The 60,948-nt window shown below is 39.1% G+C and overlaps 2 protein-coding genes across 2 annotated transcripts; both read left to right on the forward strand.

The window, feature by feature from the left end:
• Nucleotides 1–918: 918 nt before the first annotated feature.
• LOC122745478 (cystatin-A-like) lies at nt 919–15,982 on the forward strand (the record flags this gene model as incomplete). The annotated part of the gene is made up of 4 exons (XM_043990797.1): nt 919–965; nt 1,106–1,208; nt 11,666–11,767; nt 15,845–15,982. Coding segments are annotated over 4 exons (375 nt in total), but the record flags the coding sequence as incomplete, so codon positions are not given.
• Nucleotides 15,983–35,826: 19,844 nt separating this feature from the next.
• On the forward strand, nt 35,827–55,533 carry LOC122751255 (leukocyte cysteine proteinase inhibitor 1-like). The gene is made up of 3 exons (XM_043998240.1): nt 35,827–35,929; nt 52,167–52,268; nt 55,333–55,533. Exons 1-3 carry the CDS (start codon nt 35,864–35,866, stop codon nt 55,459–55,461), a joined length of 297 nt encoding a protein of 98 aa, XP_043854175.1. The 5' UTR covers nt 35,827–35,863; the 3' UTR covers nt 55,462–55,533.
• Nucleotides 55,534–60,948: the final 5,415 nt, after the last annotated feature.

Genomic DNA, 60,948 nt, shown 5'->3' on the forward strand with positions numbered 1-60,948 from the left:
GAAGATATTTTTTCATACACTTGACATTCCAATCCATCTGGCCATCACTGTTTTCTTTATATGCCATCCCCTTCCTCATCTCTGTGCCTATGCGTTGGCTGTCCCCTATTGCCATTCCCTACTCCTTCACGTCCCCTTATATTTCTTCAAGACTACCTTCCACAATGAAGTCTTTCTAGATCCCCTCAACTTTAGGTGCCCTCCAAACAAGCTACCTCATATTTAACTACTTTGGTTTAATATGAATCTATTCTCTTTATTGTAATTCTATTGTCTCCCCTATTAGAATGTAAATTTTTAAAAGAAGGAACTAATTCACCTTTTTCTGTGTATCTCCAGTCCTTAGCACAATGTCTGACACATAGTAGGTGCTTAATAAATGTATGTTGATTGATTCAAATTATTAAATGATAGATTCAAAATCTATCAAGCTACTGCTATATGCTAGGCACTGTGTTGGGTACTAGAGGAGAGTCTTAGCCATGGTCTCTGCCCTTTAGGGATTTCCACATAGCTTCACATATGTTGAAAGAAAAACGCTACTTGATTTCAAGCAAATTTAAATACTAGTAAAAAAAAAAACCCACACATCAAAAAAGGCTACAGAAGAAATGCCTTTCCTCTATAAACTCATAGAATACCAGTGTTTTAGAGGAACATTCAAGGCCAAAGTCTCACCTATTCCTTGGGGAAGTGAGTGAGAGAGAAGAGTACCTATCATTATTAAAATTGAACAAGTATAATTGAAGAGAAAATTTGGAAATTTGGGGCTATTACCTTACAACATAAAGTAAATAGTCCCCTTTTGTTTAATTAGAAGCCTTCCCTGGACTTCACCATTCACTCAGAGAACAGAGGGTTGCTTCTTCTTGCCCACTTTAAAAAGGGGTTTGGAGGAACATCTAATTGCCTTATTATATGACAATACTTTACATTCATGTTCACAAATTAATACATGCTAGCAGGTGAGCAATAAGTCATTTCTACAGCCAAGAAGGCGGTGCTTTATTATGATCCACCCTTGCACTCCTTGGATGTGAGGAGTGCCTGCCTCCCTTTAAAAACTGGAGTCAGGATAACTGATCTTATCATTTCATTACTTCAGTTCCAGCATGTCTTCCTGCAAAGCAACCATCTCCGAAATGGTAAAGGGAGGCTTAAGTGAGACTAAAGCTGCAACTCCAGAAATCCAGGAGATTGTTGACAAGGTAAGGAAGTGCATTCTATGAAAGGAAGGATTTAATTGAAAATAATGGGTTCTGCTAACTTGATATCCCCCCCTCAAAGTTTGTCAGTTGTGTTAGTCTTTTCAAAGAATTAGTTTCTAGGCTTATCTATCATCTCTATGATATTTTCATTTGCTACTTTATCTATTGCAGCATTTTCTGTGGTAGCAAAGAACTGGAAACAAAATCAAATGGTCATTGATTTGAAGGATAGCTAAAAAAAAATGTGGTACATGAATGAAATAGAACATTCATAAACCATAAGAAATGATGAGTATGAAGAATTTAGAGAAGCATGAGAAGACTTACATGAAATGATGCAAAGTGAGCAGAAACTGACAAAAATATATATACAATGGGCAACAAGAATGTGGGTCTGGTACAGTGACAATAGCACTAAATTAGAAGTCAGAGCAAGTGGGTTCAAATCCTACCCTCTGACACTATCAGTATGACTTTCATAACTCGTTTAAATTCCCTTGGACCCCAGTTTCCTCACATGCAAAATGAGGGGATTGAAGTAGGTGGTCCCTGATATATTTTCCAGCTCTAGATTTATGACTCTATGAGGCAAAATAGAAAGGAAAAAAAAAAATAAAACTGAATAACATTTAATTATAATGACCAGCTAGGTGGCGCAGTGGATAGAGCACCGGCCCTGGATTCAGGAGGACCTGAGTTCAAATCCGACCTCAGACCCTTAACACTTACTAGCTGTGTGACCCTGGACAAGTCACTTAACCCCAGTTGCCTCACCAAAAAAAAATAGAATAAAATCATTATAATGACCAAGCCTGGCCCCAGAGAAAAGATATGAGAAGGTGCTTTCCTCTCTTCTTTGCAGAGGTGAGGGGCTGTAGGTGTTCCTAGACTGTCAGACATGGTTAAGTTGTTTTTTGTTCAACTGCTTTTCCCCCCCCTTTTTTTTTTAAATCTTTATTACACAAAATGGCTCATTGGGGAGGAGGGAGAGGAAGGCTAGATCCGGAAATAAAGGTTATGTAAAAGCAAAAGGCATCACTTTAAAAAATAAAAATATATGCTTCTCTGGATTCTGAAGGTAACATTCAGAATGGCTGCATTTGGCAAGCAGAAATTTTAGAAAACATGGGAAATTCCACCTATCAGTAGAGGATGAATTTACCCAGTGTTTGCTGTACCTTATGAAATCAACCAAAACAGATAGTTTGGCTTAATTCATGGACAAGAAGCTGATTGAAAAAATGAGAACTTTTTCTTTTCTACCTGATTATCAATCCTTTTTGTTGCCAATTGTAATTTAAACCAATTACAAGATCTAGGAGTAGTTATGGTGCCACTAAGAAATCATTAATTTATCAGACTTAAAATACACAATCAAAGAAAAAAAAGAAAATAATGGTTTTATGATGAGATAAGACATAAATACTATGGAATGAACCAAAGTATTTCTTCTATTAAGATCTTCTTTTAATCATGTAATGTTTAAAATTTTAGAACCAGCATCTAATCCAAGATCTCTTGCTTAATCTGTAAAATGGAGAGATTAGAATCAGGATCCCTTCAGGACCCTTTCAGTGCTAACATTTTTCTGAGGACACTTTTCTGATTTTACTGTGTGGAATTGATCTGTAACGAAAGTGTAGGAACATTAACGGGTTGATGAACATAATTTCAAAACCACTTGAATAATATTGTTTGGATTTTTTTTAAGTCAAAAAAGATATAGAACAAAGCCATGTTGCAAAAGAGACCCTAATGGCCTCTGACCAATATGTCAAGCTACAGGCACTTTCCAAGCAATAAAAAGGATTCTGATGGTGATAATTCTAATCTTTCTGACCAAAATGATAAACTGTGTTTCTGTCCTAGTTGTCACCAGCAGAAAGAAGTTTAGCATCAATGCAGGCAAGGGGCAGCTAGGTGGTAGAGTGGATAGAGCACTGGCCCTGGAGTTAAGAAGACCTGAGTTCAAATCTCACCTCAGACACTCACTAGCTGTGAGATCCTGGGCAAGGCACTTAGCCTTCATTGCCCCCGTTTCCTATATTATTGCAACAGCCTCCTAATTGGTCTCCCTGCCTCAAGTCTCTCACCACTTTAATCTATCTTTCCTACTGCTGCCAAAGTAATATCCCTTAAGTGCGGGTTTGACAATACCTCTCCTAAATTCACTTCAGCGGCTCCTTATTACCTCTAGGATAAAATTTGAAGTCTTCTGTTTAATTTTTAAAAGACCTTTATAAGCTGGCCCCAACCTATCTTTCCAGCTTCATTCATTATTTCTCACCACTCTGCAATCCTCTCCATTCCTCATACAACACTCCATCTCTGGGTTTTGCCCTAGCTGTACCCAATGCCTGGAATGCTCTCCCTCCTCATTTCTATTTCATAGAATCCCTCTCTTCCTTCAACTCAAGCATCACCTTTTACAGTGATCCCTTCCACATCCAAGACAGTTATTGGCACAGTGCTCCTGAAATTTGGAAAATTCATGTAAAATTGTTTTGACCCTCCCTTCATACCAGTGAAGAAGTCTATATTTTTTCTTTTTATTTTATGGGGTTTTTATAGTCTCTTATTGTAAAATTTGGGTTGAGTATTTGGTCATAGGCTCTGTGTTATCTGCTGACTTTCACATGTTGTCTGCATTTCCTACAAAACTCCCCAAAAATTCCCATTTAATTTCTTATACCAATCTACTATATGTCAGAATCACAATGGGGAAGTCATAATGTGGATGAGAGAACTGTACAGGAAGCCTTTCCTGATTACTCAACTGCTAATACCCTCCCCTTCCCAAACTACCTTGTATTTAATCTGTCTAAACTTGCAACCTATCTAATGTGGTAATGTTATCCATGACTACTCATGTATAACTTATTTTGAATTGCTTGAGTTCTTCTGGGTGATGGGTGGGAAGGGAGGGAGGAACAGAAGTTGGAACACAAAATTGTTAAAAAATGATGTCAAATTTTGTTTTTACGTATATGTTGGAAAACAATAAAAGGAAAATGCAAGAATGAAAAAACTTAGATCTGTATTACTTCCATCTTCCATTAGAATATAAGTTCCTAGTGCATAAGGATTGTTTCATCCACTCTATTTGGATGCCTAACACCTCATACAGTGTCTATCATTATGGATATATTTACTCTGTAACTAGGTGTATACACAAAAACCCAAGTATATTCATGTGAGAATGAGGTTAACTGATGTAACTTTGTGGTAGATACTTCTTTCTCATGCAAACTCAGGGCATGGATACATTTCAGATATTTCTTTGGTTTCTTGGCCTGTTGGCCCCACCCACATGACCTGGGAATTTCAGGATGTACCATTCGTTAGAGAAAGCCAGAAATTCCCTTTATGCGCACTCCAAACCCAAAATATGAACTGATTTATTTACAAATTATTAGAAATAGAATTTTCAACATGCTAGAAGAAAGTCATGATACATGCCACCACCCATCCTATGAAACTAATTCTGTCTCCCTCTGCCTCCTCCACCCTACACCCCAATATCTGCCTAGTTTTTCTGACTTATAATAGTGGGAAAACACACACACACACACACACACACACACACACACACACGCCCTTCCCTCTTTGTATCCTCTTCTGTGAACCATTTTTCTGGCTTCCTCCCTGACCTTCCTTTCCAAAGCCACCTAAAATACTCACATATGCCACCACCACCATCAATATTGATAAATGGTCAAAAGATATAAACAGGCAGCTTTCTGAGGGAGAAATCTAAACTATTATTAGACAGATGGGGAAAAAAAAGCTCAGAATCACTAAAAATTAGAATGAGTAAAGCATTTCTGAGTTATCATCTCACAACCTATCAGGCAAGGAAGTCCCAAATAAAGGGATGTGGAAAATTCTGGAAAGGCTCTGGAAAACAGGAACATTAATGTGTCATACTTGGAGTGAGAAGCAAGCTGTTGGGGTTAGGGTTAGGGGGCAGATTCTCAGCTACATTTGCAATCCTTTTTCCCCCTTCTGCTTCATAAATAGAAATGCTCATATTAATCAGTGCTTGTTAAATGCATAATAAAAAGAGAAAGGAAAAAATCAGGAAGGAGGGGAAAGGAAAGAATAGCATTTCCCTGAATGGTTGGTTGTCTAGTTAGCACACTTTGTTCCTTTTGCCCTGAGCCCTTCATTATGCCTGCTCCTTTGCCTTGCCCCAGGTTTGTCTGCTACCCCCTCCCTAGAAACTCCCACAAGAGAGCCCCCAGCACTCATTCTGAAGCTATTTCAAAGCTAGTGGAATGGATGCTCAGAGACTGTTCCAGAATCATCCAGACAGCAATATCTCCTCCCATCACTATGGAGTCTAAGATATTGTCTCCTGTGCCTGCTGTCATCTGTTCCTCACAATTCTATGAGGCAGAGTGGGGCAGGGAGTATTGCCCCTCCCTCCAAGTCTCTACCTGCTGAAATCTTTCTCCTTCTTCAAGGCCCTACTCAGGTTGGCCCCTGTCCCCAAAAAGCCTTCCATGATCTCTCAAACAATATGATCTCTCCTTCCTTAAAGTTCCTAATAGCATTTAGTCTAGCCCTCTTCTCTGCTCCCTTGAGCCCTATTAATCTGGGTATAGGAGGTATTCCTCACATATTTGCTTATAAGTTCCTTCACCTAATAAACTTTAAGCATCTACTATGTGTAAAGCAGAGGAATTGTACTATTCCTTAGTGTTCAGCACAACGTCTTATATGTACATTATAGAGGTTTCACATGTTTTTTTAATTGATTTACTTTGACAAATTAAGTCCTCAAATTCAGAGAAGTTAAGTGACTGGCCCCAAAGCTAAAAGCTAGTAAGTATTAGGGATCATCTGAACCTTAGTCTCCTGACTCCAAGTCCATGGCTCTTTACCTCTGATCATGCTGCATCTTACTAAATGTGGAGGATTATGTTTGTTTCTGGCATCCATGGTTTATGAAGGATACTGATGGTTGAAAGTGTCCAAAAGAGGGTAACAAACAAAGTGAAGGACTTGGAGTCCATGCCACATGAGAATCGACTGAAGGGCATGGGAGTGTTTAGCCTGGAGAAGAAAAGAGTCAGGGAGGACAAAATATCTACCTTCAAGTGTCTGAAAGCCTAGGGCAATCAGGGTGCTCAGTGGAGAGAGTGCTGGGCCTGGAGTCAGGAAGACTCCTCTTCCCTGAGTTCAAATCCGGCCTCAGACACTCACTAGCTGTGTGACTCTGGGCAAGTCACTTAGCCCTGTTTGCCTCAGTTTCCTCATCTCTGAAATGAGCTGAAGAAGGGAATAGCAAACTACTCCAGTATCTCTGCCAAGAAAATCCCAAATAGGGTCACAAAGAGTCAGACATAACTGAGACAGCTCAACAACAACAAATTTGGGAGCTTATCATTTGGAAGAAATATTAGATTTGTTCTGCTTGGACCCAAAGGGCTAAGTCAGGAACAATGTGTATAAGTTGCAAATTGGGTCAATTAACTGTCCAGAGGTAAAATGGACTGCCATGTGGAGGAGTGATGCTCTTGCTTTGCCCTTCAAGTAGAGGTGGTATGACCATTTGCCAGATATATCAGAGATTCCTTACAGGTATGGGGTGGCCTTCTTCTCTGGCTTACAACTTTGTAAGGTCATCATAGGATGGCAGGATCATAGGTCTAGGCTGGTGTCCTTTGCCTCTGTGTGTGTGTGTCATGGATCCATTTGGCATTTTGGTGAAGCTTAAAGACCCCTTCTCTGAGCAATGCTTTTAAATGCATAACAAAAAAGTAAGATGACTTTACATAAAAGGAAGCCAAAGTTCAGTGATAAAAAGATGTGATTTTTTTCCACATCTAAGTTCATGGACCTCTGAATCCATGGATTCCTTGGGGGTCTGTGGACCCCAGGTTTAGAACCTGTAGAACTAGAAGGCCCATCAGAAGTCATCTTGTCCAATCCCCCATTTAATAGATGATGCAACTGAGGTCAAGAGAGATGACTTGCTCCATTATACACAGGTAGTAAATGTTCAAGGTGGAAATTGAAACAAAGTCCCCTGACAGCAGAGGCAGAGCTCAGAGCTCCTTCCACTATACCTGTCAGTGTAGGCACTGTCAAGACCATTTGCAGATGAGTGCAAAGCATTTACACTTGTTACAGTAAGTTCCATTCATATTGCTGTGAAGGCCAGGGATGCCTATGACTTCCATACACTTTTTTTTTTCAGGGCAATGTGGGTTAAGTGACTTGCCCAGGGTCACACAGCTAGTTAAGTGTCAAGTGTCTGAGGATGTATTTGAACTCAGGTCCTCCTGAATCCAAGGCCAATGCTTCATCCACTGTGCCACCTAGCTGCCGCAGGCATCCACACACTTTTAAGGCTTCTCATAACACTTAGCTATAAACCGTGGAAGTCCTGTTCCAATGCATTATCACAGTGTGGAGGTGATTCTGGGTTCTCCAAAACTACACCAGTGGATTGTAAGCTCTACAGGTCCTACCTAGTCAGAAAGGACTGCTGACAAATTGTATGCCTGTTGACCAAGGACTAGTCTAGATGAGTTATAAAAGGTCCATTCAAAGAAAATAAGGAACCAGGTCATGTGTGCATATTAGCCACAGACATTTGTGTAGATCATCTATGGAGTGTTTGTAATCTATGTAGGCAGAAGATAAGCCCACACTGACAGAACTGTGTGTGCATGAAACATAGCCTTATAACTCTCTCCCCTGTCTTTCTTCAGGGGATTACCAACTAACTACTAGTGGAAAACCCAAGAGTGTGTGCTTGTGTAAAATACCACAGATTAGAGGAGAAGTTAGAAGTCAACAATTTTAACACTGCCTGGGGGATTAGGATGTGAGGCAACCCCAGGAAGACCAGGGCTCAGGTCCAAAGATGTAAGGTCTGATAATACATAGAATGGTAAGAGGGAAGTTGGGAGGGGGTACCCTTGTTTTCCTGACTCTTTCTTGCTAAGAAATTTTTTAAACTTATTTTAATTATTTTCAATGAACTAAAATCTATTTTCTCTCCTTCCCCTACCCAACTCCATTGGAAAAACAACACAAAACCCTTGTAACCAACATGCATAGTATTGAATGAACAATCTTCATTAGGGTTTCACCCTAAAGAAATAAGGTAGGCTTAGGAAAAATGTAACAAAAGGAATTTATTATTCTATCAAAAGAATAGACATTGTGTGGGCCTGCCCTGTGAGAGCTTGGGCTGTGCTTAACCTTTTAAGGACAAACTTTTCTAACAAGAGAAGTTGATTCTGATAGTTTTCAAAGGGGGCATGGGCTAAATGCTGAGTTTACAATCCAGATAGGATACTGATTTCTAAGAGAGATCAAAGCATGTGTTGTTATTAAAATCCATCTGCTCAGTTGAGGCAACTTCCCTACCAGAGGATTGTCACGCTTACCAGTGAGGCCCACTGTCACATATATCTCTAAAGAAAATGGAAATCATGGGAACTCTCAGATTTATATAGTCATAGTGGATAAATTCTTCTGTAATAGTTGAGCAAAATCAATTTCCACATAGAATATATTTTTTTAAAAAATTAGATATCCATCTGCATACTGAGGGCATGACCTCTTGGGCAGGAGGTGAGTTGGCTGAAAAATGTGATCTCTGGTTAACTGGTCCTAGAGAAGACTGGCCTGAGAGAGGATTCCTGTGAAGAAGAGGTCAAAAGACTCTTGGAAAAGGATGGTGACAAAGGCATAACTACTGCCAAAAGGAGATGAAGGGAAGTTAGAGTCCAGAGAAAGTGGGACTCACTGCAAAATGCAATATACTCATTTTAAAGTTTCATAAGTGCCAAGGTCCCCTGCATTGTGGTAGGGGTCTGTGGTACAGATTGTATAGCTTCAGGTGCAGCTGCTTCTAGGGGCAACTATCCTTGTGAGTGTAGCCAAATATTGTAGCCAATTCCTAATTGGGGGATGTAAGGGAGGTGGCTTCCTTTCCCACCTCACTTGATATAATCACCAATGTCATTCCCTTCCAAAAATGTAATCACAAAATCTAAAATAGTTAACTTATGACCCACACAAATCTATGAATATGTCTCTTAATCAATGTGGGAGGATTTGTAGCATGTGGCCACTGGATAAAAAGCAAAAAATAAAAATAAAAACCACATTTGGTGAGGAGTTAAGAGACTCAATCATATCCCTTGGGCCTATATATATATGGGTGTGTGTGTGTGTGTGTGTGTATATATATATATATATATGTGTGTGTATATATATATATTTTTTTTAATTGTGGGGGTGGGGGGTAATGAGGGTTAAGTGATTTGCCAAGGGTCACAGAGCTAGTAGGTGTCAAGTGGTTGAGGCCAGATTTGAACTCAGGTCCTCCTGAATCCAGGGCTTGTGCTTTATCCACTGCTCTACCTAGCTTCCCAACAATATATATATATTTTTAAAAAGCAGTTCAAAAATGAAAGTAACAAGTATTTATTAAGCACCCACTACATGCCAGGAGCTGTGCTAAGCACTTTACAGATATGATCTTATTCAATCAGCCACCCTGGGAGAAAGGCCCTATTATTTTCTCTATTTTGTAACTGAAGAAACTGAGGCAGAAGTTAAGTGACTTGGGGCAGCTAGGTAGCGCAATGGATAGAGCACCGGCCCTGGAGTCCGGAGTACCTGAGTTCAAATCTGGCCTCAGACATTTAACACTTACTAGCTGTGTGACCCTGGGCAAGTCACTTAACTCCAATTGCCTCACTAAAAATAAAAAAAAGAGGAAGTTAAGTGACTTGCCCAGGGTCACACAGCTAATAAGTGTCTGAGGTCATATTTGAACCCAGGTCTTTGGACTAAGGACACAGTGCTCTATTCATGTGTCAATTCATTAAGCAGGCCAGGCCAGGCTCAGGAGATAACTTAGGTGGGGAAGGATTTCTCCTCCCCACCCCCACCTCCAACACAATGGTCCATGTCAAAGGAGCCCCGGGGAGCAACATTCAGTCAGATTCTATTTGGAACCTGAGACAAAGACTGCAGGTCAGAGCTGGATACTGAGAGATTGTCACTGTTGGGAGAAAGCAGCTTCAAAGAATGTGACCCATCTCCCCAGGCCCGGAGGAGAGGAGAGCACTGCTTATGGACTCATGGGAGCAGCAGGCCCTGAGACACCAACCCAGCAGCCTGCCAGGCAGAGGCATGCACCTAAGATGGGGGGGGGGGCTCTGTGGGGTCTCTTGGGAGAGAAAGGACTGATAGGACATGGAGTACCAGTAGTTGTGAGTTACCCTTGTCCACAACAGTACTGAGGCACATCTAAAGGATACACACATAGAAAAGGGGAACTTACCTGATCAAAAAAACAAACAAACAAACAAAAAAACCCAAGCCAAACTATGAGTTATTCCCAGTTGTCTATAGGATAAACACAAGCTCTTTAGCCTAAACCCAAGGCATCTGGCAATCTGATTCCAACCTACCTTTCCCACCTCCTGGAAGAAGCCTTTCCCAGGACTCTGGGCAATATTCTCAATTTATCCCTGTTTATATCTTCTTTGTTTTTCTATTACTGGTAGGACTATGTAGAGATTAGCTACTGAATTATCATCAAACTGAGATTCTGAGATTCTATGATTCTGTTAGGATCGTTATAAACTCAGATTTATAGAATCCTTACCAAAAGATGTACATTGTAGCCTCTGAAGGAACACTAGCCACCCATTACTTCAGTGGTCAATCAACCTATCAATCAACCATTTATTCCTTGTCTGGAGGAAATAGTTGCTGTTGTCATTGATTCCTTCCTTTGGAAATTATTTTTATGTATTTGGTGTTTACTAATTTGGGTAAATATTGTATTCCTCCTAGTAGACTGTAAGCTCCTTAGAGGAGGGGTTGATTATGCCTGTGTGTGTTTATCCTTAGTACCTAGAACAATGCCAAAGGCACAGCAGGCAAAAACATTGATTAAAAAAAAACATTTAATTTCTTTTGGTTTTGGTGCTGTTGTTTTTCTTTTTTGAAGTTTTTCCATCTTGCTCTGATTCTTCTTATATGACATGACTAATGCAGAAATATGTTTAAAGTTATTGTATGGATATAAATATATACACATATATATATGACCCATATTCCTATATTGGATTGCCTGCTGTCTGGGGGAAGGGGGGAGAGAGGGGATGGAGGGAGAAAAATTTGAAATTGGAAATCTTATCTAAACAAATGTTGAAAAATTTAATTAATTAATTAATTAGTTTTTTAAAAGATACCAATAAAAATAAAATGTTAAAAATAGTAAAAGATGTTAACAAAAAAGGCTCTAAAAATAATAAATTTTTTTGAAAGCACTTATTGTTTAATGAATTGGGGGGAAACAAGGGTTTGACTAAATTTTACATTGTTATAAGTGTTCCATTGGCTACTGAGTAGACCAAACTGGATATTACTTTTAAATAACTACTAAATTCTTTGCGCTCCTCTCTTTTCTTAAGGTAAAGCCTCAGTATGAAAAAAAGAGCAATGAAAAATGCGAGCAATTTGAGGCTGTGAGTTACAAAAGCCAAGTGGTTGCCGGGTCCATGTACTATGTAAAGGTCAGTATTCAACGAGTCACTTAACTCTAACATATTCTATTCAGTTTATTTCTACTTGCATGTATGCAGAAAGTGTTGAGATAGTTTGTCCCCTTCCCATTTGAGTAACTGGAGAAGATAAAATGTGTCTGCCCAAGGAGAAATATGAAGTGATGGTATGGTTACCAAGAGAAAGTGAACAAGGCAGAAAGGAGGAAGGGACTTTGGAAAGACATTCATGTCAACCTGGGGAGAAAAGGAGGACTAACCTGGTAGATTTTGACTTCATACTGAACCGGAGAGATGGCAATCAAAGAATGGATGATGAAGTGAAAGGGAGGAAGGGGTGGAAGAAGGAAGAGAAAAAGAAAATGATAACAGCTCTCCCTAGTCCCTCACTTTAACTAGCTGGGCAACTGGAGAGTAGAAAGGCCAAGATGGGATTAATGGAAATGAGTTTCTGTAAGGGGAAGTTCTCATGTTAAAGACTGTGACTGAAAATTTACATCCATACATTACACACTCATGGTTATTCATTTAGGGAGTTCTATTTGCTTTCATGATTACTCTAATAAAAGGTCAGCCCAAAAGACTGTGGATTCCATGCTTGCAAGTAGACAATGTCAGGATACATGTCTCAGGCTTTCCTGGAAACAAGGTTTATATGTTTATGTCTTGAACCTAACAACCACATTATATGTTACTTGAGAGTAAGCACCCTGTTTTATATCAGAGCTTCACCAAATGTGAGTACTAGGTCACCATGGACCCTAAGCAACTCCATTAGTGCCCAGGATTTCAAACACAACCTTATCAGAAATTACTGAAATATACTTTTCTTTTTCCAGATCCTAAACACATTTGTCTGGGGGATTTTTATCCAAATTCATGATGGACTTTTATCAATAGAGTAAATTTTGTGTCTGTGAACCCTCTTTATTTTTTTAATAAACATTTTTTATTAATTTTGGGTTCCAAATTCTATCCCTGCCTCCCCTTGCCCCTCCCTGAGACGGCAAGCAATCAGATATAGGTTATACATATGCAATTATATAAAACATTTCATATTAATCATTTTATATGACTCAAATACAAGGAAAAAATGAAAGAATGTGAAAAATAGCCTGCTTCAGTTTGTGTTCAATCAATGTCAGTTCTTTCTCTGGAAGTGGATAGTATGTTTCATCATTAGTCCTTTGGGATTGTCTTGCATTATTGTATTTCTGAGAATAGCTATGTCATTCATAGTTCTTCATCCAACAGTATTGCTGTTACTATGCACGATGTTTAAATATTTTTGTACACATAGGTCCTTTTCTCTTTTTTTTGGATATGTGAACCCTCTTTCCCAAGGTTCACATAGATCTGAATCCATCTATTGGCTTTGCTGATAAGTCCCAGGGAGTTGCTTGGGGCTTAAGGTTGCTAAGTGACTTACCTAAAATCATATAACCAAGTGTCAGAGGATTTGAACATTCTCCCAGCACAAACCCAGCAGTCTGTGCACTGCAGCATAATTTAAAAAGAAATATATGACCATAGAAACACTTGATTTAGCCAGCAATGGGGACACATCTGAGAACTGCTTGACCACTTTTTAGATTGTGGGTAGAGATACCTAGGAAATGCAGATAGAGTAGATCCAAGTGTTTCTAAATTTGACATACAGCAAAGTACAACTACCTCAGTTGAGTCAACGAGGCTATATTAAAGTGTTGTAAGAGATGTCAGGCAAGCAGGAGCACCTGCTGTAGCATAGAAAACAAGAATTTATAAAGCCCCAATTATGTGCTAAGACCTTCATAAATATTATCACATTGGATCCTTACAAATGAGATAGAGACATTTCCCAGTTGAGGAAAACTAAATTAAGTGACTTACCTAGAGTCACACAGCTAGTAAGTGTCTAAGGTAAGGTTCATACTTAAGTCTTCTTGACTCCAAGCCCAGCATTCACTCATTGTGGGAAAATCAGCATTTAAGAATATATCTGGGGGCAGCTAGGTGGCGCAGTGGATAAAGCACTGGCCTTGGATTCAGGAGGACCTGAGTTCAAATCCAGCCTCAGGCACTTGACACTTACTAGCAGTGTGACCCTGGGCAAGTCACTTAACCCCCATTGCCCCGCAAAAAAAAATAAATTAAAAAAAAAGAATATATCTGGGTATATCTAAATGTAATAACATAGAAAATATACATTATATGTCATACATATGCTTATGTGTATATTGTTTCTGTTTGATATATGTTTAAAATTTAATTATATATCACAAACAATAAAAAAAGAATCCTCTCTACTAACACAGATCTAAACCCAACTCTTGATTTTGTTGATCAGTCCTAGGGTATTGCTTGGGGCCTACAATGGTTATGACTTACCTCTCCAAAGTACTACCTAGTAGTATTTTGTTTTGCCAAAGATAGGACTTTGCTAGAGACAGTGTGTTAAGTGCTACTTTTTGGGAGGGGAATGGGAGATGAAATACCACAGATGGAAACAATGAGCCAATAGAGCTATCCCTCAGGGAATCCAGCATTGGAAGGAAGGCACAAAATGAACAAAGGCTACAATGTTTTCAAAGAGGCTTGGGTGCAAGTAAAAGAAGGGGAACCCATATTTTTGTATGACACGTGATCTTTTTTCCTGCACATTTCAGAAAATAAAAACCCTTAAAAATAAATGAAACTGGGACAGCTAGGTGGCTGAGTGGATAGAGCACCAGCTGTGGAGTCAGGAAGAACTGAGTTCAATTCCGGACTCAGACACTTGACACTTATTGGCTGTGTGACCCTGAGCAAGTCACTTAACACCAATTGCCTCACACACACACAAAAATGAAACAGGGGCAGCTAGGTGGCTCAGTGGATAAAGCACTGACTGTGAATTCAGGAGAACCTGAGTTCAAATCTGGCCTCAGACACTTGACACCTACTAAGTGTGTGACCCTGGGCAAGTCACTTAACCCTCATTGCCCTAAATAAACAAACAGAGACAGAGAGAGAGAGAGAGAGAGAGAGATAAACAAATAAATGAATGAATGAATGAATGAAACTGGGGGCAGCTAGGTGGCACAGTGGATAAAGCACTGGCCCTGGATTCAGGAGGACCTGAGTTCAAATCCGGCCTCAGATACTTGATGCTTACTAGATGTATGACCCTGGGCAATCACTTAACTCTCATTGCCCTAAATAAACAGACAGACAGACAGACAGATAGAGAGAGAGAGAGAGAGAGAGAGAGAGAGAGAGAGAGAGAGAGAGAGAGAGAGAAACAAATCAATAAATGAATGAATGAATGAATGAATGAATGAAACTGGGGGCAACTAGGTCATGCAGTGAATAAAACATGGTCCCTGGATTCAGGAGGACCTGAGTTCAAATCCGACCTCAGACACTTGACACTTACTAGCTATGTGACCCTGGGCAAGTCATTTAACACTCATTGCCCCACCCCCAAAAAAATAAATTAAATTCTGTCACAGAGGCACTATTCAAATTTAAAACCGCAATTGACTCATGAAAAGTGAATTGTTTAGGTTTTCAAAAATTCAGGTGATTAACAACCATTATTGTTCATTGGACCTCTGAAGGACTCAATTCCCTTAGCTTTAAAAAAAAAAAAAACAACTAGGCAGCTAGGTGGCACAGTGGATGGAGCACCAGCCCTGGAGTCAGGAGGACCTGAGTTCAGGTCCAGCCTCAGACACTTGACACTTACTAGCTGTGCGACCCTGGGAAAGTCACTTAACCCTCATTGCCCCACAAAAAAAATAAATAAATAAAACAAAATTCAAATCAGAGGTCATTCTTAAATGACTTAAATGACAGGGCTTTTAAAATTTTCCACTCAATACCCCCTTTTGCCCAAGAAATTTTTACAAGACCCCAGGCATAAAGTTATGTAAAATAGGCATACATAACCTTTTACTGTTGTCAAAATTTTTGCAACTCCCACATTCAGAAGACTCACAGTTTAAGAAGGTTTGATCTAGTCAAAACCCCTACCTAAAACAGGAATGCCCACACAAAGACCCTGAGAGGTAAGAGCTGCTGGATGGAAATCCATGGGACTGATTCTCCACTTCTCTTTATTTGCAGGTCGCTCTTGGGAAGGAGCGATATTCACATTTGAAAATATTCGAACCTCTCCCTCACACAAATGAGCCATTGGAGTTATTGGACTTCCAGACCGGCAAAACCAAGGATGATGAACTGAACTGACTTCCTTTTAGAGGCACAATCAAGAAGGGGTTTTGGTTGCTTTCTTGAGTATCCTGTATCAATAAGCACAACTGAAATAAAACATGGATCTATTAAAAGCAGATTTTGACTTGGATGATGGATTGGTTAGTTTTAATCAACAGTCCCTTTTTTCCTTTCTTTTTAAAATTTTTTTATTATAAGGAATAGTTCACTGGATAGAGGAAGGGGAAAAGATATATTCAGAAATAGTGACAGAAACCAAAATACATTAATTAAAATGTTTTAATCAATTCTGAAATTATTTGCTTTAAATCATTTTACATCTCATATCCTGCCATAGCAGATACTGGCTTTCCAATAGTCAAAGAGCATTAAGAAAATCTAAGCAAATCTGGGTATCAGCCTTTCTGGACTCCTCCCCAAACTTGTAGTTATGGGTGGAGTTCCCAGATAAAGGATGCTATCCCAGGTACTAGGGGCAACCCTGTGGGTCAGCCTCCCTAATACTATAGCTCATGAACCCTCATTAACCATCAGCCAGTACAATTGGCAAAGACATTTTTACTCAGATGGCATAGCAAAAATAGTGGTTACCAAACATCACCCCTCCCTCCCCCACCATTAACCTGGGACATACTCTCCCACAAATACACAAATGTCCAGGGGAAAAACTCTAAAAACTTAGAGTACAGTGATAGTGAGGTATACGTGTAGGATACATGTGTGGAAAAGCCAACCCACAACTGCTGGTGCTATGTGACCTCGAAATTGTTTCTCTCTGGATGGGGTTGCTCAGTTGGATATGCAGGGGTTTCTCTCCATAATCTGATTCTCTTCTCTGTTCCCAGGACTCCTTGAAGCTGCTTCCACTCTACAGTAGCTGTCTCTTTATATCCATCTCTTTCTGAAGGTAGACCAAAGTGGCTGAGGTTGAAATGACAACTATTCCCTGCTGCCTGCACTAATGAGCAGTATTTACTTGTCAGTAACAGTACCACCTGGATGATTTCAAGGCATTTCCTCATCATAAAAAAGTTGTACACCCCTGCCCTCTTAGAAATCTTTTTTGAATCTGCTTCTCAGCTAATTTCTTATCAAATCGTCTTTCCCCATTACTTGCCACAGTTCTTCTGCATGTGGTTGGTGTTGAATTAAAGATTCTTGAGAGAGGCAACTTCCTCACTTAGGCTTGTGCTCACCTGATCTGGGAGAGAGCTGACAGCTTCTTACTGGCTTCTGGCTCCAGGTCTAGTGAGTCAAGAGAAAATGGAAAAGATGGCCGTTTTTTAGTTTGCTTCTGTCTACTTTTCACTAAGAGAAGCTTTGAACACTCAAAATTTCTTTTATAACACCACTATCTCCACACTGTGTCCTCCCTGTATCCACACATCTCCAAGTGACACTTTGGCATCCTGGATCTGCTCTGAATTGTCTAGCAGTGTCACCAGTTTCTTTTCCTGCTTCCTAATCTTTCTGCTGTTCCCTGTGGACTTTCCCAAGAGATGGGCTTTGGTATTTCATTCTCCTTGATATACCAGGTCTACCTACAAAGATCATGAAGCTTTCTTTTACTCTGGTAACAGTTCCCTCCTACACTGTATACTAATTTTGACTAATGCATGGCTGCATTAGTCAGAACCAGGCAAAGTCTTAGTTGCCTCTGTAGGATGTTCAGGAAATCAACTTTTGAAGGGTTGCCTGGGGTGGAGTACCCACACTCCATTTAAAGTACACTGTCGGGGCAGCTAGGGGGTACAGTGAATAAAACACTGGCCCTGGATTCAGGAGAACCTGAGTTCAAATCCAGCCTCAGACACTTGACACTTACCAACTGTGTGACCTTAGGCAAGTCACTAAACCCTTATTTCCCAGCAAAATTATTAATTATTAATTTATTAATTCATTAAAGTACTTGGGGGCAGCTAGGTGGTACAGTGGATAAAGCACTGGCCCAGGATTCTGGAGTACCAATGTTCAAATCCAGCCTCAGATACCTGATGCTTACTAGCTGTGTGACCTTTGGCAAATCACTTAATCCTCATTGTCCCACAAAAATCAATAAATAAAATAAAATAAAGTACTCAGTGGGTCCACACTCTTAAAATTATAGTGTTTAGATTTTGCTTTTCTTTTGCATAGCTATGTTTTGTTTTATAACTTGAGCCCCCACCAGTGCTTTTGCCTTTAACAGTCAGTCATTTGACACAATTAACTCAAAGCTAAGCCATTTACTGAAATGGTGTTGTAAGAATCATACCTATAAAATATTCCCTCCATAAATTCCCCCCATAAAACCTCCTTCCCCTAATACTTTAGCAATCATGGAAGCTTTAGGGTTCCTGGTTAGGTTTGGTTGTGCATATCTTATGTAAGGAATTAATTGTGATTTGGGGTTTCCTTGACCACATCTTTGCTTCATTATGGTCAGACTGAAAAGATATAATCTTAAAAGCCATGCCACCTTAGCATCCAGGAGCTAGCCAACTTGAAGCTCCAGAGCTGCCTGTTAGTTCTGTCAACCAAAGCTATCAGTCAATTAGCTTGGGGCTGTGTGTGTGGATGGCCCTGTTTCCAGTTTCATGGGAGTTTTCAGGAGGAAGTCCGGGGGAGGAGAGTGCTCCCTTTTTTTCCACCCAGGAGTGAGGGAGAGAGTAGCTGAAGTGGAACATTTTTGGACCTAGCCAAAGATACACTGCTCAGCTGATTCTCCCTGAAAAAACACATTTCAGGTGGTAGTGAGTTTGTCTATCCCCTTTCTCATTGTCCCTAGCTCTATTAACTTCACCTGTCTAGTAGATTTGTTCCCATTAATTAAACCTGATTTGTTTGTGGAAAAGAGGCTGTTAATCTTTCTTACCCCAATATTATGGACAGGTGCCCAATTAAATATTCCCATTTAAATTTGGTCCTTACACTTATAAAGTGTTCAGTTATCACCAATATATAACTTATGTTCTTCCCATCTCTTTCCAGAGATAGGAAATCATTGCAGACAAATTCCAAAGGTTATTAGTGTTTGTGTTCCCCAAATACAGCTGTACAATTTGGTAGTACCTTTCTTTGCACACAGTGAGCACAAGTCATACACTTCTTGGAAACATCTGTGACCACCTTGGGTCAGTAAAATTTGTTTCTTACTTTCTCTAGGGTCTTTGCATTGACCTCTAGGTCCAAAGTCATCTAGCAAAATTTTCATGGCTACAGAACAATATGCAATGGGTAGTACTAACTGCTTCCTGCTGTCATAAGGGCAGTCAGACAGTCAGGTCCAGTACTCTGTTATATAACTCCACCTCCTATGACTGTTTTAAAATAACTTTTATTGATATTTTCTGGTCATTACATCATTATGGTATCCCATGTATCCTTGGCCTTTCCCATATCCACAAGTCAGCCCATATAATAATTAGAATTTTTTAGAGAGGAAAAAAGTCAGGACAACTGAACAGTACATAAAAATAGTTCAAAAACACGTGCAATGTGTACTGTGGACCTATCACCTCCAAGAAAGAATAGGTTAGGAATCTCTTCTCATATTTCTTTATTCAAGGCCTGTATGATTTTTAGAATTTTATTACATTTACTTTTGATTTTTCTTTTTTGGTATATGGTTGTTCTTTTGATTTAAATCGGTGGGTATGTTGTTTTATTGGATCTGCTACTTTCACACTGCAGATCTTTCCATGCTTCTCTATATTCATCATACACATCATTTTTTACTACACAGTAATATGCAAACACATTCAGATAACACAATTTCTTTCACTATTCCCCAATTGATGGATCTCTATTTTGTTTTCAGTTGGAGTATATTAGCATTCTTTTTATCAATGGCTTCCTTGGGGTACAAGCCCAGTAATAGAGTCTCCAATTCAAAAGATATGGGTTTTTAAAGTCATTTTATTTGAACAATTCTAGATTGCTTTCCAACAGAATGTATCAGTGTGTTGATGGTTCCAAAATCCTTCCAACATTGACAATATTTTTTGTCATTTGCACCACTTTTCAGAGTGTAAGGTGAAATCTTAGGGATGTTTTCATTTATATTTCTCTTATTATTTCTGATGTGGATACTTTTTTCATATGTTTGTGAAAACTTTCCAGTTCTTTTGAGAACTGTTTATTCTTATCCTTTGATTATTCATCTACTGGAGAATAATGATATACACATATATGTATATATGTATACACACATATGTATACATACACAGTTTATATTTCTTAAATACCAAACCCTTAACAGATAAATTTTATGCAAAGATTTTTCCCATTTGACTACTTCCCTTCTTATCGTAGATGAGTTAATGTCGTCTATGCAATAGCTTTTCAGTTTCAAGTAAACAAAATTATATATTTTGTCTTTGTTAATTGTCTCTATGTTTGTGGAGTTAAGAATATATATATATATATCCTTGACGAGCAGAACCAGAACATTGTATACAGTATCAACAACATTGTGTGATGATCAACTGTGAGAGACTTGACTCTTCTCAGCAATACAGTGGTCCAAGATAATTCAAAAGGACTCATAATGGAAAATGTTCTCCAAATTCAGAAAAATGAACTGTGGAATCAAGATACAGATTGACCCATACTGTTTCCACTTTTTTGGTTTTCTTTTTTGAGGTGTTTTCCCTTTTGTTCTGATTCTTCTTTCATAGCATGACTAATGCAAAAATATGTTTGATGTGATTATACATATATAACCTATATCAGATTGCTTGCTGTCTTGGGGACAGTGGGAGGGGAGGGAGGGAGAAAAATCTGTAACTAGAAATCTTATAAAAACAAATGTGGTTTTTTTTTCTGTTCTGTTTTGTTTTGTTTCTGCAGGGAAATGAGGGTTAAGTGACTTTGCCCAGCATCACACAGCTATCTAAGTATCAAGTGTCTGAGGCCAGATTTGAACTCAGGTGCCTCCTGAATCCAGGGCCAGTGCTTTATTCAGTGTGCCACCTAGATGCCCCTATAAAAACAAATGTTGAAAACTATCTCAAGATGTTACTAGAAAATAATAAAATATTTTAATGCTAAAAATTAATTAGTTAATTAATTAGAAAAAGAATATATCTCCTACACATAGCTGTGAGAGATATATGATTTGTTTCTCTTTTAATTTTTTTTATACTATGATCTTTAATATTAAGGTTGCATATGTATTGATAATGTATTATGGAATATGATATAAGGTGTTGGTCTAACCCTATTTTCTGCCAAACTGCTTTCCAGTTTTCCCAGTAGTTTTTATCCAATATGTAGGCTTTTCCTAGGTGATTTGTTTCCCAGTTTATCAAACACTGTGTTATTGAGTTATCCTGCTATTATCTTAATAGTCAAGTACTTTCAAGAGGCTGGCATTTGGGTCCTTTGGCATCATCACCTCTCAGCTCATTACTTCACAGAGTCTTACATCAGCCATTTCCTCTCTTTGCCAGATATCAATAGACAAACTGAGGCAAAGAAGAACAGCTCAATAGAAAGAGGCTCACACATATTGTTGTCATACTATGAGGTAGAAGTTTCACTTTCAGCTGCACTGTCATGAGCTTTTAATCTACCTCCTTTGGTATTTCAAATAGCTTTCACTGTCACATAGTCTTCTAGAAAGGGAGCCTATATCTTAATTATTCTCCCCTGGCCAGTAGTGGATGCTGAATTCAGAGTTGGCTAGTTCTGGCACTCATCTAGGGTAAAAAGTATCTAACTTTGCACTGGTCAGAATATATCAGTGGATCATTGTGTTTCTGCACTTGCAACCTATCTCCATTCAGATAGTCATTTTGACTTTGCAGTTTTTGGTGATGTTCCTCTAGCTTGCATGGGGGTGGGGGTGGGTAATGGGTATTATTTAAAGTTGATTTAAGAATTTTGGCAAGAATCTTGAGTGATTAATGTATGAGGAAAACTTTGAAATTTCCTTATCCCAAGTTGCCTAGAGGAATTGGGATCAGAATAAAGTCCCTTGAAGCTAAACATCTATGATCCCATGATCCAAAGAGGCCATCAGTACATGGTCCCTGTTTTCTCTTCCCATTTGACTCTGAGACCAGGAGATGATGTAATCATCATCTAGGAGGTTTCCTGGGACTCATTCCAGACCAGTCAGGTCTTCAGTTCTCAGGGTGTTACATGAGAATCTAGTCTGACAACTCAAGTCTTATAGTACCTTCCTCTAAGGAGGAAATAAAGGCTGCTGATGGTGAGATTTTTGCTCGAGTTCTTTCCCCACCTAAGTATTCACACTCCCTTTCCCAGTCAGGCTTATGACTCCTATGAGATGACTACAATTGAGGATATGGCCTGGTACTAGATAAGAAAGATTTTTCTATGTATAGGAAACACAATGCATGGGTTAAATCCACAGTCTTAGTTTCTCTAACCTGACAGAGTCAACTATGTACTTCACAGATTGACTTAAACAAAACAGGGCTTCATTCCCCTTTTAAATGAGTGTGGACAATTTAAGGACTTATCTATACACCTTGCCTCCTCTTTTTATGTATAGCAAGATGGTAATACTACCTTAAAATACTACTTGATTTTCCCAGAAATCAAAGAAATAGTAGAGGTGAGATAATGCTCCCCAGCTTTTGAGGGGGAGAGGGTGATGTGAGTACTTCTGTTCTTGCCATATCTTCAAAGAAAATATCCTTTTGTAAGGGCTATAAAGCCGTGCATATCCTTTGACCCAGCAATACCACTATTAGGTCTTTTCCTCAAAGAGATCATAAAAAAGGGGAAATGACCCACATGTACAAAAATATTTATACCTGCTCTTTTTGAGGTGACAAGAAATTGGAAATTGAGGGGATGGCCATCAATTGGGGAATGGCTGAACAAGCTGTGGTATATGAATGTAATAGAATACGGTTGTGCTGTAAGAAACAATGAGCAGGGGGAGTTCAGAGAAACCTGGAAGGACTTGCATGAACTGATGCTGAGTGAGATGAGCAGAACCAGGAGAACATTGTGCACAGTATCAACAACATTGTGTGTTGATCAACTGTGATAGACTTGACTCTTCTCAGCAATACAATGGTCCAAGATAGTTCCAAAGGACTTATGATGGAAAATGCTCTCCAAATCCAGAGAAAAGGGATGGTGGAATCTGGATTCAGATTGAACCATGCTATTTCTATTTTTTTGTTGTTTTTCTTTTTTGAGGTTTTTCTCTTTTCCTCTGATTCTTCTTTCACAGCATGACTGATTCAGAAATGTCTTTACTGTAATTTTACATATATAACCTATATCAGATTGCTTGCTATCTTGGGCAGGGGGGAGGAAGAGGAGGGAAGGAGAAAATTTTGAAACTAGAAATCTTATAAAAACAAATGTTGAAAACTATCTCTACATGTAACGGAAAATAATAAAATACTTTTATGACAAAAAAAATGGAAAATATCCCTTTGTAAAAGCTAATCGGTGTGAGAGTTGGTATAATGCCCCCTGCTAGGAGAAACATTTTGTGAGCTCTGGGCTGAGGACATAGCCATGTGGCCTTGGCATCAGTAAGTGATGTTTGCTTGTGTAACGATTGGAATGACGCCACCTGCTGGAGACTTACTGTAGAAGAGTTCCTCCCATGAAGGAAGGTCTTTGAGGGCAAGACCAGGAGTCTTTTCTTTGGTGTCAGGAAGTGACGTGGGCTAGTGGGAGAAGGAAGGAAGAGACTGGAGCTCGGTCTCGCGCTCTTTCCTTTGGACTCTGGTGGAGAGCGGAGCTAGAAATGTGTTCTCCCTTTAATAGATAGAGGAATCTAGGCCTTTCTTCTCTCTTTACCAAATTCTTATTCTCCTTAATAAATGCTTAAAAGTCTAAAGCTTATAATTTATTGGCGACCACTCATTAGATATTTTAGACAGACTAGCTAGAATTTTAGCCCTTAACAGTTGGCTGACCACGAAGAGGAAAGCTAAACCTTAGTCTTCTGATCTTCTGGTTGGGTAAGAAATTTCCTCTACCCTCTCCCTTTAACTGCTAAGTACTGGCGTACTGGCTGTGTTTTCCTTTAAATTTTTTCAAATGGACCTTTTAAACTCCCTAATTACCCTATTTTTGATTTTAGTCTGTTTAACCAGACAAATGGGGGATAAGATCATCTTAATGCTTTGTTTTTGTGGATTTTCTATTTTTATTTTTATTTTTTTAAAAGAGCCAGCAATGTACTCACACAATGAAATATCTCCCCCTCTCCCAACCATGCTTTTTCAGAGAAACCTGAAGAGATTCCTGCAGCTTTTCCCAGTTCTAACACTAATTGTTGCTCTAATTTTGCATGCCTGGAGGCAAAGACCCACCCTCTAGAAGCTTTTAATCCCCTAGTGCCTAGAGGCAAAGTGGGGGAAGAGGAATCCAGGCCTGAGTTCAAAATCAAGTCTGATTCAAATTGCTCTGGTCCCTCCCCTCCTCTCCAGACCCCACCCTCTACTCCTCCCATGGCCAAGCCCATTGCTTCCCCTGCCCGGGAAGTCCAGAGATCTAATGCTCATGCGCAACTTTCTCTAACTACATTTGCAGCTTCAGGCTCAGTCCTTCCCCAGCCTGGCTGTGCTTCTGAGACAACCTTAGAAAGCCCTTTAAATTCCAGATATGCTCGTTTTGTTCATAATTTTGCTAACCTGCTTTTGTCTTTAATTAGTAATCTTATAAAGCATTTGTATGGTGAAAAGACTGACAGACAATATAGAGGGGTTAAAGAAGAAAAACTTAAGCTGAATAAGAATGACAATCATCACCATAGTTCAAGACTCCACTTCTTTTGCCATGGAAGGGTATATATTTTACAGAAATGTAGAAGTAAGCAGCAAGGTATTGATATGAGTATTGGGGATTTTAGATATCGGAATCAAAAGCGTTCTGAATTCACTCAGAGTAATAATATCAGTTCAGAGGTTACATAGGATTTCTATGCTATTATATATACATTTTGAAATTAATGGTATGGGTTTATTTTCATAGAGATTTTCATGCTTTTGAGATTGTGTCTTATACTTAGTTTCTAAAACAAGGAGAATATTTGTAAAAGCTTTTTATAGTCATGTGATCAAGTTTATATTTTATAATACTCTTATTAATATTAAGTTCATGTTCGTTTAGATTTCCTTAGTTTGAATTTCACTGTCTTTTATTGTTCCATGTGTATTTTCTTCTATTCATTTGTCTATCTAATTTTGAGACATTGCAAGATGGTTTTGATTTCATAATACAATGTTAATTCTAGGAGTGTTGTGCTCCCATATTCTGAGTTGTTTGTTTTTGTTATTTTTTTCTCTTAACTGATTATTTGATCAAACTCTTTAAAGCATTACCCTGGCAAATTGGTTGCCATGGCAAGTGTAAATTGATTCTAGAAGTATTATTTTTGATAAGCATATTTGAAAAAAAAAGAGGGGAATGTTTGTAAAAGTTTTCTTTTTTAAAAAAAGTTTTCTTTGAGATTCTGTTGTGCTTTAACTTGTATTTAAATATGTTATGATTTTTCACAAAAGTAATAGTATACTAAGTAAAAAAAGGGGTATTATTTGAAATTGTTGCATAATTAAATATTATATTCTGAGTCAAGATGTATTCACATTTTTGCAATCATTTATTATCCTTAATTTTTAAATCCATATGAGACTTGGATTATGGGAACTTATCATTTAAGACATTAATTGCCTTTATTCTGAGTTATCAGATGCCAGTTGGCCAAGGTGCCCATCCAATCACAAGAGGAATACATGCAAGAGCAGACACTGAACTGTCACATGAGGGGAGACATGCATGAAGTCAAGGTATGGCCAACGGGAACGGCTTTTGACAATGTTGAGGTTGGATTCTCTTGATTTAATATTTTATTTTATTTTTCCCACAATATTGTACAGATGGCTGGAAGTATTGATCCCACCCATCTCACTTCTACACCTGGCTTCTATGCTCCCTCCTATATGCCTGATGCCATGGACATCTCAATCCCATGCACCTGATTAAGTCTGACTCAGTTTCCTCCAATATGTTCGGTGGCATGGACATATATTCCATCCACCTATTTTAAGCCTGGCATACTGTATGGGCAGTACATATTGCTCAAGTGTGGGAATGCTCATATCCCATCATTTCTCTGTTCTTTTATGGTAACACCCATAATTATCTCAGGTGTCATGATAAATACACTGTTGAATTTGGCCTTGACACCTGTTACCAATTATATTAGATTTTTTAAATTTCTCATAATGGCATGAGGATGATTAGGCAGATGATGCAAAAAGTGATGAAACAAAGATAAAAATTTTTATTTATTTATTTTTAAAAATTAATATAGCAGCAATTGTCTTCTCAATTACCACCCATAAGGGGGGGACTATATTAATATTAAATTTTAAAGAATGTTTGAATTTTTGTTTTATTATGTTTCATGGTGTAAACACCAAGATTCTGAATTCCCTTAGACATGTTTTTGAGAACTTTCATTGTTTGATTTGATTATTGATAAAGCTATTTTAAAGTTGTGTTAAGCTCAATTTTGTAGGAAATTTCCTCGGCTGATTACCAGCATCCACACATCAACCCCTGAAAAGACTCCATTCCACGACTACACCTAGAGGACATCTGAGAAAAGACTTTCAGAGACTTTAAATGAACGGTTTTTGTGTTGTTGTTGTTGTTGTTTTTTTCTTTTCTCTTTCTGTTATAATATATACCATCTGTAACATGTACTCTCTGCAGAGGTCCTCCCTTTGCAAGACCAAAGCGTCAGTTCATGAGGACAAAAAATTGCCCCTCTGGACAAAACTTTCCTCTCTCCCTTTTCTATATTGTTATTAACATATTGTTAGTTAGCATAGGTTATTTTATTCTGTTATTTTGACTGTTTCATCAAGGAAATGTACATTTCATGAGGAAACAAAGCGGGGAACCGTAATGATTGGAATGACGCCACCTGCTGGAGACTTCCTGTAGAAGAGTTCTCCCATGAAGGTCTTTGAGGGTAAGACAGGAGTCTTTTCTTTGGCGTCAGGAAGTGACGCGGGCTAGTGGGAGGAGGAAGGAAGAGACTGGCGCTCAGTCTTGCTCTCTTTTCTTTGGACTCTGGTAGAGAGCGGAGCTAGAAATGTGCTCTCCCTTTAATAGATAGGAATCTAGGCCTTTCTCTCTCTTTACCAAATTCTTATTCTCCTTAATAAATGCTTAAAGTCTAAAGCTTATAATTTATTGGCAACCACTCATTAGATATTTTAGACAGTTTAGCTAGAATTTTAGCCCTTAACACTTGTGGCTACTGTTGATGAAAGCTACCAGCCAATTAGCTTGGAGCTGTGTGTTGGTGGGTGGCCCTATTTCCTGTTGGACAAGACGTTTTTGGGAGGAGGGAGAGCGAGTGCTCTTCTTTTGCCTGAGACCTCAGTTTGAGGGGAGTGAGATGCTGGCTCCTGAGATAGATTAGATGAAGGAATCTTAGCCTCTTATCTCTCTCCTCACCAAATTCTTATACTCCTTAATAAATACTTAAAAGTCTAAACTCTTGCTAAAGCTTATAATTGATGGTGACCACTCAATAGAATTTTAGACAGTTTAGCTAGAATTTTATCCAACTTTAGCAACTTCACAGATGGTGATCCAGCCAGGAGATGATGAACCCTGAGATCTTCTGATCTTCCAGTTTGGTCCTGAGTTTGAGCATATGCAGCCTTCTCTACCTGCGCTCGCAGCTTCTACTCAGTTGCCAAAGCAATCAGCCACTACCGTTACACTAACAGCCTCAGCCCAACCCCAGCCAAGCTGTGGTTCTGACTCAACCTGCTGTAATTCTTCCAAACCAACCTTGAAAAACCTTTTAAATTCCAGATTTTGTTCATAATCATTTTGTTAATCTGCTTTTGTCTTTAATTAGTAACCTTATAGAGCATTTGTATTATGAAAGGACCAACAGAGAAAATAAAGGGGTTAAAGACAAATGAGAGAAACTTAAGCTGAATAAAAATATACAAAACAATAATAAACATATTTCAAGATTTTGCTCCTTTTGCCATGGAGGGGGACATATTTTGCAGAAATTTAGAAGTAAACAGCAAGGTATTAATATGAGCACTGGGGATTTTAGATATAGGAATCAAAAGTGTTCTAAATTCACTCAGAGAAATAATGTCAGTTCAGAGGTTACGTAGGATTTCTATGCTATTACATCTACATTTTGAAATTAACAGTATGGGTTTATTTTTATAGAGATTGTGTTTTATACTTAGCTTAAAAAGAGGGGAAATATTTGCAAAAGTTTTTTTATATTCATGTAATCAAATTTATTATTGCCATAAATAGGGACATATATTGCTATTTGGGTATTTTAGATATTAAATCTTTTAAATTTAATTAAAATGTTTAATGTTTAAATGTTACATAAGGGTTTCTTTTTTATGCTATTGCAACTACATTTTGAACTCAGTATGGGCTAATTTTTGTAGAGATTCTTATTCTTTCAAGATTGTGTTTTAACTTGTATTAAAATATGTTCTGATTTTTCACAAAAGCAATTGTATACATAGTAAAAAAAAGTTTATTATTTGGAATTATTGCATAATTGTATATTATATTCTCAGTCTAGGTACATTCACATTTTTTGCGATCATTATTATCCTCAATGTTTAAATCCATATGAGATTTGGATTATGGGAACTTATCATTTAAGACATTAATTGGGGCAGCTAGGTGGCGCAGTGGATAGAGCACCGGCCGTGGAGTCAGGAGTACCTGAGTTCAAATCCGGCCTCAGACACTTAACACTTACTAGCTGTGTGACCCTGGGCAAGTCACTTAACCCCAATTGCCTCACTAAAAAAAAAAAAAAAAAAAAAAAAAAAGACATTAATTGACTTCATTCTGAGTTATCAGATGCCAGCTGGCCAGGATGCCATCCAATTACAAGAGGAATACATACAAGAGCAGACATTGAACTGTCACATGAAGGGAGGCATGCATGAAGTCAAGGTACTGCACTGCTTTGGGAAAGGCCGAGAAAACAGCTATTGACAAATGTTGAGGTTGGATTTTCTTGGTTTAATTTTCCCCCACATGGCAACAGGTGGCTTGGCTATGCCATCTCATTCAACACCTGACTACAATTCCCCCACCTATATGCCTGATGCCATGGACGTTTCAATCCCATGAATAGGATTAAGCCCGATTCAGTTTCCTCCAATATGTTTGGTGGCATGGACATATATCCCATTCACCTATTTTAAGCCTGACATACTGCATGGGCTGTATGTATTGCTCAAGTGTGGGAATGCTCATTGCCCATTATTTCTCTGTTCTTTTATGGTAACCCCCATAATTATCTCAGGTGTCATGATAAATACAGTGTTAGATTTGGCCTTGACATCTGTTACCAATTATATTAGATTCTTTAATTTCTCATAATGACATGAGGATAATTAGGCAGATGATGCAAAAAGTGATGAAACAAAGATAAAAATTATTTTTTAAATTGTCACAATTATCTTCTCAATTTATCCTCCACAGGGGGGACTGTAGTAACATTAAATTTCAGAGGAGTGTAGTAATATTAAGTTTTAGAGAATGTTTCAATTTTTGTTTTTATTATATGTTTCATGTATATGTAACAACTAAGATTCTGAATTTCCTTACATGTTTTTTAATTTTTATTTATTTTTTTAGTTAATTTATTTTTAATGTCCTGAATAGAATTTTATTTTCCAGAATATATGTAAAACCAAATTTTGATATCAATTTTTTTAACTTTATGTTCCAATTTCTGTTCCTCCCTCCCTTCCCACCCCCCACCCACGAGAAATCAAGCAATTCAAAATAAGTTATACATGAGAAGTCATGGAAAATATTCTCACATTAGCTAGGTTGTGAGAGAAAACAGTCAAAAAACAAAACTTCAGATTAAAGAATTGTCAAAATCAAAAATTTTTTTTAAATTTGTTTCCATATGTTTTCAGATACTATCAGTTCTTTCTCTGTAGATGGACTGCAATTTTCATAAGTCCTTCAGGGTTATATTGGATCATTGCCTTGCTAAAAATAACCACATGCTTCTCAGCAGATTATCTTACACTATTGCTGTTATTTTGTATATAGTACATTTCACTCTGCTTCAGTTCATGTAGGTCTTTCCAGGTTTTTCTGATAGTATACTGTTCATCATAACCTGTATATAGTACCTTAAACTTGACAAAGCATTTTCTTCATATTAGCCCAGCAAAGTAGGTACCATACATTTTGCCATTATAATCAATCATCATAACTATTTCCCTCCATCCTATTCCCTCCAATAATATTTACTCTATTTTCTATCTTCTTTTAACCTATTCCTCCTCAAAAGTGTTTTACTTCTGACTGTCCCCTCCCCAACTCTGCACTCCCTTTTTTTAACCCTTCCCTCCTTATCCTCTTCCCCTCCTACTTTCCTGTAGGGTTAAATAGATTACTCCTCCCAATTGGGTGTGAATGTTATTCTCTCCTTGAGCCCACTCTGATGAGATTAAGGTCTTTGAGCTAATTCTGTGTTCTAAATTTTTCTTCTTCCCTCCCTCTTCAACCCTCCCTATGAAATCAAGCAATTCAATATGTCATACGTGTGGAGTAATGCAGGACATCTTCACCTTAATCGAAAGTGTTTTGCTTTTTACTGCTCTCTCCCCCAATCTGCCCTTCAATCCTTCCCCCTCTTCATCACCCCCCTCCCCCTTATATCCCTCCCCTCACTCAGGGCAAAAATATATTACTATACCTACTTGAGTATGTATGTTAGTCCCTCTTTAAGCCAATTCTGATGATATTAAGGTGCACTCACTCCCCCACTCCTTCCCCCTCTTATCCTCCCCTCTATAAGCTCTTTTCTTGTTTTCTTCATGTGAACTACCTCTCCCCAGACTATCTCTTCCCTTCCTCTTCCCCCAGTCTATTCCTCCTCCACTTTAACCCTATTTTAAAGATGTTATCATGAATTAGCTAGGTGGCACAGTGGACAAAGCACCAGCCCTGGACCCAGGAGACTGCATGCCCAAATCCGGTCCCAGACACAAGACACCCCATCCTGTTTGCTTCACAAAGAGCAAAGCATAAATGCTTTACAGATATCATCCCTTCATATTCAGTTCAGACCTGCGTCTTCTGTTAATTCCTTACTGAGAAAGTTCTTATGAGTTCAAAGTATTATCTTCCCATGTAGGAATGTAAACAGTTTGATCTTCTAATATCCCTCATGAAGTCTTTTTCCTGTTTACCTTTTTATGCTTCTCCAGGGTCTTGTATTTGAAAGTCAAATTTTCTCTTCAGTTCAGGTCTTTTCATCACAAATGCCTGAAAGTCCTCTTTTTCATTGAAATCCCACTTTTTCCTCTCAAAGAGTATACACAGTTTTGCTGGGTACATGATTCTTGGTTGTAGTCCCAGTTCCTTTGCCATCTGGAATATCATATTCCATGCCCTTTGGTCCTTTAATGTAGAGGCTGCTAGAACCTGTTTTATCCTTATTGGAGCTTCACAGTATTTGAATTCCTTTTTTCTAGCTGCTTGCAATATTTTCTCCTTGACCTGGGAGTTCTGGAATTTGGCTATGATATTCCTGGAGGTTTTCCTTTTGGGATCTCTTTCAGGAGGTGATCAATGGATTCTTTCAATTTCTATTTTGCCTTCTGCTTCTAGAATATCAGGGCAATTTTCTCTGATAATCTCTTGTAGGATGGTGCTTAAACTCTTATTTTGGTCATAGTTTTCAGGTAGTCCAATTATTTTTAAATTATCCCTTCTGGATCTGTTTTCCAGGTCAGCTGTTTTTCTGAGGAGATATTTCATATCACCTTCTATTTTTTTATTCAATTGGATTTGCTTTACTGTGTCTTGATTTATCATAAGGTCATTAGTTTCCATTTGTTCAATTCTAATTCTTAGGCAATTATTTTCTTGAGAGACCTTTTCTATTTCTTTTCCCATCTGGCTTTTCAAACTGTTGACTTTTTTCTCATAACTTTCCTTGATTGCTCTCATTTCTCTTTCCATTCTTTCCTCAATCTCTCTAAATCTTCCTTCTATCTCTCCTATTTTCTCTTCAAAGTCCCTTTTGAGTGTTTCCATGGCCTGAGACCAATTCATATTTTTCTTGGAAGCTTTGAATTTTGGAGCTTTGCGCCTGTTATGATCTTCTTCTTCTTAATTAATTTTTTTTTTAGTGAGGCAACTGGGGTTAAGTGACTTGCCCAGGGTCACACAGCTAGTAAGTGTTAAGTGTCTGAGGCCAGATTAGAACTCAGGTACTCCTGACTCCAGGGCTGGTGCTCTATCCACCGTGCCATCTAGCAGCCCCTTTCTTCTTCTGATGGTGTATTGTGCTCTACCTTTCCCCAAAAGAAGTTTTTGATGGTCTCCTGCTTTCTCTGCTTACTCATCTTGGCTGGGTATTTCTTGGCTTTTAACTCCTCCTTAAAGTGTAGAGCTGCTTCCAGGACACACTGTTCAAGCTACAGCATGGCCCAGGGGGGTGACTGCGCTTCTCAGGCTGCCTAGCCTGTGAGTAACCCACTACACCCCATTTTCTTCTGTGATTGTGTGATCTTCTAGGGACTTATCAAGACTAGGTACCAGAAGATCCATTTATTTTTTTAATTTAATTTGATTTAATTTTTAAAATATTTTTCCAATTACATATAAACATATTTTCTGTTTGGAATTTTTCTTCCACCCTCCCTTCCCTTTTCCCTCCTGAAGCCAGCAAGCAATATGATATAGGTTATACATTACAATCATATTAAACATTTTCACATTAGTCATATTGTAAGAGAAGAATCAGAAAAAAAAGGGAAAAAATGCTAGAAAAAGTCAACAACAACATAAAAGCAACAACAAAAGTGAAAATAGTATGCTTCAATCTGCATTCAAAGTCCATAGTTCTTTTTCTGAATGTGGAGAGCATTTTCCACCATAAGTCTTTTGGCATTATCTTGGATCATTGTATTGCTGAGAAGAATTAAGTCTATCACAGTTGCTTATTATACAATGATGTTGAGACTGTGTACAATGTTCTCTTGGTTCTCATTTCACTCAGCATCAATTCATGGAAGTCTTTCCAGGTTTTTCTGAAATACATTTGCTTATAATGGAATACAATAGTATTCCATTACATTCATAAACCACAGCTTGTTTAGCCATTCCCTAATTGGTGGGCATCCCTTCAATTTCCAATCCTTTGTCACCACAAAACGAGCTGCTATAAATAGTTTTGTACATATGGGTCCTTTTCCCTTTTTTATGATGTCTTTGGGATACAGACCTAGTAGTGGTACTGCTGGGTCAAAGGGTATGCACAGTTTTATAGCCTTTGGGACATGGTTCCAAATTGCTCTCCAGAATGAACTGATCCAGTTCACAGCTTCACCGACAGTGCATTATTGTTCCAATTTTCCTACATCTTCAACACTTATCATTTTTATTTTTTGTCATATTAGCCAATTGGATACATGTGAGGTGGTACCTCAGAAAGTAGTTTTAATTTGCATTTCTCTAATCAGTAGTGATTGAGAACATTTTTTCTATATGGCTGTAGATAGCTTTAATTTCTTCATCTGAAAACTGCCTGTTCATAGCCTTTGACCTTTTCTTAATTGGGGGGAATAACTTGTATTCTCATATATTTGATGCAGTTTTCTATATATTTTAGATATGAGTCCTTTATCAGAAACACTGCCTGTAAAAAATGTTTGCAGCTTTCTGCTTGCCTTCTAATCTTGTTTACATTGGTTTTGTTTTTGCAAAAATGTTTTTATTTAATGTACAGAAGATCCCTTTAAACCCATAGGCATCTACCAATAATTTGGGAGCCTATGCCCTGAAGGTAGAGGAAAAGGATATATCTGGGCAAAAATATTTATAGCAATGCTTTTTCTTGGTAACCAAAAATTGGAAACTTAAGGGGGTATCCTATTGGAGAATGGCTAAATGAATTGTAGTATATGGATGTAGTGAAACACTACTCTGCTGTAAGAAATTATGGAACTGATGATTTCAGAGGAAATTGGAAAGAATTATATAAACTCATACAGAGAGGAGTGAGAATAACCAAAAGAACAATTTGTACAATGATAACAAGATTACAGAGAAAAGGAACTGGGAAAAACTTAATAATGTTCATCAAAACAATACAATGAGAAACCATGAGTCCAAAAGAATCAAGAGGAAACATGCCACTCACCTTCTGCCAGAGACCAGATGAACTTAAGATGCAAATAAAAGAGACATATATTTACAGAGAGGACCAATGTGGGGATTTGGTTTGGAAGACAATCTAGTTGGGTTTTGAGAGATTTCCTTTTATTTTTAAAATTTGCTGAATGAAGGAAGGACTAGCAGGAGGGGCATACTAATTTTGGTTTTAATTCTTGTTACTTGAAAAAATAAAAATAATAAATTATTTTTTTAAAATAGACAGGCAGGCAGATTCATTTAAGAACTCCAAGCTTTGAAAAAAAAAAGAAAGAAAAGAAAAGAATTCTTTGCCAGACAAAAGGATTCACTCAAGGGTTCCCTCTGGCTTTTAGGATCAGTTACAAACTTCTTTAATTTTTAAAGGCCTTTCCAATGTGTCCCCAGACAACCTTTCCAGGGTTATTGCAGATATTCTTTCATACACTTGACACTCCAATCCATCTAGCCATCACTGTTCTCTTTATATTCCATTCCCTTCCTCATCTCTGTGCCTATGCATTGGCTGTCCCTTATTCCTATTCCCTACTCCACATCCCCCTCTATTTCTTCAAGACCATCTTCCACAATGAAGTCTTTCCAGATCCCCTCAACTTTAGGTGCTCTCCAACCAAACTGCCTAGTGTTTAACTACTTTGGTTTTATATGAATCTATTCTCTTTATTTTAATTCTATTGTCTCCCAATTAGAATGTAAATTTTTAAAAGAAGGAACTAATTCAGGGGCAGCTAGATGGTGTAGTGGATAGAGGACCGGCCCTGGAGTCAGGAGTACCTGAGTTCAGATCTGACCTCAGACACTTAACACTTACTGGCTTGTGACCCTGGGCAAGTCACTTGGCCCCAATTGCCTCACCAAAAAAATTAAAATTAAAAAAAAAAGGAACTAATTCATCTTTTTCTGTGTATCTCCAGTCCTTAGCGCAATGTCTGACACATAGTAGGTGCTTAATAAATGTATGTTCATTGACTGATTGATTCAAATTATTGAATGATAGATTCAAAGTCTATCAAGTTACTGCTATATGCTAGGCACTATGTTGCGTACTAGAGGAGAGTCTTAGCCACAGTCCCTGCCCTACAGGGATTTCCACATAGCTTCACATGTTGAAAGACAAGCTCTGCTTGATTTCAAGTAAATTTAAATACTAGCCAAAAAAAAACATCAAAAAAGTCTGTATAATAAATACCTTTCCTCCATAAACTCATAGAATATCAGTGTTTTAAGAGGCCAAAGTCTCACCTATTCCTTGGGGAAGTGAGTGAAAGAGAAGAGTACTTATCATTATTAAAATTGAACAAGTATAATTGAAAAGAAAATTTGGAAATTTGGGGCTATTACCTTTCAACATAAAGTAAACACTCCTGTTTTGTTTAATTAGTACTTTCCAGAAGCCTTCCCTGGACTGAACCATTCACTCAGAGAACAGAGGTTTGCTTCTTCTTGACCACTTTAAAAAGGGGTTTGGAGGAACATCTAATTGCCTTATTATATGACAATACTTTACATTCATGTTCATGAATTAACACATGCTAACAGGTGAGCAATAAGTCATTTCTACAGCCAAGAAGGCGGTGCTTTATTATGATCCACCCTTGCACTCCTTGGTTGTGAGGAGTGCCTGCCTCCCTTTAAAAACTGGAGTCAGGATGACTGATCTTATCATTTCATCACTTCAGTTCCAACATCTCTTTCTGCAAAGCAACTACTGCCAAAATGATGACTGGAGGCTTAAGTGAGACTAAAGCTGCAACTCCAGAAATCCAGAAGATTGTTGATGAGGTAAGGAGGTGCATTATATGAAAGGAAGGATTTAACTGAAAATAATGGATTCTATTAACTTGATATCGCCCCCCCACCCCGCCAAAGTTTGTCAATTGTGTTACTCTTTTCAAAGAATTAGTTCCTAGGTTTGTCTATCATCTCTATGATGTTTTCATTTGCAACTTTATCTATTGCAGCATTTTCTGTGGTAGCAAAGAACTGAAAACAAAATCATTGGTCATTGATTTGGAGGATAGCTAAAAAAAAATGTGGTACATGAATGAAATAGAACATTCATAAACCATAAGAAATGAAGAGTATGAAGAATTTAGAGAAGCATGAGAAGACTTACATGAGATGATGCAAAGTGAGCAGAAACTGACAAAAATATATACACAATGGGCAACAAGAATGTGGGTCTGGTACAGTGACAATAGCACTGAATTAGAAGTCAGAGCAAGTGGGTTCAAATCCTACCCTCTGACACTATCAGTATGACTTTCATAACTTGTTTAAATTCCCTTGGGCCCCAGTTTCCTCAAATGCAAAATGAGGGGATTGAAGTAGGTGATCCCTGATGTATTTTCCAGCTCTAGATTTATGATTCTATGAGGCAAAATAGAAAGGACAACAAAAAAAATAAAACTGAATACCATTTAATTATAATGACCAAACCTGGCCCCAGAGAAAAGATATGAGAAGGTGCTTTCCTCTCTTCTTTGCAGAGGTGAGGGACTACAGGTGTTTCCTAAACTGTCAGACATGGTTAAGTTGGTTTTTGTTCAACTTCTTTTTTCCCCTTTTAAAAAAAAAATCTTTATTACACAGAATGACTCACTGGGGAGGAGGGAGAGGAAGACTAGATCCAGAAATAAAGGTTATGTAAAAGCAAAAGGCATCACTTTAAAAAATAAAAATATATGCTTCTCTGGATTCTGAAGGTAACATTCAGAATGGCTGCATTTGGCAAGCAGAAATTTTAGAAAACATGGGAAATTCCACCTATCAGTAGAGGATGAATTTACCCAGTGTTTGCTGTACCTTATGAAATCAACCAAAACAGATAGTTTGGCTTAATTCATGGACAAGAAGCTGATTGACAAAATGAGAACTTTTTCTTTTCTACCTGATTATCAATCCTTTTGTTGCCAATTATAATTTAAACCAATTACAAGATCTAGGAGTAGTTATGGTGCCACTAAGAAATCATTGATTTATCAGACTAAAAATATACAATCAAAGAAAAAAGAAAATAATGGTTTTGTGATGAGAGAATACATAAATACTATGGAATGAACCAAGGTATTTCTTCTATTAAGATCTTCTTTTTAATCAAGAAATGTTTAACATTTTAGAACCAGCATCTAATCCAAGATCTCTTGCTTAATCTGTAAAATCAAGAGATTAGAATCATGATCTCTTCAGGGCTCTTTCAGTGCTAACATTTTTCTGATTTTCTGGGTGGAATTGATCTGTAACTAAAGTATAGGAACATTAACAGGTTGATGAACATAATTTCAAAACCACTTGAATAACCTTTGGATTATTTTAACACCAAGAAGATATAGAATAAAGCCATGTTGCAAAAGAGACCCTAATGGCCTCCGACCAATAAGTCAACCTACAGGCACTTTCCAAGCAATAAAAAGGATTCTGATGGTGATAATTCTAATCTTTCTCACCAAAATGATAAACTGTGTTTCTGTCCTAGTTGTCACCGACAGAAAGAAATTTAGTAGTGATGTAGGCAGAAGGAAGGGACAGCTATGTGGTGTAGTGGATAGAGTACTGGCCTGGAGTCAAGAGGACCTGAGTTCAAATCTCACCTCAGACACTCACTAGCTGTGTGACACTGGGCAAGTCACTTAACCTTCATTCTCCTGCAAAATATGAGAGAGACAGAGATAGAAAGAGAGAGAGAGAGAGAGAGAGAGAGAGAGAGAGAGAGAGAGAGAGAGAGAGAGAGAGAATGATCTCTAAATATCACAGATACGTTTAGGAGCTGGCTTCCCTTATGTGTCTTCCCTATGCAGCTTCCAAAAGTCTTTCTTTCCTCTCCCAAGAGGGTCTTTAGTCTCCATGTTTCATTCCATGAAGGACCTCTGGCACCAACTCTATCAATAAAATCCCTTATAGAGAGATGTAGCATCACACTCATCCTTCTTTCCAACAGTGAAGAGTCCATTTTTCCCCTGCATAAAAAATATTATGCAAACTGTCCCAAGGTTGAATGAAATCCCAGTTACAGGAAAATGACAAAGATAATACATGCACTATGTACTTCAGGGTTCTTATTTAGATCAAATGAGATCATGACTGGAAAGCATTTTGTGACCATAAATGGTGGTTCATATTACTATTTACTGAGAACAATGAATGAAATTCTGCAGGCTACATGCAATACAACAGTTAGCCTAGAGACCCTGCATACAGAATCTATTTGTTTCAATTTATGAACCAGTTGCATGCCAGAAGGATGTCTGTGGAGAGAGAACATGGTGTAATGTGTAGAATTCTCAATTTAGAAATGAGATCTGTGTTTGAATATACACATATATGTGTATGTGTGTATGCTATATACAATAATTTCATTTGATCCTCACAATAACTCTTTGAAAAAGATACTATTTCCCCCATTTTACAGAGAAGGAAACAAGAGCTACAAGAGCTTGGCTGACTAATTCAGGTTCACAGAGCTAATTAGAACCTGATTCAGGATTTGAACCCAGGTCTTCCTGATTTCAAGTACTGAGTACTATGCACTGTGTTGGGTTGCTTTTCAAGGGCTTTGATGGGAGATGCTGAAGGTATTTCTCGATATTTTGAATTTGAAGTTATGATAAAATTCAAGTGGAAATGTCCCTTGATGTCACTGTCAGAGGTGAATTCCTGGCCTAGTGTGCCTTGAGTTCAGCTTGGTATAGCAAATCTTATGTTCTTCTACTATAATTGGAGCAGATCTGAATGTTTCTAACCATTCAAGCAGTCACAGGCTGAACAATCACAGATTCGTGACAGCAAAAGAGATCCTTTCAGGGGGCAGCTAGATGGCGCAGTGGATAGAGCACCGGCCCTGGATTCAGGAGGACCTGAGTTCAATTCCAGCCTCAGACACTTAACACTTACTGCTGTGTGACCCTGGGCTTAACCCCAATTGCCTCACCAAAAAAAAAAAAAAAGAGAGAGAGAGATCCTTTCATTTGCTCAGCATTTAGCAAATTATTCCTATACACAAAGTACTGTGCTAGGTATTGGGAAAGATGCAAAGGTGAATAGAACATAGTAGTTGCTGTTGTTTGTCCTTTGTTCTGGAAGAGGACCATGACATCAGGGTGTTGTCATGACTTGCAGTGAATTCGATTTAAGTGAGGGAGGGCTGTGCAAGGTGACCAACCCCACTCTTTCCTCCAGAGCCATGTAGGTCCAGTGGCAAGATATATATCAGGATGACTGGAGATGGCCCCAGATGTTTAAGGCAATCAGGGTTAAGTGACTTGTTCAGGGTCACACATAATAAGTGTCTGAGGTAAAATTCAAACTCAGATCCTCTTGATTCCAGGGCTGGTACTCTATCCACTGTGCCACCACCTAGCTGCCTCTTAGGGCATAGTACTTGTCCTCACAGAAGGTAAAGGGGCCATTTTAGATGAGAAATTGACCTGAAAATATTTTTTAAACCCTAATTCTGCATTTAAGCAAATGAAGTACTTGCCCAAGGGTCTCTGTGACAGCTCCTAAATTTGTCTTCATGCCCACATGGAACAGAGTTAAATTATGGGACATTGAAAGACTTTACACATTTTCATTCTTCAATGTAACTTACATGCAAAAAAAAATATTAACCTTGAATGTTTACTTGAGTAAATTAACAAGCGTCAAGACAATATGCCACTGCCATGGAAGATGTCTGATTAGAATGGGGATTCCCTAAAGATGGTGAGGTTCTCCAGATGCTCCTGTTTATGAATGACATTGTGCAGGTTGCATCAAACCCTGGAATATTTGCACCCCTGTCCTATTTATTTTCTGGAATCTTCTATATGAGGAAGGATATGTTAGAATCTTCCATGCTGAGAGTTTCCATGTCCCATTTTTGACAGTAGAAAAGAGTAGGAAATTCTAAACAATGTCCAGAAATCTAGAGAAATGGGTACTTCACCCGTGGACATGGATAGACAAGAGCAGAAGAAGAAGACTGTATGGATTTTGATCTGCACCTTTGGAGGGAATGTCCAGAGAGATTCTTAACGTATCAAAGCAAAATTGAATCTACATAAACCATTTAAATCCTAATATGTCAAAGCCCGTTTGTGTGTTTCTGTGACTTTAAGGAACTCGGAGAGCCATTGTCCTATGAGTCCAGCTCTTCTGCTGTGAATTTCATATCATTAAGTACTTACAGTTAATTGTAGATGAATGTAAATACTGGCACATACTGAATTTTTATGCAGTATCTGAAATTCAGGTACAGGAACTTAGAATACAGCAAGAGAAATAAGACAACAGTAACTGCAAGATGAGAGAGACAGAGAGATGAGCAAAGTTCAATATATTGAAGTTAATTTCTTTTGGGGGGAAGAGGAGCCTTTCTTTGTATCCCCTGAGCTTAATACATGGTCAGGCATAGAGGAAGTATTTAATAAACACTTCTTGCCTGAACTGCATGACTTTAGGCAAGTCATTTATGCTCTCTGGGCCTTGGTTTATCAACCTATAAAAGGGGAGTGTTAGACTAGATGACTTTTGAGGACGTTTACAACCCTGAGATTTTATGATTCTAAGAAACCCATAAACACCAATGGAAAAACAAAAGAAAATAATAGGAAAGAATAAAGCAAGTATGATTCCTTTGCTCCCTTTTCTCCTATGAGAACAGACAGTAACATAGCTCTTCAGGGAGGTTGCCTACACTTAATTGCCCTGACTAATAAGCAGTTAAATTTGGTGAGGCAAATATGCATTTGACTTTCAACAAGATCAAGGCCAAAGTGGTTCCAGCCTAATCCTGTGGGTTTAATCTAGATCAGATCAGCTTGAGAAAACTCATTCTTACAGTAGTAGCCTTGGGATGTTTGAGCCAACCTTAAGCCATGGAGTCCTGAAGACTCCTACAAGATTGTAAAATGGGTATTCACTCCTCTGGTGCAGATTGCGACCCCTCTATCCATATATGTTTTATGAATTTCTGTGGGGAAAAAAAAATCACCTGACAGCCACCTTCCTCAATATAGACGATAGTTATACTGGTACCTAACTAGGAATTTCTCTGGAGGTACAATTTCTCTCCTATGGATAGGCTATAGGATTCTAGATTCAGAACTTTAAAAGACCTCAGAGTAACTTAATCTAACCCTTTCAGTGAGTGAAGTAAACAGCACATAGCCATCAAATAAATATGACCAAGACAAAGAGCCAATGTGCATCAATTTCAGCTAGACTGTCTCTTCATTTTCTTAAACAGTGAAGTTCTGAGGGCTAAATTGTTTTTTTAAACTTCAAGGATTAAACAACCTCTGAATAATATTCCCCAGAAACACAGAGTGGGACTGGAGAAAATGTGCTGATTCTGGAGTTAGGAGATCTGGGTTCAAATCCTACCTCTGACACTATCTGACAAGTCCTTTAATGCCTCTGGGCTTCAGTTTCCCCATTTATAAAATGAAGGGGTTAGAATAAATGGCCCCTCTCTGGGGTTCTTCCAGCTCTAGACCCATGATCCTACCAATAATGAGTTGTGTGCATACTTCAACAATAGTTGGCATGTGGAATTTTTTTTAAATAGTTGGCATATGCCACCAGGGACCCACCCTAAACTTTCTTATCCCTGTATACTGCTCCACCCTTGAGATCTTAAACAAGGTCCTTCCTTATTTGGATCTCAGCTTCTTTACCTGTCACCTCACCCATTTCCCCATACTTGCTGAACCTGCTTTTCACCCACACTGGGACCTCCAAGCACTCAACCTCTCCCACTTTATTAACTCACTATTGACTACTCACTAGTGACTCCCTACCCATTCCAGACTCTGTGGTCAGTCACTTTTAATGTTGCCTTCACTATCCTAGGCTACCATGACCTTTTGCCATTCTAAATTTTAATTCAGGATCAGTCTCAATGTCCATTTTGTCCTCCTTTTCTTTAACCTCCATACATTGTTAGACACAATAATCACCCTCTCTTTTAAAAAATGATATATTTTGTCTTTTTCCATCACTTTTACCTCCTATAAACTCCCCCATGTAGGGAGGCATTCCTTAAAAGAAAGAATAGAAAAAGAAAAAATTCAGAAAATCTAATCAACACATTAACCAAGTCCAACAGGATTTTGACCATTTGACACTCATAAGTCCCCACTGAGAGAGAGAGAAAGATCATCTCCTCTTTGTCAAAATTCTCTCTTCACTTGGACTCTGTATTACTATACTCATCTGGTTCTCCTACCTTTGCAAACAATCCTTCTCTTTTTTCTTTTTCCTCTGCCTTCTGTCCCTTTATTTTCAGTATTCCCCAAGACTCAGACTTCAGCCTTCATCTCTTTTCTCCTAGATCAACTCATTCTCTGTAATTTCACCTCTTGAACAGTGGCTTTGTAATCCTGGAGTAATCTCTATCATAAAACCTACTCTCCTGAATACTCACACCCTAGTCTAGACCAACATTTAATGAGGGGCCCCCAGCCATACTCACCTTTCCTGGCTCCATTCATTCTCTGTACTTCTCTCCTACTCTCCATCTTGCACCCCCTCCCTCCACTTTCACTTTTCAGCATCCTTTTATGTGTTCTCTTTCCCTGTCCTATTTGTTTATATTTGTCCCCCTAACACTTGGCATGGTACCTGGCACATAGCAAATGCTTTATCTATAAATCTGTACTCCCTTCCTTTCCCACCACTCCAACTATGACCTCTATGCTGGTTGACTTCCAAATTCCAAATCTAGTTCTTTCCCCCCAACCAAACTCAATTCCCTTGATTCCAGCTACCTAAAAGTCTTTTCCACTCAGACATGCTACTGTGAGCTCAAACTCACCATGACCAAAAGTCTCCTATAAATTAACACCCCTTCTAAATCTTCCACCCCTGTCAGTGACACCAATAGTTTTCCCAGTCATCTTTCTCTTTTAATCAATCTACATCCAATTCATCAAGGAGGATATGTTTCCTATCCATTTCTCCTTAGTTATATTGTTTCCTCTCCTCTAGGCCCTCATCACCTTACTCTTGGATTACTCCATTAGTTGGCCTGTCTGACTCAAAGCTCCCCCCTATTAAATCCATGCTCTATGTTCCTTAAATATTTCTAGAAACAACCCATCATTCTTCTACTCAAAAAAATCTCCCTATTTTCTGTTGAACTAAGTCCAAACTCTTCTACCTTGTTTTCCAAGCCCTCCACAAGTGGGTAGCTCTCTGCCTACAACAATACCACCAACAAAAGTTGGTAACCACTTGCAGTCTCTAGAGCATTATGCTAAGTAGTAAGGGAGAAGCCAGTTGAGATAAGATATAGTTCCTGCCCTCCCAGAGAAGGAGCAATTAGAATTAAGGGACATGGGTTCAAATCCCACTTCTTCCATTTGCTATATATGTGACTTTGGACGAGTTTTTAAACTTTTCTGGGCCTCAGTTTGCTCACATGTAAAATGAGAGGGTCAAGGTAGATAATGTCTAAGGTCTTTTCCCACTCTAATCTGTGTTTCTATGATCAAAAGTGCCTCCTATCCTGTCTAGTCATGGCAACATATGCCCATTCCTGCCTCCTTTTATTTGTTTTTGTTCTTCCACCTAGCCCCACCCCCTAGCCCCAACAACCATGCCCCGGATTTCCCTCCTCTCTTCCTTACACCCAATGAAATCCTGGCCCATCCATCAAGACCTCACAGAGCAATAATTGAGCTCCAGGTAGCTGCTGAGGGTAGAGGGAGATCATGAAGACAAGTGTGATTGCTTACAGTACCCTCCCTTCGATGAGAAAAAAGAGCCCTAGCAGCAATTCAGTCAGACCTTGGTCCACTGGTCTGCCCAGAATGTTCCCAGACATGCCAGGACCCTAGGTTTCAGGCAGGTTAATCCCACATTTCATGAGAAGCCCAGAAAAACAGTCCTTCAGTGATGTGTGCTATATGGTGGGAGAATGAGGCAGCTCACTGGATACCTTCTCCAGAATGGCCAAACTGGTAACTCAAACTGGTATCCCAAAGGTATCTGGAACTCATTGTGTCTAAAACTGTACTCCTTATCTGTTTCCCAAAACCCTCTTCTCTTCCAAGCTTCCCTGTTTCTACTGAAGGCACCACTGTCCTTCCAGTCTCTCGGGTTTAAAACCTCTGCATTACCCTCATCTCTTCACCCTCCTCCAGCCCATATATTGAATCACTTGCTAAATCTTGCCATGTTTAACTCCACAATTTCCTCACATCCAGCCTCTTCTCCCTACTCACGGAGCTACCACTTAGGTTCACCTCTTTCCTATATTATTGCAACAGCCTCCTAACTGGTCTCCCTGCCTCAAGTCTCTCACCACTTTAATCTATCTTTCCTACTGCTGCCAAAGTAATATTCCTTAAGTGCGGGTTTGACAATGCTTCTCCTAAATTCACTTGTGCGGCTTCTTATTACCTCTAGGATAAAATTTGAAGTCTTCTGTTTAATTTTTTTTTTTTTTTTAGGGAGGCAATTGGGGTTAAGTGACTTAAAGGAAACCACAGAGTCCAAAAGATAGAGGTAAAGGAGAGTATTTCAGGATGTAGAATGATTCACCCAGGGTCACACAATGGCAATTGCTCAGCAGTCATTTATTAAGCACTGGCTATATGCCAGGATCATATTAAAGTCTGGGTATATAAAGACAAAAATGAAACATTCTTTGCCCTCAAAGATCTTACATTCCCTTAGCAAAGACAAGCCGCATATAACTGTATACAAAGTAAATACATGGTCATTTGGGGTGGGGATGCATTAGCAAGAAGGGGCATCAGGCAAGGCTTCTTGTAGAAACTGCCACTTCATTTTGAAAGGGAGACGTGATTTTTAAAAATGTCTTCCTTTTTCTAGTCTAATATTCTTTGCACTTCATGTCACCTTCTGCCTATTACTTCTAATGATAGGTTGATTGATCAAAATGAAAATATTGTCAGTAACTGTATCGGCCTATTTTGTTGTGGGTTTCTGCATAGACATTCCTCAGTGTCTATCACTATGGGTATATTTACTCTGTAACTAGGTATATGTAAAAACACCCAAGTATATTCATATGAGAATGTGGTTAACTGATGTAACATTGTGGTAGATACTTCTTTCTGATACAAACTCAGGGCAGGGATAGATTTTGGATATTTCTTTGGTTTGTTGGCCTTTTGGCCACACTCAGATGACCTGGAAACTTCAGGATGTACCATTCGTTAGAGAGAGCCAGAAACTCTCTTTATGGGCACTCCAAACTCAAAATATGAACTGATTTATTTACAAATGATTAGAATTTTCAACATGCTAGAAAAAAGTGATGATACATGCCACCACCCATCCGATCAACCTAATTCTGTCTCCCTCTGCCTCTTCCACTCCACACCCCAATATCTGCCTAGTTTTTATGACTTGTAATACTGGGATTACACAAACACACACACACACACACACACACACACACACACAGGCCTTTCACTCTTTGCCTCCTCTTCTGTGAATCATTTTTCTGGCTGCTTCCCTGACTGTCCTTTCCAAAGCCACCTTAAACACTCACATATGCCACCACCACAACCACCACCACTATTGATAAATGGTGAAAAGGGAGCAGCTAGGTGGCACAGTGGATAAGGCATCGGCCCTGGATTCAGGAGTACCTGAGTTCAAATCTGGGCTCAGACACTTGACACTTACTAGCTGTGTGACCCAGGGCAAGTCACTTAAACCCCACTGGCCTGCAAGAAAGAAAGAAAGAAAGAAAGAAAGAGAGAGAGAGAGAGAGAGAGAGAGAGAGAGAGAGAGAGAGAGAGAGAGAGAAGAAAGAAAGAAAGAAAGAAAGAAAGAAAGAAAGAAAGAAAGAAAGAAAGAAAGAAAGAAAGAAAAAGAAAAAAGATAAATGGTGAAAAGATATAAACAGGCAGCTTTCTGAGGAAGAAATCTAAGCTATTATTAGCCAGATGAAAAAAAGATCAGAACTGCTACCAATTAGAAAGAGTAAAGCATTTCTAAGTTATCACCTCACAACCTATCAGGCAAAGAAGCCCCAAGTAAAGGGATGTGGAAAATTCTGGAAAGGCTCTGGAAAACAGGAACATTAATGCATCACACTTGGAGTGAGAAGCAAGCTGTTGGGGATAAGGGGGCAGATTCTCAGCTACATTTGCAATCTTCTTTCCACCCTTCTGCTTTGTATATAGAAATGCTCATCTTAGTTGGTGCTTGTAAAGTTCATAATAAAAAGGGAAAGGAAAAAATCAGGAAGGAAAAGAATAGCATGTCCCAGAATGGTTGGTTGTCTGGTTAGCACACTTTGTTCCTTTCTCCTATTTGGGGAGTTACTTACACCATTGCCCTGAGCCCTTCATTATTCCTCCTCCTCATCCCTGCCCCAGGTTTGTCTGCTACCCCCTCCCTAGAAACTCCCACAAGAGAGCCCCCAGCACTCATTCTGAAACTATTTCAAAGCTAGTGGAATGGATGCTCAGAGACTGTTCCAGAATCATCCCAGACAGCAATATCTCCTCCCATCACTATGGAGTCTAAGATATTGTCTCCTGTGCCTGCTTTCATCTGTTCCTCACAATTCTATGAGGCAGAGTGGAGCAGGGAGTATTGCCCATTCCTCCCAGACTCTACCTGCTGAAATCTTTCTCCTTCTTCAAGGCCCTACTCAGGTTGACCCCCGTCCCCAAAAAGCCTTCCATGATCTCTCAAACAATATGATCTCTCCTTCCTTAAAGTTCCTAATAGCATTTAGTCTAGCCCTCTTCTCTGCTCCCTTGAGCCCTATTAATCTGGGTATAGGAGGTATTCCTCACATATTTGCTTATAAGCTCCTTCACTTAATAAACTTTAAGCATCTACTATGTGTAAAGCAGAGGAATTGTACTGTTCCTTAGTGTTCAGCACAATGTCTTATATGTACATTGTAGAGGTTTCACATGTTTGTTGAATTGATTTACTTTGACAAATGAAGTCCTCACATTCAGAGAAGTTAAGTGACTTGCGCAAAAGCTAAAAGCTAGTAAGTATTAGGGGTCATCTGAACCTTAGTCTCTTGACTCCAAGTCCATGGCTCTTTACCTCTGATCATGCTGCATCTCACTAAATGTGGAGGATTATGTTTGTTTCTGGCATCCATGGTTTATGAAGGATACTGATGGTTGAAAGTGTCCAAAAGAGGGTAACAAACAAAGTGAAGGACTTGGAGTCCATGCCACATGAGAATGGACTGAAGGGCATGGGAGTGTTTAGCCTGGAGAAGAAAAGAATCAGGGAGGACAAAATATCTACCTTCAAGTGTCTGAAAGCCTAGGGCAATCAGACTGCTCAGTGGAGAGAGTGCTGGGCCTGGAGTCAGGGAGACTCCTCTTCCCTGAGTTCTAACCCGGCCTCAGACACTCACTAGCTGTGTGACTCTGGGCAAGTCACTTAGCCCTGTTTGCCTCAGCTGCCTCATCTATGAAATGAGCTGAAGAAGGAAATGGCAAATTACTCCAGTATCTCTGACAATAAAATCCCAAATAGGGTCACAAAGACATAACTGAGACAGCTCAACTACAACAAATTCGGAAGCTTATCATTTGGAAGAAATATTAGATTTGTTCTGTTTGGACCCAAAGGGCTAATCCAGGAACAATGTGTGTAAGTTGCAAATTCGGTCAATTAAATGTTCAGAGGTAAAATGGACTGCCATGTGGAGGAGTGATGCCCTTTCTTTGCCCTTCAAGCAAAGGTGGTTATATTAGGGATTCCTTTCAGGTACAGGTTGGACTAGACAGCCACTGAGGGTCCAATCCATCTCTAAGATCCCTGCTTCTCTGGCTCTACAACTTTGTAAGGTCATCATAGGATGGCAGGATCATAGGTCTAGGCTGGTGTCCTTTGCCTCTGTGTGTGTGTGTGTCATGGATCCATTTGGCATTTTGGTGAAGCTTAAAGACCCCTTCTCTGAGCAATGCTTTTAAATGCATAACAAAAAAGTAAGATGACTTTACATAAAAGGAAGCCAAAGTTCAGTGATAAAAAGATGTGATTTTTTTCCACATCTAAGTTCATGGACCTCTGAATCCATAGATTCCTTGGGGGTCTGTGGACCCCAGGTTTAGAACCTGTAGAACTAGAAGGCCCATCAGAAGTCATCTTGTCGGGGCAGCTAGGTGGCTCAGTGGATAAAGCACTGGTCCTGGATCCAGGAGGACCTGAGTTCAAATCTGACCTCAGACACTTGACACTTACTAGCTGTGTGACCCTGAGCAAATCACTTAACCCTCATTGCCCTGCCAAAAAAAAAAAAAAGAAGTCATCTTGTCCAATCCCTCATTTAACAGATGATGCAACTGATGTCAAGAGAGATGACTTGCTCCATTATACACAAGTAGTAAATGTTCAAGGTGGAAGTTGAAACAAAGTCCCCAGACAGCAGAGGCAGAGCTCAGAGCTCCTTCCACTATACCTGTCAGTGTAGGCACTCTCACGACCATTTGCAGATGAGGGCAAGGCATTTACACTTGTTACAATAAGTTCCATTCATATTGCTGTGAAGGCCAGCGATGCCTACGACTTCCATACACTTTTTTTTTTCTTTTGGCAGGGCAACATGGGTTAAGTGACTTGCCCAGGGTCACACAGCTAGTAAGTGTCAAGTGTCTGATGATGGATTTAAACTCAGGTCCTCCTGAATCCAAGGCCAATGCTTCATCCACTGCGCCACCTAGCTGCCGCAGGCATCCACACACTGTTAAGGCTTCTCATAACACTTAGCTATAAACCGTGGAAGTCCTATTCCAATGCATTATCACAGTGTGGAGGTGACTCTGGGTTCTCCAAAACTACACTAGTGGAGTGTAACCTCTACAGGCCCTACCTAGCCAGAAAGGCCTGCTGACAAATTGTATGCCTGTTGACCAAGGACTAGTTTAGATGAGTTATGAAAGGTCCATTCAAAGAAAAATAAGGAACCAGGTCATGTATGCATATTGGCCACAGCCATTTGTGAAGACCATCTATGGAGTGTTTGTAATCTAGGTAGGCAGAAGATAAGCCCACACTGACAGAACTCTGTGTGCATGAAACATAGCTTTATAACTCTCTCCCCTGTCTTTCTTCAGGGGATTACCAACTAACTACTAGTGGAAAATCCAAGAGTGTATGCTTGTGTAAAATACCACAGATTAGAGGAGAAGTTAGAAGTCAACAATTTTAACACTGCCTGGAGGATTAGGGTGTGAGGCAACCCCAGGAAGGCCAGGGCTCAGGTCCAAAGTTGTAAGGTCTGATAATACATAGTATGGTAAGAGGGAAGTTGGGAGTGGGGTGCTCTTGTTTTCCTGACTCTTGCTTGCTAAGAAATTTTAAAAAGTTATTTTAATTCTTTTCAATGAACTAAAATCTATTTTCTCTCCTTCCCCCTACCCAACTCCATTGGGAAAACAACACAAAACCCTTGTAACCAACATGCATAGTATTGAATGAACAATTTTCATTAGGGTTTCACCCTAAAGAAATAAGATAGGCTTAGGAAAAATGTAGCAAAAGGAATTTATTATTCTATCAAAGGAATACACATTGTGTGGGCCTGCCCTGAGAGAGCTTGGGCTGTGCTTAACCTTTTAAGAACAAACTTTTCTAGCAAGAGAAGTTAATTCTGATAGTTTTCAAAGGGGTCATGGACTAAATGCTGAGTTTACAATCCATTTGGGATACTGATTTCTAAGAGAGATCAAAGCATGTGTTTTTGTTAAAATCCATCTGGCAGGTGAGGCAACTTCCCTACCAGAGGACTGTCACACTTACCAGTGAGGTCCACTCTCACGTATATCTCTAAAGGAAATGGAAATCATGGGAACTCTCAGATTTATATAGTCATAGTGGATAAATTCTTCTATAATAATTGAGTAAAACAAATTTCCACATAGAATATATTTTATATTTAAATAATTAGATCTCCATCTGCACACTGAGTGCATCACCTCTCGGTCAGGAGGTGATTTGGCTGGAAAATGTTATCCCTGGTTAACTGGTCCTAGGGAAGACTGGCCTGAGAGAGGATTCCTGTGGAAAAGAGGTCAAAAGACTCTTGGAAAAGGATGGTGACAAAGGCATAACTACTGCCAAAAGGAGATGAAGGGAAGTTAGAGTCCAGAGAAAGTGGGACTCACTGCAAAATGCAATATACTAATTTAAAGTTTCATAAGTGCCAAGGTCCCTGCATTATGGTAGGGGTCTGTGGGTAGGGAGTCTGGGACATAGGACAAAGAGATTGTATAGCTTCAGGTGCAGCTGCTTCTAGGGGCAACTATCCTTGAGTATAGCCAAATATTGTAGCCAATTCCTAATTGGTGGATGTAAGGGAGGTGGTTTCCTTTCCCCCCTCACTAGATATAATCACCAATGTCATTCTCTTCCAAAAATATAATCACAAAATCTAAAATATTTAACTTATGACCCACACAAATCTATGAATAAGTCTCTTAATCAATTTGGGAGGATTTGTAGCATGTGGTCACTGGATAAAAAGCAAAAGACAACAGAGGAAACATTTGGTGAAGAGCTAAGAGACTCAGTCATATCCCTTGGGCCTATATATATTTTTAAAAAGCAATTCAAGAGGGAAAGTAACAAGTATTTATTAAGCACCCACTACATGCCAGGCACTGTGCTAAGAGCTTTACCATATGATCTCAGTTAATCAGCCACCCTGGGAGAAAGACCCTATTATTTTCTCTATTTTGTAACTGAAGAAACTGAGGCAGAAGTTAAGTGACTTGCCCAGGGTCACACAGCTAATAAGTGTCTGAGGTCATATTTGAACCCAGGTCTTTGTACTAGGGACCCAGTGCTCTATTCATATGTCAATTCATTAAGCAGGCCAGAAGGACAAGCTTAGGAGATAACTTAGGTGGGGAAGGATTTCTCCTCCCCACCCCCAACTCCAACACAATGGTCCATGTCAAAGGAGCCCCTGGAAGCAACGGTCAGTAAAATTCTATCTGGAACCTGAGACAAAGACTGCAGGTCAGAGCTGGATACTGAGAGGTTGTCACTGTTGGGAGAAAGCAGCTTCAAAGAATGTGACCCATAGCCCCACCCCTAGAGGAGAGGAGAGCACTGCTTATGGACTCATGGGAGCAGCAGGCCCTGAGACACCAACCCAGCAGCCTGCCAGGCAGAGGCATGCACCTAAGATGGTGGGGGGGGGGGGGCTCTCTGGGGTCTCTTGGGAGAGAAAGGACTGATAGGACATGGAGTACCAGTAGTTGTGAGTTACCCTTGTCCACAACATTACTGAGGCACATCTAAAGGATACACACATAGAAAAGGGGAACTTACCTACTTAGGAAAAAACAAAACAAGCCAAACTATCAGTTATTCCCAGTTGTCTATAAACACAAGCTCTTTAGCCTAAACCCAAGGCATCTGGCAATCTGATTCCAACCTACCTTTCCCACCTCCTGGAAGAAGCCTTTCCCAGGCCTCTGGACAATATTCCCAATTTATCCCTGTTTATATCTTCTTTGTTTTTCTATTATTGGTAGGACTATATACAGATTAGCCACTGAGGTATCATCCAAGTGAGATTCTGAGACTCTGTTAGGATCCTTAGCAACTCAGATTTATAGAATCCTTACCAAAAGATGTGCATTGTAGCCTCTGAAGGAACACTAGCCACCCATTACTTCAGTGGTCAATCAATCAATCATTTATTCCTTGTCTGGAGGAAATAGTTGCTTTTGTCATTGATTCCTTCCTTTGGAAATTATTTTTATGTATTTGGTGTTTACTAATTCGGGTAAATATTGTATTCCTTCTAGTAGACTGTAAGCTCCTTAGAGGAGGGGCTGGTTATGCATGCATGTGTTTATTCCCAGTACCTAGCACAATGCCAAAGACACAGCAGGCAAAAACATTGATTAAAACAATGAAGTTATTAATTGTTTAATGAATTGGGGGAAAAGAAGGGTTTGAATAAATTTTACATTTTTATCAGTGTTGCATTGGCTACTGAGTAGACCAAACCTGATTTTACTTTCAGATAACTACTAAATTCTTTACTCTCCTCTCTTTTCTTAAGGTAAAGCCTCAGTATGAAGAAAAGAGCAATGAAAAATTCGAGCAATTTGAGGCTGTGAGTTACAAAAGCCAAGTGGTTGCCGGGGTCATATACTATGTAAAGGTCAGTATTTAACAAGTCACTTAACTCTAACATACTCTATTCAGTTTTATTTCTATTTGGATGGATGCAAAAAGTGTTGAGATAGTTTGTCCTCTTCCCATTTGAGTAACTGGAGAAGATAAAATGTGTCTGCCCAAGGAGAAATATGAAGTGATGGTATGGTTACCGAGAGAAAGTGAACAAGGAGGAAGGGATTTGGGGAAGAGATTCATGTCAACCTGGGGAGAAGAGGAGGACTAACCTAGTAGGTTTTGACTTCATATTGAACCTGAGAGATGGCAACCAAAGAATGGATGATGAAGTGAAAGGGAAGAAGGGGTGGAAGAAGGGAGAGAAAAAGAGAATAACAGCTCTCCCTAGCCCCTCACTTTAAGTAGCTGGGCAACTGGAGAATAGTAAGGCCAAGATGTGATTAATGGAAATGAGTTTCTATCAGGGGAAGTTCTCAAGTTAAAGACTGTGACTGAGAATTTACATAAATGCTTTACACACTCATGATTATTCATTTGGGGAATTCCATTTGCTTTCATGATTCCTCGAATAAAATGTTAGCCCAAAAAACTGTGGATTCCATGCTTGCAAGTAGAGAGTGTCAGGATACATATCCCAGGCTTTCCTGGATAGGAACTCTAAGATAAAAGTGAGAGAATTCACAAAGTACTGGGTCTTTCATGTCATGATATTCTCTGAAACGAGATTTATATGTTTATGTCCTGAACCCAACAACCACATTATATGTTGCTTGAGAGTGAGCACCCTGTCTTATATCAGAGCTTCACCAAATGTGAGTACTAGGTCACCATGGACCCTAAGCAATTCCATTGGTGCCCAGGATTTCAAACACACCCTTATCAGAAATTACTGAAATATACTTTTCTTTTTCCAGATCCTAAACACATTTGTGTGGGGGATTTTATCCAAATTCATAATGGACTTTTATCATTAAAGTAAATTCTGGGTGTGTGAACCTTCTTTATTTTTTTAATAAACATTTTTATTAATTTTGAGTTCCAAATTCTATCCTTGCCTCCCCTCACCCCTCCCTGAAATGGCAAGCAATCAGATATAAGTTATATATATGCAGTTATTGGAGGGTTTTTTCCCCTTGGGGCAACAGGAGTTAAGTGACTTGCCCAGGGTCACACAGCTAGTGTCAAGTGTCTGAGGCCGGATTTGAACTCAGGTCTTCCTGAATCCAGGGCCTGTGCTTTATAAACTGCGCTAGCTAGCTGCAGTTATATAAAACATTTCCATATTAATCATTTTGTATAAGACTCAAATACAAGGAAAAAAAGAAAGAAAATTTAAAATGGCCTGCTTCAGTTTGTGTTCAATCAATATCAGTTCTTTCTCTGGAAGTGGATAGTATGTTTCATTATTAGTCCTTTGGGATTGTCTTGGATCATTGTATTGCTGAGAATAGCTACATCATTCATAGTTCTTCATCCAACAATATTGTTGTTACTATGCACAATGGTTTCCTGATTTTGTTTACTTCACCGTATATCAGTTCATATAACTTTTCCAAGGCCTTTCTGAAGTCATTCTTCACATCATTTCTTAAAGTACAATAATATTACTTTACACATCAACATTACCACAACATACCATAACTTGTTTAGCCATTCCCCAAGTGATGACATCCCCTTGATTTCCAATTCTTAGCCACCATAAAAAGAGCTGTTTTAAATATTTTTGTACAAATAGGTCCTTTTCTCTTTTTTAGGATATGTGAGCCCTCTTTACCAACATAGATCTAAACCCATCAATAGATGGGTTTGTTGATTAGTCCCAGGGAGTTGCTTGGGGCCTAAGGTGGTTAAGTGACTTACCTAGGATCATATAACGAAGTGTCAGAGTATTTGAACCCTCTCCTGGCACAAACCCATCAGTCTATGTACTGCAGCATAATTTTTAAAGAACTATATGGGGGGCAGCTAGGTGGAGCAGTGGATAAAGCACCAGCTCTGGATTCAGGAGGATCTGAGTTCAAATCTGACCTCAGACACTTGACACTTACTAGCTGTGTGACCATTGGCAAGTCACTTAACCCTCATTGCCCTGCATTGTAGGAAATTCTGCATCTAAGAATATATCTAGGTATAGCTAAATGTAATAATGTAGAAAATATACATTATATGTCATATATATGTGTATGTGTATATTATATGTTTGATATATGCATAAAATTTTATTATATATCACACAAAAATGAACCCTCTCTACTAACACAGATCTGAACCCAACTCTTGACTTTGTTGATCAGTGCTAGGGTGTCACTTGGATGGAGCCTACAGTGGTTATGTGACATACCTCTCCAAAGTACTACGTAGCTATCCTCTTTTGCCAAAGATAGGACTTTGCTAGAGACAGTGTGCTAAGTGCTACTTTTTGGGAGGGGAATGGGAGATGAAACACCACAGATGGGAACAATGAATAGATAGAGCTATCCCTCAGGGAACCCAGCATTGGAAGGAAGGCACAAGATGTACAAAGGCCACAATGTTTTCAAAGAGGATCAGGTAAAAGTAAAAAAAGGGGAAGCCATATTTTTGTATGACACATGATCTTTTTTCCTGTACATTTCAAAAGATAAAAACCCTTAAAAAATAAATGAAACTAGGGGCATCTAGGTGGCGCAGTGGACAAAGCACTGGCCCTGGATTCAGGAGTACCTGAGTTCAAATCCAGCCTCAGACACTTGACACAGTAGCTGTGTGACCCTGAGCAAGTCACTTAACCCTTATTGCCTGGAAAAAAATAAAATAAAATAAATTTCACATCAGAGGTCCAGGGCTTCTTAAATTTTTTCCACTCACCATCCCTTTTTGCCCAAGAAATTTTTTCAAGACCCCAGGCATAAAGGTATGTAAAATAGGCATACATAATCTTTTACCGTTGCCACAATTTTTGCAACTCCCCATTCAGAAGACCCACAGTTTAAGAAGGTTTGATCAAGTCAAAACCCCTACCTAAAACATGAATGCCCACACAAAGACCCTGAGGATAAGAGGTGCTAGATGGAAATCCATGGGACTCATTCTCCACTTTTCTTTATTTACAGGTAGCTCTTGGGAAGGAGCGATATTCACATTTGAAAATATTCCAACCTCTCCCTCACACAAATGAGCCATTGGAGTTATTGGACTTCCAGACCGGCAAAACCAAGGATGATGAAGTGACTTACTTTTAGAGGCACAATTGAGAATGCATTTTGGTTGCTTTCATGAGTATACTGTATCAATAAGCATGATTGAAATAAAATATGGATCGTTTTAAAGTAGATTTTGATTTGTATGATGTATTGCTTAGTTTTTTTTCTTAATGATTTATTTTTCCAAATTACATATAAAAGCAAATTTTGACATCAATTTTCTTTTTTATAAATTTGTGAGGGCAACTAGGTGGTACAATGGATAAAGCACTGGCCCTGGATTCAGAAGGACCTGATTTCAAATCCAGACTCAGACACCTGACCCTTACTAGCTGTGTGACCTTGGGCAAGTCACTTAATCCTTATTGCCCCACAAAAAATTAAAAAAAAATTTTTTAAAAACCAACTTTGTGTTCCAACTTCTTCCTCCCTCCCCTCCCACCCCTACCCTTAGAACGCAAACAATTCAACATATATTATACATGAGTAGTCATGGCAAACAATTCTACCTTATCTAGATTGTGAGAGAAAACAGATAAAAACAAAACTTTAGATTAAGGAATTGTCAAAAAAAAATGTGTTTCAGTCTGTTTTCAGATACCATCAGTTCTTTCTCTATAAATGTACTACAACTTTCCTAAGTTCTTCTGAGTTATATTGGATCATTGCCTTGCTGAAAATAACCATGTGCTTCCCAGCAGATCATCTTTCACTAATGCTGTTATTTTCTTTACAGTACATTTCTCTCTGCTTCAGTTCATGTGGGTCTTTCTGATAGTATCCAACTTTTATATAGTATGTATTGGTTAGTTTTAATCAACATTCCCTTTTTTCCTTTCTTTTTTAATTTTTTTGTTATAAGGAATAGCTCACTGGATAGAGGAAGGGGAAAAGATATATTCAGAAATAGTGACATGAAACCAAAATAAATTAATTAAAATGTTTTAATCAATTCTGAAATTATTTGCTTTAAATCATTTTACATCTCAGCTCATCCCACAGCAGATACTGGCATTGCAATAGTCAAAAAACATTAAGAAAATCTAAGCAAATCTGGGTATTACCCTTTCTGGACTCCTCCCCAAACTTGTAGTTATGGGTGGAGTTCCCAGATAAAGGATTCTATCCCAGGTACTAGGGGCAACCCTGTGGGTCAGCCTCCCTAATACTATAGCTCATGAACCCTCATTAACCATCAGCCAGTAGATACAATTAGCAAAGACATTTACTCAGATGGCATAGCAAAAATAGTAGTTACTGAACGTCACCCCTCCCTCCCCCACCATTAACCTGGGACATACTCTCCCACAAATACACAAATGTCCAGTGGAAAAACTCTAAAAACTTAGAGTACAGTGATAGTGAGGTATACGTGTAGGATACATGTGTGGCAAAGCCAACTCAAAACTGCTGGTACTGCATGACCTCAAAATTGTTTCTCTCTGGATGGAGTTGCTCAGCTGGATATCCAGGGGCTTCTCTCCATAATCTGATTCTCTTCTCTGTTCCAAGGACTCCTTGAAGCTGCTTCCACTCCGAGTAGCTGTTTCTTTATATCCATCTCTTTCTGAAGGTAGACCAAAGTGGCTGAGGTTGAAATGACACCTATTCCCTGCTGCCTGCACTAATGAGTAGTATTTACTTGTCAGTAACAGTACCACCTGGATGATTTCAAGGCATTTCCTCATCATAAAAAAGTTACACACCCCTTCCCTCTTAGAAATCTTTTTCGAATCTGCTTCTCAGCTAATTTCTTATTGAATCATCTTTCCCCCATTACTTGCCACAGTTCTTCTTCATGTAGTTGGTGTTTAATTAAAGATTCTTGAGAGAGGCAACTTCCTCACTTAGGCTTGTGCTCACCTAATCTGGGAGAGAGCTAAAAGCTTCTTCTTATAGCCTTCTAGCTCCAGTTCCAGTGAGTCAAGAGAAAATGGAGGGGCAGCTAGGTGGCCCAGTGGATAGAGCACCAGCCCTGGAGTCAGGAGGACCTGAGTTCAAATCCGACCTCAGACACTTAACACTTACTAGCTGTGTGACCCTGGGCAAGTCACTTAACCCCAATTGCCTCGCTAAAAAAAAAAAACAACAACAACAAAAGAGAAAATGGAAAAGATGCCCATTTTTTAGTTTGCTTCTGTCTACTTTTCAATAAGAGAAGCTTTGAACACTCAAAATTTCTTTTATAACACCACCATCTCCACACTGTGTCCCTCCTGTATCCACTCATCCCCAAGTGACACTTCGGCATCCTGCATCTACTCTGAATTGTCTAGCAATGCCACCAGTTTCTTTTCCTGCTTCCTAATCTTTCTGCTGTTCTCTGTGGACTTTCATGAGGAATGGGCTTTGGTATTTCATTCTCCTTGATATACCAGGTCTACCTACAAAGATCATGAAGCTTTCTTTTACTATGGTAACAGTTCCCTCCTACGCTGTATACTAATTTTGACTCCTGCATGGCTGCATTAGTCAGAACCAGGCAGTCTTATTTGCCTCTGTAGGATGTTCAGGAAATCAACTTTTGAAGGGTTGCCTGGGGTGGAGTACCCACCTCTCATTTGAATTACACTGTGGGGGCAGATAGGTGGTACAGTGGATAAAGTACTGACCCTGGATTCAAGAGGACCTGAGTTCAAATTCTGACACTTACTAGCTGTGTGATCTTGGGAAAGTCACTTAATCCTCATTGCCCCACAAAATTAATTAATTAATTATTCAATCACTTAATTAATTAATTAAACTACTCTGTCGGTCCACACTCTTAAAACTATAGTGCATGGGGTTTTAAAAAAATTTTACATAGCTATATTTTGTTTTGTAACTTGAGTCCCCACCAGTGCTTTTGCCTTTAACAGTCAGTCATTTGACACAATTAACTCAAAGCTAAGTCATTTACTGAAATGGTGTTGTAAGAATCATACCTATAAAATATTCCCCCCATAAATCAGAAGTATACTCTACCCCAAAACCTCACATCCCTGGAAAGAGTGAACACACAATTAGAGAACAAAATCAAGGGGGAAAAAAAGTCAAGGAGACATACTTCTATTGTGTTGGGGTCCGATATTTTTTCTCTTCTCTTGATGTCTTCACAATGGACACAATATTTCTACTGGGCATGGCTCATTTCCTCTCAGAGCCTGCCCCCTGGCTGTGAGGAGTCCCCTATGGGGTAAGTAGCTACACTGCCAGACATGGTGATAGACAGGGAAGGGGAAAGAGAGAGAAAAATGTCTCCCCTCTCTCCTCAAATGAAGAAGGAGTTATTTTCCTTCAAGAGCTGAGTGGTTCTTACATGGCTCCTCCAAAGATCAAACCCCTCAGAGGCATCTCCTGCATTGACTTTTGCCTGCATAGTGTTTTGCTTTTTCAAGGGCCACCAAAGGTATGGGGATTCTTCTGTCAACCCAGAATGGCCCAATAATGCCATCAAGCTTAACTAAAGAATTTCTTCACATCTGGGAAAGTGGAAACAAAAAGTAGTCATTTCTCTGCCCTTTGTTTAAGACCTTATCACTTTATTGTCTATTAAATGCCCCATGAGCTCCTGTGATTTCATCAATTAAGCTTGAGGGAATCTCCAGATCAACTTTTTTTTTTGGGGGGGGGGGGGACAGGACAATGAGGGTTAAGTGATTTGCCCAGGGTCACACAGGTAGTAAGTGTCAAGTGTTTGAGGCTAGATTTGAACTCAGGTCCTCCTGAATCCAGGGCTGGTGCTTTATCCACTATGCCACCTAGCTGCCTCCTGGATCAACTCTTTCCCACTACATTAGTATTTTTCTCCATTCTTTTATTACCTTGCACATATGCTCTATTCTTCCAGTAGAATGTAATATCCTTAAGATGAGGGATTGATTCATTTCTTATCTTGTTTGTTATATATCCAGTATCTTAATAAGCATTCATTGAGCTGAATTATCAGTGTTTTCCCCTTGCATTTCAGGATCCAACACCAGGTAATCAATTTCCTTTTATGTCCTTTCATAAGCACTAAATATTCTATTGGCCACACAAATTGCACCCCATCTCCACCCCTTCCAAATTTATTACAATTTTCCTTAACACCCTGAAAATGTCAATAATAATCACCAAAGTAGAAGCATTTTCAAATCTGTTTAAATAGTTGAGATTATGGGTAAAGATCTAAGTTATCCAGGGTCCAAAAAGAGATATGATCCAGTACAGCAGTTCTCAAACTTTTTGGTCTCAGAATCCCTTTACACTTTTGGGGGGGGGGCGGAATGAGGGTTAAGTGACTTGCCCAGGGTCACACTGCTAGTAAGTATCAAATGTCTGAGACCAGATTTGAATCCAGGTCCTCCTGAATCCAGGGCTGGTGCTTTATCCACTGTGTCACCTAGCTGCCCCAATCCCTTTACACTCTTAAAAATTGCTGAAGACCGCAAAGAACTTTTGTTTATGTGGATTATATGTATCAATATTATGATCCCAGAGCTAGCCCACCATTCACTAGACCTACCTCTTAGCAAGATGAAGTCATAAAGCTATCTACCACAACACCTAACTGCTTCCAATGTTATGAATAAACTGTTCTCAAAAGAAAAATGCAAGCAATCCACAACCATTTGGGAAAATTCTCCAAATTATACTATTCATGATCATAATAACAGTCACACAAATCAGTGCCACTCTGAGGTTCTACTATTAGTTTGGCAAAGATGACAAAAAGGAAAACAACAGTTATTAGAAGAGCTGTGGATGAACAAGACCTGTACACACACTTTTAGAAATCTTGTGAATTGGTCCAAACATTCTGAAAGACAGAAAATGGAAATGAAAAGCAAGGGTGGGGAGGGGGCAGAGGAAGGTACCCATGTAGGAACTTGGTGGTGAAGTCTGGAGAGTGAAATATGACTGGTCTTGCCCTTTTTTCAAAATGGAAGTTCTCTCCAAGGGGGAAAGAGGTAAAGGGAAGTTGAAACACAATAACTAAGACCAGAAAGTGAAGCATGGATAATCTGGGACTCTCAAATTCAGTTCCTGGGGCAATGGTTTCTCTTACAGTTCTGCATAGCTACCAACCAGCAGATGGCATCAGCTTCCCCATCTCCCGCATTCCCCATCACTTCCTACCTCACCTCCCCAGTCAGCTTGGAGTCCAAAGATTCTGAAAAGCTCCCTGCAAATGGTGTCTCTCCACTAGTTACCTCCACAAGAATCCCTAGCCTTTTGCCAGAGAGAAGCCTTTGTCGGTAATGGGCCCTGGCCTAGTATTGATGAGAGGATGCTACAGTTTGCTTTTCTGAGCAAGAGAAACACTTTTCTCTTCACATTTCTAGGGCCAACTGGACAAAAGATAGCCCCTTCATGGATTCCCTCTTGAACCAAGGTTCCTGCTGACCTCTGAATTCAAAGAAATTTGCCTAGGTGTGAACTGTTGTTTGTCCTTCATTCTCAAAGAGTACGACATCCTGTGATATCATGACATGCAGTGAACTGGATTTAAATGAGGGAGGGCTGTGTAAGGTCACCAAGCCTCTCTCCTCCAGAGCCATCTGG

The sequence above is a fragment of the Dromiciops gliroides genome, chromosome 3 (assembly GCF_019393635.1).
Source record: "Dromiciops gliroides isolate mDroGli1 chromosome 3, mDroGli1.pri, whole genome shotgun sequence".
In the NCBI taxonomy this organism is placed as follows: domain Eukaryota; kingdom Metazoa; phylum Chordata; class Mammalia; order Microbiotheria; family Microbiotheriidae; genus Dromiciops; species Dromiciops gliroides.

Excerpts from the sequence above, each read along its gene's own strand:
- LOC122751255 (XM_043998240.1), top strand. The coding sequence starts at position 35,864 with ATGATGACTGGAGGCTTAAGTGAGACTAAAGCTGCAACTCCAGAAATC. Across the intron at positions 35,930-52,166 it reads TCCAGAAGATTGTTGATGAG|GTAAAGCCTCAGTATGAAGA; the intron begins GTAAGGAGGTGC and ends TCTTTTCTTAAG. Across the intron at positions 52,269-55,332 it reads GGGTCATATACTATGTAAAG|GTAGCTCTTGGGAAGGAGCG; the intron begins GTCAGTATTTAA and ends CTTTATTTACAG.